Here is a 66,103-nt window from a genome sequence, read left to right as displayed (position 1 = left end):
CCTGGCACCTGGCAGAGTCTTCCCATGGGTATTTACATTGTAGAAGGGAAAAAGTCTTTTAACCCAAAGGAATAAAGAAAAGCCAATGGGAGATTTTTAGTGGCAGCATTTGTGTCATTCCAAAGCCCTGGCTGTTAGATTTTCGTCACTATGCCAGATGTGAGACAAGGGTGAAGTGTGAGCAGGGATAGGGGAACCGAGGAGCGAGGGAACCCAGGGGAGAGGTCTGGAATCTTCCAGGTCCTTCTAGCTGCTGGGACAGTGGATCTCAGAACACAAAGGAGTATCGGGCTGCAGAGGCTACCATGTGCTTCCTGCCCCTTTCCTCCCTCCCTCCTTTTCTCAATGTCATGACCAGCGTTGACTCAACAGGGGAACAGCCCCTCCGCAGATGTTCCCAGGCAGGGCCCTGGCTCTGTACCTGGTTTCCTACCTACCTGTGGTTTGGCCACAGCAGTCTCTGAAAGCTGCTTTCTCTCTGGGCTCTGGATTTCACGTGAAGGCAGGAATAATGGTTCTGCAAGGGCCCACCAGGAATACGGAAACATAACCATCCGGCACTGATCTGATTGGAGTACAGGGAGCCACAGCCTGCCTGGGTAAATTCTGAAATTCCTCCTGCACGATCTTGCCTGTAGTAAGATTAATAACAGTTTTCATGGATATTGAACAGGGGATTCTAATACCCACTGAGGGAGGCTAGAGTGGATGACCTCTAATAGCTCTGTGAGTCCTGGGATTCGGTGAACTTGAGATACCTATTATCACTGATATGATGTAATTTATAATAATGTTTTCAATGATGCATACCATTAATAATAATGACTTTTCACTCTGCCTTTTCCAACCCGATGTGTGATCTATATAACTAAATGGTAACTCCTCAGGCGTACTTACTGCAGTTGATGCTTACCATCGATACTTTACAGGAAAGGAAACTCAGGCCAAGAAATAGGCTCTGAACCCAGCTCCTCCCCCTGGATGGCCCCTCCCCACCAGGAGCAACTGCACCTGCCTTGGGCTACGCAGGACCCTCCAGTTCTTTGCAACTCCCCTCCTGCCCTCCTCCAGGCCTGCTTTGTTGTCTCATCCCCCCTCCCACCCACCTCAGAAGCTCCTGGGCAGCTAGAATTGTCTGCTTCTGTCCCTGCTTGTCCAGTACAGGATTCCAGTCCTGGCTGGGCCCGTCTGACCCAAAGCCAGTCACTTCGCCATGCTGGTCCCTTTGGAGATTAAAATCTAGTGAATTCTTCCAGCCAGAGACGCCACGTGGGCTTCTGGCCAATCCATCCACCCATCTGTCTCCTCCTGGATAGTGGGTTCTTCAGAGCTATAGGTTATCTTAAAACGAGTGAAAACAGGCCATCTTTGTAAAACCAGAGATCTGGAAACCAGCTAGTGTCCCTGCCCCTCGGAAGTGTGTAAGGCCCTCCAGTGCATGCCCAGTGTCCTTCACTTTTATTTTGATTTCTCTCGATACCGGGCACAGTGCAGGGCACACAGTAGGTCAGCAAATGCATGCTGAAAACATACAGCAATGATTTCTCCAACTCTCTCACTTTCTCTGCTGGACTGTTTTCTCAAATTCAAGGTTTATATACCAGGACTCAGGCCTTTGACCTGAAACCCAGCAAGCTCCGCATTTCTAATGGTCTGTGCAGTTCTGTTAGTAACTTCAGTGTAAATCAATTTATTGAGTGTTTACCCAGCTCTGCCACTCACTAGCTGTGTGACCTTGGGCAAGTTATTTAACCCCTCTCTACCTTAGCTTCCCCAGTGGGGATGATAATGATACCCACTTGATTGAATTGTTTTGATGATAAAGTGAAATGATCTATAGCAAGCTCTTAGAATAGTGCATGGCACATAGGAACCTCAATGAACAGCTGTTATCAATTCAATTTTGCAGTTCAACATCCACTGGGAAAATGCCCACCTTGTGTCAACCTAATGAAGGGATAAGAACCTTCTCATAATTAGTCAGGGTAGGTAAGGCAATGAGGCCATCCTTGGTAGACAGACAGAATCATATCCTTGAGAGATTCCCCAAAAGAATGTGTGGGAAAAAGTATGACAGAGAACCCAGGAGGGGAACCTTCAAGATTACTGGATGTAAATGAGGGCTTAATTCTCTTCTTCTTGGTAATATTCCTTCTCAAATGGTGAGCAAGATACTTGCTTGTTACCAGAACATGCCAAGTCAGTGACTGAGGGGACAGGTGTGGGGCTCTGAGGTTTTGTCTCATGAGAAAGTGGGAATGGTCTCAGGAAGGTCAGCTGACAGAGGTAACCACGGTTTGGGGAACAGGGGACATCTGGAGATAGCACTGGCCGTTCAAAGGAAAGAAAACTCACCCTTGCAAAACATATAAATGCTGGAGTCCTTGCTGGGTGTGCCAGGGAGCACCAATGAACACATGTTACAGAGGAGGTGGCAGAAGAAGAGGGGGTATGACAATCATCACCTAAGCAGATGGGCAGCCCGGACGGAGGGGCCCAGGGCTGTGGGAGGCTGGTCAGTAGGCTGACTGGCTGTGGACCAGATGGGCTTGGGGATCCCATGGAGATGGGTGTAATGCCAGATTCACCCCCTCATCAGTAGGGAACCAAGTGGGTAACTGTGGGAGACACTGACATCTCCGAAAGGGGCTGGATAGTGAGATCTTCCTTGCTGCAGCCCCAGAGAGACTCCAGCACAAAATGGTGGAGAGAATGCTGGCTCTGAGTCACTTGGACTACATTTGACTGTTGGCTAAAGGGATCAGATCAGTTATCCCAACAAAAACAAGAAAATAACCAGACAAGAGCCTGCAATCTGGGCCCATTTCCCCGGAGTCAGCGAGCAGAAGAAAGATGCCAAACGTCCCAAATGAGGACATGGCTGTTGCACCTGTGGGAAGATGCTAAATAGCCAGGATGGGGACCACAGGATAGCTGCAGAGGTAAAGCTCAGCTCCCCTCCTTGGTCTGTTGGGAAGCATATCAATTTCCCCCTGCCAGAGGCTGCAGGGAAGGGAAGCCTGCGAGCCTGTAAACATTCACTGGCTGTGAGTTGGGGGACCTGAAATAAGATAATGAAATAAGCTGAGAAAATAAGATCTTTGGTTTAAAGGCTGAAAGCACAAGTAGATATTTTTAAACGGAGAAGGGGGCAGCGTTCCTCTGAGATGTTTGCAGAGCAACCTGGATGGATCTGATTCTATTACGCAAAAGTAGAAGCCTCAGGTGTTTACCTGTGAGAAGCCTTCTTGTCACAACGAACTTTTCCTGCTGCCAACTGCATCACACAGAACGTTGCTGGGTTTGGGATCTGGGTGTGCTGTATAAAATTGTGTGTTCAGGTTTTGACTGCTGCCTGCCAACAGTCTTTTTTTTGAATAAGTGTGTCTAATTTACCAGCAGCCGTTTGCAAACCCCCATGGCTGCAAGAACAGAGGAAACCCCACCCAGTTTGCTGAAGCCCTGAGACCTTTACTGCAGACACACTGAGAACAGAGAACAGAAGACACGGAAGTACTCAGGCTGTACTTATGAAAAGTCTATACCCACAGACTCTGGGAGAAAAGTTACTACCCATTTGGGAAGGGGGACATCTGAGACAGTGACCTTCCTCTTACCTGGTTAGAAATGATATCCCTTATATACAAAAAAAAAAGCGAGTCTAAGTTATTTTGTAATTTCAATGCTGTAATCATGGCAAAATGAAAAAAATCTACTTTGAGGGGAATCTGAGGGATGTGTCATTATCAAGAACTTGGGGAGAGGGGGTCGAACACTTGCCAGAAACTCAGTAATTCAGCCAGGCTCAGAGTGTATCAGCTACCTCTCTTCTGTGAGAGATCAGAGAGCTAAAGGCTTCTCTCTGTCAGGAAAGAGGATCTGGGTAGGCAAGCATCTCTCCTGATAGGGACAAAAGTTTTGAATTAGGAAGAGGCGAGAAGATGGGTTTGGGCATTAGAGTGAGCTGGTGTGAGGTTTTCTGTCTTAAGGGTACAAAGTTATAGGTTTTCAGGGCAGAGGGGGCCAGATGAGGCTGGAGGTTGGAAAGCTATTAAACAAGGGACCTCTAGCGGTCACCAGGCCAGGAGAAGGGATGATCAGGGGAATTTTCCTGGGATGGGAATGTGTTACAAGCCAAAGAAAGGGCCAGAAAGGCTCGTGCAGGGTCAGAAGAAACCACTTAACCAAGGGGCCCTTGCCTGGAGTCAACACTCTGAGAATTTTAGCAGACCTTTGGGCCAAACCCAGGGTTTCCAGATCAGGCTATAAATTTGAGTACTTCAGTCACTGTAAAATATAGTCTGTAACGAATGAGTTGAAGAGAGGAAGAAAGGATAAGGGAGGCCGTGTGACGTCACGTGAAGAGCTAAGGCTTGCAGCCATGTGTGACCTTGGGCAAGTCACTTAACCCCTCCGAGCCTCAGCCCCTTCGTTTGTAAAACTGGCATAATAATAGTTACCTTGAGAGCCTGCAGTGAGGATTCAGCGAGACATGCGTGTGAAGCAGCAACACAGGACCTGGAACCATTAGCTTCCTTCCCCGTCCAGAAGCTGTGCTTGCAAGTCAGTGGTTGTATGTGTAGAGCTGCACTGTACCAGCCCCATGCGGCTCTCAAGCACTTTAAAGGCAGCTAGTCTGAACTGAGATATGCCATGTGAAACACACATCAGATTCCCAACACTTTGCACAAAAAAAAAGAGTAAAATATCTTATTAATCATTTTATAGTGATTATATGTTGAAATGAAAATATTTTTATATATTGGGTTAAATAAACTATATTGTTAAATTAATTTCACCTGTGTCTTTATACTTGATTTAATGGGCTACTAGAAAATTTAAAATTACAGTGGGGTTCACACTTTATTCCTCTTGGACAGTGCTGACCTAGACACTAGAGGAAGATAGGGTCAGGAAGCTGTGTTCCAGAAGCTCATTTGTTTCTCTACCGTGGGTCTGTGCTTTAGTTTGTTGTCCTGGTTCCCCGGTAAAAGAACCTTTTGAAAAAATGCCACCTTGGGCTCAAAGTGGGTGGAAGGTACTCGGGCTCCCCTAGTGGCTACGTGCGGTAGTGGCCATCCAGGGAAAAGGAGGCAGGGCTGGAAGGCGACAGGATGGAGGGATCAGGTTGTAGCCGGGGATGGACTATTCCTTCTCAGCCTGGAGCTTAATTCCAGACCCTCTACTGACCTTTACTCCAGGAGGCCGGCCCCATTCTCTCTTATTTCAGAAGGCTCCCATCTTATACGTGAACTTGGCAGGAAGCAGGCTCTCACTAGGTGGTACCAAACACAGGTGTAAGGGAAGATGCCACCTCAAAGCCACCTTCAGAAAACCACAGCGTTTCCAGAGAAATAAACAACAGACATTCACAGACACAGGAATGTTCTTTTTTTGCTCTCTCCCAAGAAGTGTGATCCGTTGTTGTTTTTAAAACTGTACATTTTACTGTACATTTTTTTTTAGCAAAAGAGAAGATTGGCATTTGTATTCTGCCCACAGGGATGTCACTTTCCAAAACTCCAAGTCAGAAACCTGACAAACACAAGCGTGAGTACATACCATGTCACGACAGAGCTCGTAGCCGCTGATGAGGACAGAGAGTTGATTCCCCCCCTTCCGATGTCCACCACTTTCCCTCTGGGCATCTGAACCCAAAGGCAAAAAGAGAGGTGGTATTTGGGGTCACTTCCTCAATGGCTACATTTAGAAAGGCTTAGTGAGAAAGTGCAGAGGGAAAAAAGAGTGGAGGAAAACGGGTCCGAGAAAGAGGGAGGATGGGAGAAAGCATGTGCTCTGGCACCGGGGCTGAAAGTCAGCTTGTGGTCTCAGGAAGAGACTGGCCTGGCCTGTTAATGGCCTGGTCTGTTTAATGTCCTGGTCAGGACCAGAAAGGGACTGGGGGAGGCAGAGAGGCACCAGAAGAAAAAGAATGAAGACAGGAGAGTAGAGGGAAGGTGAGGAGAGAAAGGAGGACGGGGAGGAAGGACGAAGGCATGGGATTTGGAGGCTCCTGGGAGGAGCCAGAAGGCAGTCCTGCATAGACAGCTCCCCGCCCTCTCCCCGTGTGTTCTGGGCGAGGTTGGGGGCCACCAGCTCAGCTCCAGGTCTGAGCCCATTAGAACGTTTCAGCCCCAAATGGACTCACCTGTATGCTTCGTAGGCTGTGTAGTGAGCAAGTGGCAGAAGGAGGGAGAACAAGAGACAGAGGCTAGAGATCTATGGCAGATGCTCGGGAGAGGGAAGAATGAGGTGGAGAGAGGTAGTGCGTTGACAATGAGGAGAGACCTGGAACAGACAGGGACCAGGAGAGACAGAGATGCGGGGAAAGACCTTCAGATGCTTCCAAAGCCTTTTCTCCCCCGCCACGTCTCGTCTGCCCCCTCTGGCCACTGTCTGGGAACGTAGGGGTCAATTCCTAGATGGAGAGGAGCCCGTGTGTCCCTCCCATCGCCATCCTGACATTTCCATGATGGATCCTCCTCATGGAAGGCATCCCCCGTGTCCCCATGTCCCACCCTGAGCCACCTTCTTCAGGAACAAACAAGGGACAGACTTTGGACATAGAAACACCCTAGCTACAGTGAAGACAGGGTAATGGATTTCAAGCACCACCCCCAGGAGGTAAGTGGCCTTGGGCCGTGCCCTGACTTGGTCACTAACTCACTATGTGACCTTGGGCAAGTCCTTTAGACCCTTGGGGGACGGGAAGAGAGGGTTAAGGATGAGATGATCGCAAACACCTCTTCAAGCTTCAGACCCTACAATTCATTTAGTCATGAGGAGTCCTTAGTCCTTCGAGCTGGAAGGGAATTGGAGACTTGGTATGATCGCATTCGTTTACGAATTAGGAGCCCGAGGTCCAAAGAGAGAAAGGGTCTTGCCCACTGTGTTTAGCTGGTTATTCGGTGGTGGCTCTGGAACCCAAACTCAGAGCTTTGGACCCCGTGTCCAGTGCTCCTCTGCCACCCCACTCTGCTCTCCTTAATTAAGAGAAGCCCTCTTGCCCCCCCCCCCATGTCCATAGGGACTCCCTGTGCCAGCTTCCCCCAAAAGAAGCAAAAATCCCAAAGCAACTCCAACAGTTAACATCCCTTATGTCCTTGTGTCTCATAAAAACCCTTCTCCCTCTCCCGCACGTAGAGTCCCGGAAGTTACCCTTCTAGTTTAAGCTGATGTGATGGGTGTTTGAGAAGCAAAGGAAGCTGAGCCAGGGTTGGGGGAGGTCACTTATCCCTCCCAAGTGTGGGGACTCTTGGGAATAATGAGGCGTCTGGGCAGGGGACTCCAGTCTTCCCCCAAACAAATGTGCAGCCCAAATCATGCCCTGCTCTTCTCAATTGGCAATGATCGCCCACCGCCAGGGCTGCTTTCGTGTGTAGAGTAAACTCTCCGTTATCCGTGTCACTGAAGAGAAGGAGTCGGGGAAGTGGAAGAAATAAATTAAGAAATAAAAACAACACCGGAACCATCAGCAATGCAAAGCCGCTTGCTTATAGGCTACATTTGTGATTAGAAAGGCAGGAGCCCCGCCTTTCCAAACACTCAGGGCTTAGTCTGACATTTGAGCCATCGAGTCTGCTTTCCCTGAGCACAGCCTGATGGGCGGTGGGGGACGGGCCTGGGAAGGTGGTGTGTGTGGTGTGGTGGGGAGGGGAGGCCGTTGACAGGGAGACAAAACTGTCCCTGGATGTAAACATCACCATGGAAACGCCACAAAGACTTGTGGGTAAAGATGCTTTCCTCTTCTCTCACCCTGACAGGGTGGGAGGGAGGATGCCCACCCGCCCACCCAGGCCTACACCGTGCTCTCCATCACCCACTCGGAGCTGCCAAAAGTTCCCCGGGCCCCCGCCAGGTCACTCTCCTCAAAGGGCAAGAGCATGCCGTTGACAGAAAGACTGCGTTTTGTCCAGATGTTCGAGACCCTCCGAGGGGGGCTGTAGCCACCAGGGGCGACCCCTCCCGCAGCCGCAGCTGCAAAGTCCCCCATGTCGAAGGAGTGGCTGCGTTTGGCCTTGCCCTCCAGGGGCAAAGGGAGCAGGCTCCTGGCCCGGGCCGCAGGCGGCCCCAGCAGTGGCTCTCGGTCCGAGGGGTGGCCCCTGGCCGATGTCCCAGACCCTCTCCCGCCTGGAGTCCTGGAGTCCAGCAGCTCCTCCTTTCTCTGACTTTTGAGGTCCAAGGAGGCGAAGGCCCCCATCAGGCGATCAAGGTTGGGCTTGGGGCGGGGCGCGGGGGGTGGGAGCCTCCAGGGGCCCCGTCCCAGCCCTGCAGCCTCCCCGAAGCCCAGGGAACTGGAGGAAGAGGAGTCGCTGCCTCGGGCCAGGCCAGCGCTGAAGTCCATGAGCTCGTGGCCCACCACCACCTTGGGTGGCCCGGGTGCGGGGGCCCCGCTGGGTGCGCTGCCCAGCGCGGGGGGCTGGGCCCCATTGGTCTGCGAGTGCATGTTGCTGACGGTGGCCGCCGGCTTCCCGGCGCCCTCCTGGTTGCAGACCTTGTAGCGCACCATGAGGATGACGATGAAGACCAGCAGCGTGGCCACAATGATGCCACCGATGACGAGGATCATGGTGCCGCCCAGGATCTGGCTGTGCATGGACTGGCACTGTGGGTAGTCGGCCTTGGTGAAGAACTGGGCACAGCCCACGATGTTGGTGGCCGTGAGCGTGGTGGCCGTGTCATCCCACATGGCCAGCACGCACAGGTCGTAGCCAGTCCCTGACACCAGGTTGTTGACCACGAAGGCCTTGTTGGAGGCTGGGATCATCCTGTGGGGGGTGGGTGGGCAGAGAGGGGGAGGGATGGTGAGGGACAGTAGGGTGATGGGGGGACAGAGGAGAAGTAGAAAAAAGAGAGAGGGTGACAGAGACAGGAGAGATGGAGAGGGAGAGGGAGCCACAGACGCAAGGACACAGAATGAGGCAGAGCAGAAGAGGGTGACAGGTGGAGAGACAGGAAAAGGGAGAGACAGGGAGACAGAGGGGAGGAGGAGGAGGGGGACCCAGGTGAGAGAACAGAGACAGGTTGGGGTGGAAAGGGAAACGAGAGAGAACGATTCCGGGGTGGAGGGTGGAAGTGCCAGAAGCAGGTACACAGAGAAAGACACCGGCGATCAGTTGCAGGGAACAACCCAGAAGATGTGGAAATAAAAGAAGGGAATGAGATGGGGGATAGTTGATGGTAGAGACAGTGGAAATTGGTTAGCGATGGAGGTTCAGGGAAGAAAGGGGAGAGATTCAGCAGAGAGGAGAGAGGAAGCACACGGGGAGGGGCAGAGGGAGGGACAGAAGAGACAGAGATTAAAGGTGTGAAGAAGCAAAAACTGAACAAAAGGGACTCCCCACCTCCCCACTTCTGCCTTGTCTGCTGCAAATGGTCCCTGGGTCTCTGGACAGTGGGGTTGAGAGTAAGGTCGGCCCTGGCCCCTCAGCACCCTCCCAGAGGCCGGGTCCACCCCTTGTCTGTCCTGCGAGATTCCTCAGCACTGACAGCCTTGATCTGAGCCTGGAGTTGTACTGAGTCACAGACAAGGTCCTGCCCTCAGGGACCAACTCCATCCTCATCTCCACATGGCTTTCTCGTGCCTCGGGAGGGAGAACACTCGCTGGTGCAGACTGGGGTCTAAGCAGAAGAAAACTGGAGGTGGAAAGAGGGGGTGTTGCGCGGAGGGGAAGGGCACGGTGCAATGCTGAAGAATGGTGGGCAACTGTTTCTCAGAAGGAGGGGCCGGGTCCTCCATCACTGCCATAGCAGCCCAGGCGCATCCAAAGACACCTGGGAAAGGGTATCACCGGTTGGGGAGGTCTTGACTGGTCTCTCACCTTAAGGGAGGGTCTGAGGGGGCAGCAGTCTCCCCTCACTGGGGCCCATCCACCATAGCCTGGGCCCCTTCTGCCTGGACCTTCAGGAAGCGTGGATGCAAACCGTGACCTCTAAGGCCTTTGTGCAAGTATCATGCCTTCTGGTGGGGGTCCCTAGAAATGACACCTGTCTCACCCCATAAACACTCCTGCAGAAATACCTCGGCCTGAAGGTGCCACATCTCTCTCTGCAGCCTTCCCCACCTCCCTCCACTCTCAAAGAGTCCTCCGTTTTCCTGTCCCCTACTAATCCAGGGCTCCATCTATACTTGCCAACCCCTCACACCTAGAGCCAGGCAGCTTAATTGAGATCTCAAATATGAAATACTGGAGCCTGAACACTTCCACCTGGGAACCGCGCACGGAGGCTGGGACTGACAGGCAGGTATTGACAACCCGTCAGTGGGCAGCCCTGGAGGCTGCTGCCTCCCTGCTCACTCTTGGCCCACACAGCTGCTGGGGAAGCCACATGGAAGAAATTGAGTACTCTGCCCCCATCCCCATCCCCAACCCATAGCTACAGTGCATGGGGCAGAAGAGGCGGGTGGAGGAGGTTGGAGCCCAGATCCAGCATGCGTCCTGCAAGCCAGACCTTTAGGTCTATCTATCTCACCTGGGCATCATGGTAATGCTGTGTCCTCATGTCACAAAGGAGGAATGGCCAAGGCTCAGAGAGGCTGAGTGATTTGCCTCAGGTCACACAGCTGGGACTGCCAAGATGAAGCAGTTGGGGCTTTAACACTAGCTTCTAGATCCACAGTCTGGTCTTATGCTTTTCCACAAACTCGGACGTTTTTCTTCATCTCAGTGAAAACTGCAGGCCCCGCCCCGGGCCTGTGGCAGGTCAGCCACCCCCTTCCCTGGAGAATATTCAGAGCCCACTGAGGCTCAGTTCTGCTGGGCCAACTGCTGTGCAGAGCCCAGGGCTACACGGGCCTACTTCCTCCCCCCTCAGGGAAGTGATGTGAGTTGGAGGGGCAGGAGCTGTGCACACCCAGAACGGTGACAATAGTAGAGCAAACACTTGATGGCAAGTGTGTGCCACGCTCTATTTTTGGTGTCCTACTTCTATCGACTCACTTAGCCCTACGGCAACTCTCTGAAGCAGCCACTGTCGTGACCCTTGTTCTGCAGAGGTATTAAGCAGATGTAACATGGCAGAGCCGGCATTCAATCCCAGGCAGTCTGGCTCCCGTCCACTCTGACCCACCTTGTTCCGCCACCTCTCTGGGTCGTGAGCGATGGAAGAGCATATCCATGGAGGAGGGGATGGGCTGGCTGCTTTATTGAACACTTGGTATGTGACAAGGGTTTCCACATTCAATATTGCATTTAAACTTCACCACAATTCCAGGACACGGGAGATGGACTCCGAGCCCAGAAATCATCTCAGTGTTTAGCCATCTTATCCTGGGAAGCAGACCCCACTACTACTACTTCTAACAGTTTAACACTAGCAAACAAATCTACAGCTGATTGCTACAGCTGATAACAGAGGTTTAAGAAGAAATCACACGGGAGCATACTGGTTATTCTGCTATTGGCTCTCAGGTCTGTCTTCCCTTTCACCTGCCCTCCCATGGACAACAAGGAACTACATTTCCCAGGCTCCCTTGCCTGTTCCCAGGCTCCTTTGCCTCCCAGATAGAGCTGGCCACTGGAGGCCCCAGAGGAAGACTGCAGTGTGGGAGGAGGGGAGAAGCCAGGTATTTCTACCTTTTTCTGCGCTAAGTGGTGTCTCCCTCTCAGCTCCTGAGCCTCCTCTGTGATCCCAGCTCCAGGGGCTCTGCCTCCTGCCAGAGAGACCTGGATCTTAGGCTCTGATGAAACCATCTTCTCCATTACCTCCATCCTTGGGCGGGGCGGGTGGTGGCAGTGGCTTCCTGCTGTAGCTAATCTCTGTGATGCTGACCCCTCAACAATCCCATCACCTGTAACCCAACCCCAGTACTGCATTCCCTCTTCTATCTAGCGTGTTCTTTGTTTTATTTTCTCCTTACAGAATCCTAGGTGACACAAGGACATCTAATTTACACGACAAGAAGGAAAAACTTATTTTTTCCTTGCACTTTGGGAAAAAACTCTCATTACTTGATGTCAGCAGCAGCACATCTTATCTAGTAGAACCCCAGCTGGAGGAAGCACTTTGCCACCTTCTCAGAATCATTCATCACTCCCCAAATCTACCACCTGACGCCTTTGCGTAGAGCAGCCCCTCTTCCTAGAAACCACTTATCTTTCTCCACATGGTGACCTCATCCTTCGAGGCCTGACTCAACGTCTCCTCTGACCCAACCTCTGCTCTCTGCTCCCACAGCCCCCCTGCCTTCCTCTGCTAGAGGCCCTTCTCAGTGGATGCCTGTGTCTCCCCGGAAGAAATGGGCCGTGTCTTCACCTTTGTATCTCTGTTGCCAGTCATCATATCTGGCCCTGCGTCACTGCTGAGTAAATATTTACCCTATAGTTGAGCAGTGAATGAAAGACTGCTTTGTTAAATACTAAGGCCTGTACAAATGTCAGGGATTCTTAGTTAAATATGACAGCTGGTGACCCTTAGACACTGCCTGGCCCTGAGGATGTCTCGGGAGAGGCGTTTCTACATCTTTGAAGTACACCCCTGACGATCTTGATGGACTTGCATGTAGATATGTGTTGGGGTGTGTGAGTGCAGACGAATGTGTGTGCACGTGTGAGAAACGATGTGTGGGGGGCATGTCTATCATTTGAGAGCCGGCTGCATGGGTATTTGTGAACATGTGTGTGTGTGTGTGTGTGTATAGGTGTTCACTTATATATAGTACACAAAGGTTCTAGTTCCAGACAATGTTGGTCACTGCTTTGTCCCTCTTCCACCCAGCCCCCCAGAGGCTCCACATGTCCCCTAACACTTCTGAGTGGACATCCCATGTAACCTCTCCCAGAGACACTTGCAGACCAAGTTTGCTCTTTCCTGACTGCTGCCATTAAAGCTACTATTTGGGGCATGTGGGAACGGAGATGGGGGAGGTTCTTAGAGTCTCCCCCTGAGCCTCAGGGCAAAGCCTATGAGCTGACCACCAAAGTCTACTGTCCCCCTTTCGCGGGCTCAGTCCAGACCACATTCCCCCGCCAACTGTGCACTTAGTGGTGTCCAGGTGGCGAGTTCTGGCCAATGGAATATGGTGGCAGCAGTGTGTGCGCCTCTGCGCCAGGCCTTACAAGAGGGGGAGGACTTGCCCAACTCTCCTTCCCCTCTGCTGGCTGGACCCTGGGTGCAGTGACCGGCCTTGGCCAGGCAGATGACAACAAGGCCCACCCGAGGGATGCTGGAGACCGGGTGCCTGAGTCTCCACATGAGGAGGGCCTCCTGATGAAGCCGGTAAACCGCCCTGGACTCTCAGGAGAGCGAGAAATCAAATTCTGCCGTGTTTGAGCCTTTATGCATTTGCATGCATTTGCTGTAGTAGTTGGCCTCTCCTAGCTAATCCAGGCCCCTGCAGATACGATGAGGTGAACTTGAGGAGTCTGTTATGTGTAGGCGTGACAGAGAAAAAGAGGGCGTGAGCGTGTGTGTGGGTGACTGAAGAGGTGTGTGTGTCTTTGTGTAAGAGGGAGAAGTCGGTGCTGGCGTCTACACAAGAAATGCGATTCTTGCCTTCCTGGACTTGTCAGCAAACGCCACCTCTTTTACCTCCAGCCTCCATCCCCCTCAGCTCCCAGCATCACCACTTTTAGGTGCTCTCCTCCTCCCCTCCCCCATCGATGAGGCACCGGCTGCCTGCTGAGCCCCAGCACTAATTTGGAGACACCATGTCAAGCTGCCCTCACTCCACTTCCCTGGCTCTGCACCCTCATTACTGGCTCTTCACAGAATCACCAGCCTGCCAACCTCTCTGGCCGGCCATGACATCTCAGGGCACATGAAAGGGACTCATTAAACCAAGGCAAGCACCCTGGCTCCCCAGCCTCTCCCTCTAGCTGCCAGCCCCAAAGGGGCCTGTTTGCTTTCCTGCACAACTGCAAGGGAGCAGAGGAGACATGGCTGGTTCTATCTAGTGTATGATTCATTGAGTACGTACTATAAGCCTGGCACTTGACAGGCTGGATCTCTGATTCTGCACACTGATGCTGTGAGGTAGGAATAGTTATCCCCACACTACAGATGAAGAAACTGAGGCTCAGGCAGATCGGTCACCTGCTCAAGGTCACACAGCTGGAAGGCGGCTGAGTCAGCGTGGTTAGCCAGGGCTGCCAGGCCACCAAGCATGGTCTTCCCTATACTGTATTACCGTGAACTGAATTGAGCAGAATCAGATGGTAGCAGGAAGCAAGTCTCAGAGTCAGGGTAACTATCTGACAGCAATTAAAAACCAAAAACAGAAACATGTATTACTACAAAGGCAGCTAACATTTATTGAACACACTATATGTCAAGCAGTGTTCTGAGTACTCTACCTGTATTAACTAATTTCATCCTCACAGCAACTCTATGAGGGAGGTACTATTATTATCCCCATTTTACAGAAGAAGAAATCAAGGCTCAGAGAAGTTAAGTGATTTGCCCAAGGTCTCATGGAGAGAATGTTTGTGCCTAGCCAAGATTTGAAGCCAGCACTGTCACATTATTTCAATAAATGCTCTTGATAACCCTGGGAAGTACCTTTCGGAATTATGCTCCCCATTTGAGAGACAGGTATGAACTGAATTACCCCCTATAGCTATTTAGGGGTAGAGATGAGAGTTTCATGAGGGTTGTTTTGCTACTTCTGAATGCTCATGGGAAGTCTGAAGGAAGTGAGGGAGCTATGTGGATGTCTGTGGGCAGTTTTCCCACAGAGGGAGCTGCCAGTGCAATGGCCCTGAGGCAGGAGCCATGAGGAGGCCGGTGTGACAGAAAAAGAGTGAGGGAAAGGGAGAGTGGTAGCAAATGAGGTCACCAAGGTAGTAGCCAGGAGCCAGGTTCTAGAGGCCTTGCAAACACATTGTGTCTTGTGTGCCAGCGCTGAGGATTTGCTGGGTGCCAGTTTTGAGAAGGATTCTGAGGCTGTGTTCAGACTCAGTGGGACACAGTGCTATGGGTCTGGAAGAATCTGTTTTATATTTGTTGCTTCTCGTCTCAGGATCAGAGAGCCATTAGAGAGGAGTACTGGAAATACCGGTACAAGTGGTAGAAGCCCCTCTTCTGGTTTCGGTGCCGGACGCTGGCCTTCCCTGAATGCACGGCCCTGAGTGATAACAGGGGAAGGCGCAGGGCTGCTCTTTAGAGCAGGATTACCATAGAGCTGGCGTGACTCAGTGAGGGCTCCGAGAATTAGGAGCCTCCCGTTAACTTCTGAGACAGGCCAGGGGCCGGGGGCCAGGCTCTGTCGCTGCCCTACTGCCTGTGCCCCTGCTGAGAACATGGGGCTCCCCTGGCTGCCCTGAGACACTCTGTCTTATTGGCAATAGCTTTGCCCCATCAGCAAGTAAAGGAGGCACATTCAACATGACTGAGATTCTGAGGCAGGGAACCCCAATATCCATTCCCACAGCCCTCAGAACAGCAGGCAGGTGGGGATCAAAACTCTTGGTTGCATTGGCCTCTGGATGAACTCTCTTGCTCCCCTCCCCCCACCTCTCCTCTACAAGCAGCCAGAGGGATCCTGTTAAAACCCTGATCAGACCAAGTCCTTCCTCTGCTCAATGCCCCCAGTGAGGCCTGTCCCACGTAGTCAAAGTCCTGACGTGGCCCCCAGACCCCTTGTGACCTGCCTCTCACCCCTCCAAGTTCCTCTCCTCCTACTTACCCTGTTCACTCTGCACCAGTCACCTGGCCTCCCTGCTGTTCCTCAGGGTGTTGCCAAGGGTGCTCCTGCCACAGGGCCTTTGCACCGCCTGTTGCCCTTGCCTGGATGCTCTTTCTCCAGATGTCCATATGCTCTCTGCCTCACCTCTTTCAATTCTGCTCCAACGTCACCTCCTCTGACTGTCCCGTTTAACATTGAGGGCTTCCCCCATCTTTACCTTGAGCCCCCAGCCCCTTACTCTGCTCCATCTTTTCCCATTACACTTTTATTGCCTGACAGACACTATCATTTGCTTATTTACTAGGCCTCCTGTTAATCCTCTCTCTCTCTCCTTCCACTCCTGAGAGCAGGCTTTTTTGTGTGCTTTGTTCCCTGACGTTTCCCCAGCCTCTAGAACAACACTCGGCACATAGTAGGCCCTCAAAAATATTCTGTAGGGCAGGTGAATGAAATGAATGTTCCGTACCGGCACTGTCCAATACAGTAGCCATACATGGCCTTTTAAACTGAACTTCGAACTAATTAAATTTAAATGAAATTAAAAACTCAGTTCCTCAGTCACGTTAGGCACACTTCAAGGGCTCAGTAGTCACATGTGGCCAGCGGCTGCCACACTGGACAGCGCAGCTGGGCGGCAGCCCACCGTCTCCGAGTTCTACTGGCCGTGGCTCCTGTTATGCCCTCTGGCAGGTGGTAGGAATCCTGCCATTTCCTATGTGAGTCCTGGCGCCCCAAACAGATGGGCCAGGCCGGGGAGGCTTGTCCAGCTCCAGGACAGCTCCCGCACCAGGACAATTGGTCTTGAAGGCTTCAGTCCGGGCCTCTGCACTCTCTGTCTCCCCAGGTGTTCTCTCCACGACGCTGGACAGCTTCATGCCTTCTTTTTGGTTCTTCCAGCTTCCCTCGACTCCTGGGGCCTCCAAGTTCAGTGGGGTCTCTCTGGGGCTCCCCCAGGCCTGACTCAAGCTCGTCTGCCCCCCAGGAGTGCTCTGACTCTCCACCTCCCACTCAGCCTGTGGTCCAGCCCCTTCCCAAGACTCTGTCCCGTGGCAGTACCACCTCCCTTTACCCACGGTCCACAGGCTGGGCCAGCCCTGGGCCAAATGGAGCCTTTGGGCCCCTCTGGTCCTCCACTGCTATACCCTGTTCCTGCTTTTCTACTTCGCATCTACTAGTTACCCTTGTACTTCTGTTGTGTAAGTCTCTATTAAGAAAACTCCCTGATAAATCCAGTCACCATGATGAATGTCACCCCTCTCAGGAACAGTGACCATTAGAAAGAGAGGCGGCAGAGGGCAGTGGTGAGGAGCACAGTCTCGAGCTAGACTGCTAGGGTCAAACGCTGGTTCTGCCTCTTCCTAGCAGTAATCACTTACTGTGGGCCATTCCTTTACCTGTCTGTGCCGTAGTTTCCTAGAAATATCCTATTTCTGGAAAAAATGGGGCATTTATAATCTCTGCTCTGTAGGGTTATTATGAGGTTTGAATGAGTCATGACTCATAAGGAACCCGGGTCAGTGTCTGGCCCACAGTAAACTCCACTGGAGGGTTTGTTATATAAAGGGGGGGGTGAAGCTGAACTAAAAGTAATGTATCTCGGATAGTGGAAATCCAGGCCTCGAGGGTTTGTGGCTGGCAAATCTCATGCAAGCTAGACCCTGGGAGATGTGTGCGCAGCTCCTGGATCCTGGCTGGGCTGATAGGAGACATCGTGGCTTCGACATTCACAGCAGCAGGACATGTTCCCCCCTGCGTGTGGCTCCAAAAGTCTTTTTCAGAAGAAATGTGGTGACAATGTTAGTCCAGCCCTGGCTGAGTGAATGAAGGGATTACTGGAAAGTCAACCAAAGTGAGCCAAGCCCCAGCAGGCTGCCTCTTCACTCATCTCCCCAGAGTAAGTTCCATCCTGTTCCATGGTGCTCCTTCACCAATGGGATAAAGCCGGGAGTGAGAGTGCGAGCCTGGGACTGGACCACCAGGGTTCAAAGCCCAGTGCCATCGCTTACCGGCTGTGTGACCTTGGGCAAGCCACTTAACCTCTCTGTAATGGGGGAAAGATGATAGGGCCTCCCTCACAGAGTTGCTCTGAGGACGAAATGAGTCAGTGCCTGTAATTTAAACCATGCCTGGTCCATCGCGAGCTTAGCATATGTAGTGATTCTGACTGAGGGAGTCGTCTGGCCCCAACAAGGATGGAGATGAATCCCACAGCATGAGGTTAGATTAAATATGGGCTAGTGAGGCAGGTACACAGCCCAGCTCAGGGGCCAGCCAGCTGAGCTCTGGCGGTCTGTCTCTTCTGCTGGCCTCAGCCTGCCCTCCAGCCTAGCACTTCTCTGGCTGACCCACCAAGATGATGCCGGCTCTTTCTAGTTCCCCCTGTGCCATCTCCACTCACAGACCACAGGAAAGCCGGGTTGAGGGGGCCCATCGACCCCCTGGCTGTCAGCGCTCCACTCACACACTTCAGGGACACGCCAGGCAGCCCCCCATCCCCCAGCTTCGCGCATCTCCGAGCTGCTCAGAACCCCTGCTCACGTTGCTATGGTCTGACGGCTGCTGCTTGGTCCCGCCGGCCCCAACTCAACCCCACAGAGACACCTGGGACAAGGTGTTTCTTTCTTGAACACATTTCAGCGCTTCCCAAATTGTGCACCAGCTCCCTCACGCCCCCCCCCTTGGGTTTCCACTTCTCCAGAGTGAACATTTCCATTCCTTCCCACCATCTTTTCGGGACACGCTCTCCAGCTTGCCTCGCAGCTGCTCCTCACTGATCACACGCCAATCTGTCTTTGGCCCTCCTCTGAGTGTATGGGGGCGGTGGGCAGGGTCTCAACCGGAGAACAGAGTCACGTTCCCTCAACCAGACGTCCTGCTTCTCCTGAGGCCCCCCACCCAAGACAACACGGAACTTTCTGGAAGCTGCATCGCCTCCGTGGCTCACACTGAGCAGGTGGCTAATGGAAACACCCTGTGATTTCCCCAGAGCTGCAATTAAGCCACGTTGCTCCCATTCTGTCCCCTAAAGTAACGTTTCTACCATCATAGGCTGAGCCGACCCAGGCGAGGTCCCCTCCCCTCATCAGGCCTTTTTCTCTCTCTGTATATCTTTATCTCTCTCTCTGTTTCTCCTCATCCAAGTTTCTATGGATGTGGAACTTTTTCCTGCATCTAATTGTCCTTAGCTCCCAACCCCCAAGGATTGAGTGGGCACATCACAAGAAAAAAAAAAAAATGTGGGCTCTGGGATCTGACAGAAATCTCTCTTCGAAGGCTGGTTCTGCCCCTGACCAACGGTGTGACTCGGGGTCAGTTTTTCCTCTCTCTGAACCCAATTTGCTCATGTATGAAATGGGACTAGCGGTCCCAACCTCCTGTGCTGAATGTGAGACATTAAGTGTGCTGGGGAAAACATGACTGCCCTCTCCTCTCCCTTCCCAGGGCCATTCAGTACTCCTGTGACGACGATGATGGCCACGATCTTGCCATTTATCTCCTCAAGGATCTGAGAAAAGCTTGCTCAATAACAATTCATCACTTACAGAAGAAACGCAGAAGGTGTCAGACCAATTATACCTCGTTGTAAACACAGGAGTGAACAAAATGAAGATTCCCCACCAGCCGCCTCCAAACGCACTAGAACCACCGGCAGACGCCCAATCAGTACCATCCAGTGATGTACCTGATCAGACAACTCTGCCCGGTTAGCAGATCCATAATTTCCCAGGGGCACCACGCAGGGGCAAAGTCACCTGTGGCACCGACTCCTTAAAACGGCTATGATGGTGCTCACGTCAGCTGCACATATACTCAAACTGGAATGATGTGGAAGAGATTAGTATGGTCCTTGCACAAGGATGGCATGCAAATTCGTGAAGCATTCCATATTTTTATGAAATTCTGACCCATGTTACAGCTTGGATGAATGTTGAGGACATTATGCTAAGTGAAATAAGCCGGAAGCAAAAGGACAAATATTGTGTGTTTCCCCTTATATGAGGTACCAGCGTGGTCAAATTCATAGACTGAAAGTAGAAGAGTGTTTGCCACGGGGAGGAGGAAATGAGGAGTTGGTATCGGATAGGTGCAGAGTTTCAGTCTGCGATGATGAAAAAGTTGTGAAGATGGATGGTGGTGACGGTTGCACACGAATGTGAATATACTTATGGCCCCTGCACTGTACACTTAAAAATGGTTAAAATGGTAAATGTTATGTTATGTCTATTTTAGCACGACAACAAAGTGGCCAAAAAGATGCTATCACAGAGCAAATGCTGCCAGGTGGGCAGGAAGAGGAGAGTTTGTTGGTGTCATTTGTCACTTCAGTGTGGCTGATGCACACTCAGGTGCAGTCACCCCCGGCAGGGACCTTGTGGTTCTGTGGTTGCCAGGCTTGGTTGGCCCAGTCAGGTCTGGGGAGGGCACAGGGTGGGGCAGAGTGGCCCCCTGGCCATCCGCTTGCTCTTTTATATCTGTCCTGTTGTTGGAGAACAAGGCAGCTTCAGAGCAGAGCTTGGCACACACCAAATGCACGCAAAGAGGTTGCAGGAGATAAAGCATGGTGGTTCCCAGCATCCGCTGTGCTGTCAGCTGGATCTGGGTTCCAGTCTCACTCTGCCACCGACTGACTAATTGTGTGACCTGAGGCAGATTATCTAACCCTCTCTGTTTTAGTTACATAGAATGCTAGTACCTACTTTGCAGGAATAGTGTCAGGATTAAATGAGGTAAAGTGTGTCAAACATTTGGCATGACTCCTGGCAATAAATCAGGGAACAGCAAACACAAGGTTTTGTTTGAATGACAATGGTGACGTCATTGATGACCCTTGATAGAAAAACTCAAGATGAAATGAAGTCCTCAGTCATCTCATGGATGGGTTTTGGGGCCCTGCCTTTTCCCCCAGTTCTAATCCCCTCCCTCTGTCAGATCAGAAGCTCCTTGAAGAAGGCAACTTTATCACCCCCAGGTAAGTTTGTACTATGGTGTAAAAAGCTTACTGACTGCGCAATGTAGGTAAGTCATTTCGTATCTCTGAGCCTTACTCAGTTTTCTTGCCTGCAAAATGGGTTAATAGTATTGATCCTACGGCATCTTGTGAAACTTAAATACAGTGATATTTGTTCAGTACTGAGTATAGTGCACAGGCTATATTTGTGCAATAAAAAGCGGCCATCAGTAGAAACGAAAACAATATTTTAAGTCGACTATACGCCAATAAAAAAATTTTAAAAATAGCAGTAATCAGTACTACCTTTAGTAACTTGGCAATAAGTGATTCTCTGTGCTGTTTCTTAAATAAACCTCAGAATTTATTGAAAAACAAAAGCAGCCATGATGACACTTGGATTAGGTGTCTGAAGACCAAGTTCAAATCCTAGCCCTGAGAGCTGCTAGCTGAGGGATCTTGAACCAGGAGATTGTTGGGAAAACCTACCAAGCTCCCTGGTTGCACTTAGTAAAGTGCTCACAAAGCTGAGGTGTCATTTTTTGTAATGGGGACCCTCAGAACCCCTGCATGAATGAGTGACTGAGAAACTGACAGGCACCTCCCTGAGGGCTTCTCCAAGCTGCAAGCCTGGAGGCTGGACTCCACGACTAAGAGGCCTGCCCGACTTCCAGCTCGCTGAGCTGCAGCGCCGGAGTGCCTGCTGCCTCACCCCGAGGAGAGACGCCCTTTCCAGCTGGTGGTCTGGAGGAGCCCGCTTAGCACTTCTCCAGCCTGTGTTTCCGCTGATCCGGCCCTAGACACCTCCGCCTCTAACAAGCAGGCTGGCCGGGATGGGACGAATCAGGTCAGGAGAGAAACAACCTCTGAAGTGAGACCTCATTGGGCAGTGGGGAGGTCACTGTCCAGTCAAGTGGATGGAGGAGCAGAGCTGTCCCCACCCACCAAATAGTCTCAAGTTCAGCTGGATGGACAAGGCTGTAACCCTGACTCTCTCATGGAATTGCTGTGTGACCTTGGGCAAGTCACTTTCCTCCTCTGTGCTTCAAAGTCCAATTCTGACATTCTAGAATTCCACAACAATATCACCAGGAGAGGGGTGACAGGAGCAAGGGAGAGGCAGGAGGAAGGAAGGCAAGGCACAGTCATCAAAGAGCTGTGGGAGTTCGGGCACCAGGTCCCCAATTCTGAGCACACGTGGGATTTGGCACAGAGTGACCGGGGTTCTGGGCTTAAATCCTGACTCATAACTTATGGGCTGCATAATCTTTACCCCAGTACTTAACTGCCCAGAACTTCAGTCTTGTTTGTAAAAGCAGTCTGCCAACCTAATTTGCAGAGTCATATGAGGATTAGAAGTAAAGTATGGAAAGCACTGGCATACGATATATACTCAATAGACCATATATGTATCTAGTGAATGCTTACCTACGTTATCATCTATCATCTGTCTATCATCTGTCCATATCTATCTATCTATCTATCCATCTATCTATCGTCATAGTTTTTATAGAGAATGCTAACACCGTCCAACCCACCCATCTCCCAGAAGGACCCCTGGCAGTGGCGAAGGTGAACTATCTGGGGGGAATGGTGGGTTGCCTGGGGGTTGGCCCTTTGTGCTGAGTGGGAAGGTAAGCTTCACTGTGGAATTCCTTCATTTGTCACGAGTTTCCAGGTGAGGCTGGCCTGGCCTAGAGGTGCAGCATCCTGGTTTTAACTGGGAATAACTCAAAGCAGTATTGTTGCCCTCCCCCTCCCCCTCCCCTCCGCAAGCCTGGGGCAGCAGCTCCTGTGGGGACAATGAGCCCCTAAATGTGCTTCAAGGCCCCTGGAGGATGGCTCTGTGGGTGTGTGATCTTAGTATGGAAGTAATCACGTGAGCAAATCTAATGTGAGTAAATCACAGACTTCCATCTGTAACTTTCTGGTGGTCTCCCCAGCACTGTATATTGGGGTGCATGGGTCTGAGGCTCCAGAAATTGGTTTGCTTTCCTCCCTCTTCTGGTCCAGGCTGGGAGGGGTGTCGCTGGGCTGCAGAGGGGGCAAAAGGCGGGTGAGCGGCCTGCCCCTCTCCCACCCACACAGGCGGGATGGAGGCTGGAGCCCGGCGGGGGAGCTGTGTGTGTGTCCGCTGACTGGTGTGTATGTGTGTAGGTGTGTTGTGTGTGTGTGTGTGTGTGTGTGTGTGTGTGTGTGTCTACTGACCAGACTAGAAGCATCATTGGTGTGTGAGTAGATGAGAGGAGGGTGTTGGCTTGAGGCTGTGAGCCTCTGTGAGCATTTAAAGGAGGTGAGCATTTGAATGAGTCAGAGCCTGGAGAAAACACCCTCCTGGGGCCCGCAAGGCTCCTCGTGGTCTGGCCCCACTACCTCCCTGCCCCGTCTCCTGGACTCTGCCCCTAGCTCTCTCCCGCTGCTGCGGCCACCCTGGCCCCCGTTGCTCCTCAGACGTGCTCCAGCCTTGAGGCCTCGCCCTGGCCGGTCCCTCTGCCTGAAATGCCCTTCCCGCAGACCTGTTTGGCTCACCTCCTTCAAGTCTCGGCCCTGACTCACCTTCTCAGTGAGGCCCGCCGGGCCACCCTATTTAATATTGCAATTTGCCCACCCCCTGGGTAAGACAGAGCTCCTTACCCTGCTCTGCAGGTTCCTTTTTGCGTAACACTGATTTTCTCCCCTCACCTCTATGATTTGCCCATATATCATGCTTGTTGCCCGTTTCCCCCGCGAAGACGAGGATCTCCAGGTGTTCTGTTCGCTGATGCGTCCCGAGCACCCAGAACAGTAGCATTTATTTGACGGCATATTTGCCTCTAGTTTCTCATCTGTAACACGGGGACAATAAGAGAAGCTATCCACTTCAGAGAGTTGTTGGGCAGACTAAACGAATGAATACCTAAGAGCACCGAGAACGGTGCTCGGCACACAGCTTAATACACGTTAGCTGTTGTTGTCACACTCCATCACTGCTTGGGAGGTGGGATTGAGTGAGTGAGCCATGTGAGGGATCCAGCACACCGGCCGTCACCCAGGGGTGAAGGTGCTTCCTAAACGCTTCTCGCTTCACTCTCACCCCACCCCTTAAAAATTCCCAGGAAGGGAAATTCCCTGACCTCTTCCAGTCATGGAGCCCGTACTTTTGGGCCCTCTTTGGGTTAGGAAGTTAGTTATCAGTAAATTTACTATCTGTTAGGGTTTTGTTGTTGTTGTTTGTTTTTTATCAAAGGAAGAAGCAAGCAAGAACCCAGCCTGCCCCACCCTGGGCTGCATAGCTCCCAGGTCCTATAGGTAGTTAATAGCATGTGACTAACAAGCACATCCTTTGTTGGGTGTGATAGCAGCTTGGACTACGCGGCACCTGAGCCCAGGAGTCGGGTGCCCAGATTCTTCTCCCAGCTCTGCAACCCCCGATAGGCTGGATGACTGGGGCACGTCCCAACCCCAATCTGAGTCTCTGCTCTTCCCTGGTAAGGGGTTGGGATTAGACCATTGCTAAAGTCTTTCCAGACTCATCTGTTCATCCGATTTTTATGGAGCACCTGTTACGTGCCAGTGCTGCTAGAGGGGATACAGCAGTGAGCAGAGGACACAAGTCCTTGTCCCGTGAAGTTGACGTTCTGGGCGGGGGGAGGGTGAACAGTAAATAATTAACACAATTGGTAAATCATGTACTATGTTAGAAAGTGGAGTGTGCTATGGGCAAGAGAAAAAGCATAGCAGATTAAGAGAAGGTGAAAGGGTTTGGGCGTGGGGAGGGCAGACTCAGCTCCATGTGGGCTGCTCAGGGATAATCTCCTTTAGCGGTGACGTTTGAGGTGAAGGACATCTTACATTCCAGGAACCTACGAATCTCTGTGATTCTCTATTCCGTTCGGGGTCCCCTGGAGTCCCCATCTCTTATTTTCTCTCCTTCTCTGAGCACACTGAGCCCCAGCTTGCCCAGTGGGTGACGGGGCCAGAAGACAGGTCAGCCAAGTCCCCAGCGGTGGTGAGTGATCTATCACCGTCTTTATTCACATTCCAATATTTCACGGCTCCTGTGGCTCTGATGGAATCAATATGACCTTTTATTCTTCACCTCGCTTAAGGCTCAAGGTCAACAGCCCAGCTGCGATCTATCGGCTGCTCCCTCCACTGGCTGTCTGTGAGCCAGGGAGCCCCATGGCTGCCAGAGATTCATGGCGCCACCTCCCAGCCCCACGCTCCGCCTGCCCCCAGGCACTGGGCCTGGGCCTTGCCTGGCTGAGGAAGCAGCAGCCACGGTGGCTCAGGGGACCATGGCTTATTGAGGGCAGAGACCAAGCCATAAACCTCCCCCCTCTCCCCTGAGCACTGCCCATCACTAAGGTTGAACCCATGACCCGGGTTTCATTTCAGTCCTGGGAGGGGGCAGCCACGGGAAGGCCAAGCAGCCACGGTTCAAAGGGCAAGTCATATATTAGAACGCCAAGGGCACGGCCATCAGTTTTCTCAGCATGGAGAAGGGACGAAAAGGCATCGGCCTGCCTGCCTCAGATGGAACCCTCCAGGCCCTTCCGGCAGCCGAGGCCCCTGCTTTCAGAGAAGCCTGGTTTTGCCTGTCAGACACCACCAGCACTCCTGGAGGTTCTTCCACTTGTCTGACGGAGACCCATCCCTGCAGCACCCGCCTCTTTCCTCTCGTTTCCTCCTTATGTGTGGGTGGTGGGTGGGAAGGGATGGTCTGGTTCATACTTCCCCTGCTTCCTCATGGTAGTCTGAGTGACACGGGCTGCTGGTCTGGGTTCGCTAATAGATTAGGTGGCTGGGAAGGGGTGGCTAGACAGTCTAGAAAGGAAACGCAGTCACTGGCCTGTATTTTGAACACACCACCTGTGACCCTAAGATACCATCTTGCTCCTCTCCATCCTAACTCATGTCCTGGGAGGAAAAGGAGGGGTCAGGAGCTCTCTGGAGCACAGCCAACCTGGGTTTGAATTCTGGCTCTGCCACTTCCAAGCTGGGAGAACTTGGGCAGCTTACTTACCCTCTCTGATCCCAGAGATTCCTACCCTGCAAAGCACCCATAATAGTCCCAGCTGTCTCCCAGGGGTGGTGCACATGCTCGATGCGGGGTGGGGGGGTGGGGGGAAGCACAGAGCAAGCACTCAAATGCTAAATGTGTATTAGCAAGGCCTCGACGTGCAGACTCTAGAGCCAGTCCACCTGGGTTCAAATCCCAGGTGGGACACCTTGGGTAAGCTTCTTAACCTCTTCGGGCCTCAGTTTTCTCATCAGGATAATAACATCTCATGGGGATGTTGCAGGAATTAAATGGGCCAATAAATGGAAAGCACTTAGAAGAGCACCTGGCACGTAATCATTTCTCAGAAAGGTCGGCTCCTATTATCATCACCATGACTGGAGGAGAAACCATCTGCGATCACTTGGCACTTTTGACCTAAGCCCCATCAACTGGTTTTGGGATTTATAATCCACCAACCTCCAACCAAGCTTATAAAGGGCCTTGCAACATAAAAACATATATAAAACGAGACGAGTAAATTTTTAAAATGCTTTATGGCAGATCATGAGCCGGCAAGAAGGCTTGAACTAGAGGACCCCAGGATGCTTGCTGTGATGGCCAAACAGTAACCTCACTTACAACCCCCGCATACCCACCAGGTTGCCACACAGTGCTGGGCCACTTCATCCTGGGAAGAGCCTCGGGAGGAGGGGGCGTGATGGCCTCAGAACATGTGAGGGCCACCCTTTCAGTGTGGGACTTGGACCAGAGGAGGCCAGTGGGGCTGAGGCAGCCTTCAGATGAGGGGCACCCCCGGCCCAGTCCACTTTGCTCTGGTCAGGCCACATCCAGCATACTGCCCACTGCTGGATCCCACACACGCAGAGGGATGGCACAACCTGGTACACATCTGAGGCAAGAGACCAGGAGATGTGCCAAGGACCCACCCCAGGTCCCTTCCTGCTCCAGGGACAGACATGACAGCCCTTTACCTGTAATCCCTCCCACGTCTCTTCACTGATCGCCCTCCTACTTGACCTTCTGGGTCACCTCCAGGAAGCCTTCCCTGACCGCCCCAGGCTCTCATAGGCTCACACAGCTTATCATACCTGTAGTATCTGAATCAGTGACTACACAAGTACCTAGTCCTTTAATGCCTGTCTCCCCGGGAAATGTGAGCTGCAGGAGGGCAGGGGTGTCCCATTCTCAGCTGTCTTCCCCGTGAGTGGTCCAGACCCAGCGTCATAAATACCTCTTGAATGACGAAAAGTAAAAGGTGAAAATGGACGGTGGCAGGGAGGGAAGATGTTGCATCTGAAAAAAATAGCACTAGGTGAACCATGAGAATTATCTGCAAAACTTAAATAGACATATTATGGAAGAAGAATGAGTTTTATTCCTGATAAGAATGAAGACAGAATCTACGGCTAGGAGGTAGAGGGAGATGGAGTTTGGGGCCTGTAAAAAAAACTTCTTAGCTTAAAGGCACCCAGCAGTGATCTGGGCTCTTGAATAAAAAAGAGGGCAGGTTCCTGGGTCTGGAAGTTATCCCCACGTGGGGCCAGTCAGCATCCCAAGGAGGTGGTAGGCGTGGGGGTGGTCAGTAGGAAGGGTGGTGGGCATCATAAGGATTCATGAATAAAGGAGAGAGCTGGCCTGGATGACTTTGAACTGCCCCCTTTTCACTCTGGACTTTTTTCAGTCTATGAGAGTAGCAAGAACTAGGCCCATTTTAAAGATAGAACAACAGAGTCACAAGAGAGTTTTAACAAATGAACAGCTGAATTGGTCCCCAGACCTTGGCTTTTCCTCCCTCTCCCTGAGCTCTCTCAAGCCCTCGGCAATGTGTCCACACAAGGGAACTAGGCTTTGAGGATGCTTGATGACCCCTTCCTGACCCCCTCTCCCTCCTCCTGTTAGAGCCTCCACTGTGCCCTCCATCATGTCTGCATCCTCTGTTGGCCAGTCCCAGAGGAAACCACTTGAGTATCTCCCATGGCAAATGCAAAGAAACACATCTCTAATGGTGGGATTTCAGATCTTCTGATCTTTTGTGAAGGCAGTATTTTTGGATGGGATTCTATTCCTAGGCCCACTCTAGGCAGGACGAGGGAGACTGGAGTTTGGGTCTGGACCTGGGCAATCCTTTCCCGACCTCAGGAAGGTAGCCTCCACCCACTCACTTCTTCTGCAGGACAGAAGCTTCTTTCCAGCGCCCCTACCTGAGGGAAAGGACTGCTGAACACCAGCCTAGCCAACCTGAGAATTTTCAAAGCCTCCCTGTTCCACGCAGACCTTCTTTAGATCGATAGTCAAAGCTTGGCGGAAAAGCAGCCTTGGGAACCAGCCCTTGGCACTGGCTCATAAACGGTGGCATTCTGACGGGTGGTAAAAATATCTCTCTGGTGTTCAGTGCCAGCTGCCGCCACCATCTCAGCTTCTAAGATCCTGTCTCCATGCCCAGGACCTCAGCAGCCTCCGCACCTGTCCACACACACACCCCAGGAGACAGAACACAGGTCACCCAGCCCCTGACCACTGGCCACCCTCACACCCACAAATCCCACCCCAGTTGTTGCAGCCAGGCACCAGCAGAAAAGGCCCTTAAGAGCCACCAGAGAGGGAGATGCATTCTCAGAAATACTGCAGCACATTCCTAATGAGCTAATTAAGCAAGAACATAAATAATTACTCCCTATCAGAGTGAGAGGACTTGGGGGGAGAGGGGGTGATGACTGAGGAGCTGGGACAGTGATGGGTGAGCTGTGATGCTCTGGAGGGGGAGATGGGAAACTCCTGTCCACTGTGGCTGTGGGTTGGGCCTCAGGGAGGTCCCCGGGCCAGGGAGATGGAGCCCCAAGGAGTCTGCCAGAAACATCGTCACAAAATGCTGCTTTGTTCCCTACCTGAGCGTTTCCTGCTCACTCACGTGCCCACGCCCTGACCTCCCTCCACCGTCATAACAAGCCCAAACGGGAAATTTTGGTGGAAAGGGTCGTTCCGCCCATTTTATGGATGTTGACATTAAGGATCAGGAGGGTCTCAAGACATTGCTAAGACCCCTGAAACCGTCCTCTACCTGGTCTCCCTGCTTCCACCCCTGCCCCGATAGTCTCTTTTCCACTCAGCTGCCAGAACCTTCTTTCTTAGTCACATCATGCCCCTCTCCAGTGTTCAACCACCCAATGGCTCCCATCCCATTCCAGATAAAGTCCAAGGCCTCGCCATGGCCTACGAGGCCCTACACGATGCAGCCCCATCCAGTTCTCTAACCTCATTCACTGTCACCCTTCCTCCAGACTCCCTGGAGTCTTGCTGCGTCTCCAGCGTCCTACCCTAAGGGCCTTCGCACTTGCTGCTTCCCCTGCATGGCTCTTCCTCTCACTCCATTCAGGTCTCTGTTCCAAGTTCACTCTTTAGAGAGGCCACCTCTGACCACCCATGTAAAACAGCGGCTCCCCAGTCTCTGTCTCCTTACACTACTTATTTTTCTTCCTAGTGCACATTTAAATTTTTTCTTCCCTCTCCTCCATAAGAATGTAAGCTCCTTGTAGAAAGCACTTTGCCTATCTTGTTCTAACCCTATGGTCTTGACTAGATTCTACCCCAAAGCAGACACAAAATAAGTATTTACTGATTGAATAAATAAAAGTCTAGATACCAAAAGTCCAAGTGTGGTTTGTGCCTAGACTATCCAGTTCCAAATCCAGAGTTTCTCCACCACAGGTCATTTCTCCCCTCAGAACTTGACCATGGTTCCCCACTGCCAACAGGAGAAATCTTGAAGTCAGGAACAGAGCACTGGCTACAAACTCCAGCTCTGCCACCTCCAAGCTGGGGAACCTTGTAAGTCCTGTCACCTCCCTATGGCTCAGGGTCTTCAACTGTCAAATGGCAATGTCATACCTCACAGGGTTAATGTACCAAATAAGAGAATAACTTACACAGCACATCTTTAAAACCATACCTAGAATGTAGTAAGGACTCAGTAAATATAGCTATTGTGTGTGACACTCAAGGCCGCCCTCTGTCTGCCCTCTTCCATCCTCTCTGAACAAACGTCTTATTATTTCCCTAGACCAGAGGGTCTCAAAGAGTGGCCCCCAGATGGACAGCTCAGCATCACTGCGAGAATGCATTAGAACTGCAGATTCTCCGACCCCACTCCAGACCAAATGAGTCAGAAGCTCAGGGGGGCTGGGCCCTGTATCAGTGTGCTAACAAGTCTGCCAGGTGATTCTGATGCGTGCTCAAGTCTGAGAACCACTGCACTAGAGACAGCCTTTTCACCAGGTAAGCCAGATGTGGTAGACTGAGCTGTTGGACCTGGTTCTTCACTTCTCTTTAATAAGATAAAACCTCCACAGCCTTGCCGTGGCCTGACAGTGGGTGATATGCAGGCCCTGCTTGGCCTTGTAACTTGCTTTGGCCCATGGGATTTAGCAGATGTAATGCCAGCAGAGGCTTGACATTTGCTTCTTCACCTGCCCACTTGCATTTCTGCTATCACCATGAGAAGAACATACTCTGGGTGGCCACTACACCCTACCTGGGCTCCAGAACGAGATACACAGAGAAGATCTAAACCAGACCCAGAGCCTGGAGCCCAACCCAGCTGAGACCAGGTGAACTCCAACCAACCTGCAGACCCACAAGTAAGAAGATTCAATAGGTTGTATGTCACGTAGATTTTGAACTTGGTTGTCACGCAGCACTATCCTGGTGACACTGACTAATATACTGGGGCTCTCAGGGGTCCTTGACCAGGCCTGATCATTCCTGCCTCGGCCTCTTTATTGCTTCCACCTAAAAGAGCTAACCCCTCCCCTCTTCCTTCCAAATCCCACCTACTCCCCCGGACACAGCTTATACCTCACTCCACCTGCTCCCAGAAGCTCTGCCCCATCCAGCCACAGAATACACCCCTCCCAACCCAGGCATGTGAATGCACTTCCATTAGCTCATGAAAAAGCTCAAGTGTATCAAGTTCACCAAGCAAATTCATTTACATTTTCACCTTTTGGGTGGCTAATTACTAAGCTGAAATGCCCCTTAACTTAGTATCATCACTAACTAATTACCTGGTTAGAAGGTTAAGGGTCTTATAGTTCCGTGTGGTGTTTCATTTCTGAACAAGTACCTTCCTGACGCTGCAACAGTAGTTAGTTCCCACCCACAGCATCAGCCCTGCAGCCACAGCACAAGTGGGAGCCCGTCTTTGGAGCCCACCCCAGCTAGAAATAGCTCTCCTTTGTAAATAGCTAATGAGCTTGTTCATGCGTGTTGCATGTCTCCATTGCCCTGCTTTCACCTTGGGCTGGCATATCACAGTCTGGTTTTGTCTGATTCTGTGGGCTCACCACCCCCCACCACCTCTGAGGCTCTGAAGATGATGGGCATTAATCTGACTTCATGTTTGGAACCCTTCTGTCACCTACGGGGTGCCCACTCTCGTCACACACACACATGCCGGACCACAGGCCTAATTGGCAAGGACTCAGACATCCCTCTTGGCTTCTCTCTCTGTCTCAGTGTCTCTAGAGATGAGCAAAGAGCACTCACAGAGTGGCAGAAAATCAGCCCAGATCACCTTCCTTCCCAGGCTGGCCTCAGCTAAACTACACACTGGCTACTGGCTCCCGGGATTTTGTGGGCAGGTGCCAAGAGACGTGGATGACACAGACGCTTTCGCCCATATGGCTCTGTGGCGGTTGCACTCCTGCCCAACACCCATCCTCTTCTAACTCCCCTGCAGAGCCCTGATTTTATTTGGGAAAGCAACATACCTGAGCAAATGACCAACTTTCTCGGGCTCTGACGTGGTCTGAGGAAATACAATGAGATGGAAGCAGGAGTCATCGGGTGGGACTTCTGGGGGACTCTTTAAAGGGGCTGACTCATCCAGAAGGTTGGTACCTGTCTTAGTTGGGCTTTCCCGGGAGCAGACTCTATGATGAAGATTTGAGTGCCAGTAGTTTATTTGGGAGGTGGGCCCAGGATTCTCTAGAATGGGGAAGAAAGGCCAAACAGGCTGTTTCGCTAAGCAACTTACCCTTGTGAGCAGTCTGGGCTCAGTCCTACTGGGACCCTCTGGGAGACAGCACAGAACATGCCTCAGCTGTCCTTCTTCTTTCCCCCCGGGGGAGGAAGCTGGGGTATTAATCCTCCAACTCCCTCTGGCATAGGGTGGGGCTGCTCCTGGGGACGTCAACTCTGCTGCACTTCAGCTGCCCTCCCTGTGGGCTGGGCACACCTGAGGAAGTCCCAGAGGGAAGGGTCAGTGAGCCACATGTTGAAGACGGCAACTGACCTAAGAAGGAGCTTCAGTCCCTGAGGCCCATGGAACTCCCATACCAGCCCTGAGCTATATCCCTCTGGAATTCCATGACATGACAGAAACAAACCCCCAATTTTGTCAAACCACTACAGTCAGATCTTCGCTACGAGAAGCACTTCACACTATCTGAAGATGCTCTTCACGTCTTACATCTTTTATCATTTCACAACATCCTTGTGAGTTATTATCATCCCCATTCCGCAGATGAGAAGCTTGAGGCTCAGAGAAGGAAAGGGAGGGGATAAGAGACCACGTCTGGAGCCCTGGATTCGATCCTCCTGGTATTAATCACTAAGCCTCAGCTGAGGGGTAAGAAAAATGACTCCAGCAACTAAAATGCACAGGATGCTTTTGTTTCCTAAATGTTTCACATGCTTTATCTCTTTGGAGATAACCCCATTTGAAGGGGTTTGTATTTCAATGTTATAGACGAAGCAAAGTCTCAGAGTGGTGAGATGACCAGGGCAAGGTAGAGCTGGATGGGAAGCCAGGTCTCCTGACTTCTTCCCTCACCAGAAGTTCAGAGACCAAACCCCAGCTGTGGGATTTACAGCAGCTCTGCCCACCAGTACTGCCCATTCCCTAGGTGCAACGGCCCAATGCTGAACACACACCAGAGTCACCGGGGGAGCTTTAACAACACGGATGCCTGGGCCCCACCCCAAGCTGACTCAGGATCCCTTGGAGAGAGGATACAGCTCCCCATGGATTCCGGTGCACAGCTAGGTTTGGGGAACACTGGGGTGGTGGGAAACCTCAGGCTCCAGGTCAGAATGCCTGGGTTTCACACTTCCCCCACCCACAGTTCTCCTGGAGCTGTTACGAGGCTGAAAGGAGCTGGCTGCTGTGAACATGTTTGGGGGAAATTCTAGTTGTCAGGTGAGTGTTTGTGTTTGGTGTCATTCTGACGGCTGCCACCACCAGCATGATCCCCAAGTCCCAGACACTCCTCAAGCCTAACCCCTCCCTCTGTAAACCTTCTTTGGTAATTTCCTGGTGAGAAATAAGTAATATCCCCACCCGCACCCCCAAACCAACCAAATGTATATAAAATTAACAAGGAACTGGTTCTCTGGTTCTCACTTGCTAGAGGGGCAAAAGCCACATTCCAAAAGAAAAGTAGACTGGATGCGCAATTCTACTCCCTTTACTCCTGCTAATTATTTCTCCCTTCGAAGATGTCTTCAGACAGAACTTTTTGAGAATAAAGAGTGAATGACAAGTAGAGAATTTAGTCACTTCTGAACAGATGCCCTGAAGGTTTTTGAATCTGAGTGGAGTCATCTTCTTGTGCAGAGCAGGAGGGGCAGGATGATAAAATGGTGATATGATTTGAGATGCTCTTGGAAGGCACCCCTGAAAAATGTCTCTCCTATGCACAAACTTGCTGTGGGTTTTGAAATTCCACCATTAGAGATTCACTCCTTTGGGTCTTTCAGAGTTTCCAATTGAACTGCGAAGATTTCTGAAAGGGGTGACACCTTATACTTTGACCTCTTAAAACTCTATCAGATTGTTTTCCTAATTTACAGTTCTCTTAGAGTAAGGTTTTGAAGAATGGAGCCACAAGAAGAAGCCTGGAGAACAGGGACGAAAAGAGGGGGCTAAGAAAGGAAAGTGGACAGGCTCCTAATAACAATAAGTAATGACATGTATCCTGTACTTCACAGTTGACTATGAAAGATGCACTTTCAAATAGGTGATCTCATTCAGTTCATGCCACTGTCTATATAACATATGCAGAAAGGAATCTCTGTTCCCATTTTACAGACAAGAAAACAGAGACTGACAGTGACGCAGTGTTTTGCCCATGATCCCAAGACTAGTAAATGGTAGAGTTAGGGTGCAAACTCAGGTTCTAGAAGTGCTAGCTGCCTCTTTGTCTTCTGTATATTACTGGCAGTGCATTGTGCCTAGTTTTAAAAGAACTACATTTCCCAGCCCCCCTTGCAGACATGTGTGGCCATAAGAGATATAAGCAGAAGTTATTGGGTAGAGTTTCAGAGAACCTCTTCCCCTTTGCCCTCTGGCTCGTCTGCTTTTTATCTTTCCTGCTGTATAGAAAGGAGATGTGAAAGCTAGAGTGCCAGCAGCCATTTTGCACCATGAGGGAACCTTAAGGACAGAAACTGTGTGCTGAGGATGGCAGATGAGAGAGGTAGGAGCTGGGCCCTTGGTGGCCATGCTTCCCAGAAACCCAGGCTAAACTCTCTTCCACTGGACTTCTCTTACACAAGAGACATAAACCCTTATGAACTTAAATCTCATTAGGTTAAGTTTTCTATCCATCCTAATTGCCACGGCTAGGCCTTAGAAATGTGGGGAAAGCAACTAAAGCTGGAAGAGAAAACCTCAGCAGACTCCCAGTGGGTTACCCCATCCTTCCGAGAAAAAGAAGTTATAGTTGGTGCCCCCCAGCCCAAGTCTCCAGCCTTAAGGAAAACTCCTTGAGGTATCAGTGAGATGTGCCCCACAGCATGATACCTGGCATTGGATGCAGGACACCACATTTCTAGTCTTTGCTTGTGGAACCTTGGGAAATCCACTCAATTCATTAAAGACATAGTTTCACCATCTATAAAATGGGTATAATATTGGTCCTGTCCATCTCCACTTGTGGACATCAGATTTCTATTGTCAAGCAATGTAAAAGAAATTTAGAAAAATATAAAACCCAAGGCAGGCTGATCTGGCTCTGACCAGGGAGTTGCCAGGGATCTTTCTACCCCACACACCCCAATTTCCTTCTTCACACCTTTTTTTCCTCTGCCTGTCAGGGTTCAATCCACTGTTTCAGGAGAAGCTGAGATGTCAAAGAAGCAGCTGAGTCAAAGAAACTTCCCCCTGTATAGGTGTCAGGTTTTGCATATGGCATGACCCTTCCTTTAGGGAGCACCTGTCCCTAGCAGTTTCTTCCCATATCCACAAGATCCCAGGTTCATCAGTAAATTTGCCTCCACCCCAAGGTGGGGAGGGCTACATTTTCATGGGGTAGGGGGGACCAACTGAGGTGTTGATTCGTAACATCCTGATGGGGTAGAAACTGGCTGAATCTGCCATTTTATTTTTTCCCCAGAGGGGAAACAGAGCAACAGTTAAAAAAAAAAACAAAAAAACAATGCCCTAACCCCAGCCTTGCAAAACTCTGTGGGGTGGTTCAGTCTCCCCCAAGGTGGGGAGTATGTCTGACAATCATGGAAGAATATGGCATGGAAAGGGGGGTCTGAAGATAATTGGGGGTTGGGGCATGGAATGGTTACTATCTTCTACCACCTTCAGGTCTCTTGCCTCATAACCCCTCACTTTTTCTACACGGAATTGATGACAACAGACTAAGCTGCACAAAGACAAGGCTGCATCCTGGCTAATTCCACACTGTGCTATAGAAGTATGCTGGCTGTTCCCCTGGCCCTCCTGGGGACTGTTCCAACATCATGCCTGGAGGCAAGTGTTTGTGAATGTCATTTGGGCTGCTAATGACATGCAGGGCACTTAACTTACCATGTCACACGGGGGATGAAGCAGAGCTGGGATGGGCTTCTGCTTTCTCATGCACGAGGGGAGGCCCCCTTCTTTCTGACTCCCCTCTCGCCATCCTTCCTCTTCCCCTCAATGACTCCTCCCCACCCCCCTGACACTGCCCCCATTAATGCCAGCCACTTCCTGAAAGGGCAGGCCCTGGGGCAGACAGATGCGGGAGCTGGCCCTCCCCAGTCACACGGGAAACAGGCCAGGCCCCACTTGTGGACTGTACGTGTCCAGCATGACCCAGGGCTGCCGGCAGGGCTCAGCCGTGTGTACTCAGGGAAGGCAAATGGCTTGGGAAGTCAGCAAAAACCATTAGATAATTAGGGAGCTAATTATCTGATTTAAAAAAATAAAAGTGAGACACTATTTCATAGCCAAATTCAAATCCTGAGTTATCCATGGCTTGGAATTAGCCATGTCTCTGCTCCCCCTTCCTGGTATATAGAATGGAACCTGATGTTTCAGACACAGCTCACAGCCCCCAGGGCTTCTGTAGGCCCATGGTGTTGGTCAATGGTGACCTGTCAATGACGTGTCCAATCTGGCTGGACAACTGAGCCTCCACCAAGGTCCCTGTCTGTGGCCTCAGGCCTCAGGGCTTAAACCCCTATGAGACAGGGCACCCTAACCCTGGGAGGCAAGATGCCATGTGGCCCCAGCTGGCTAAAGCAGGTGGATTTAGCAAGTGTGGTAACCATACTGTCTTGATCATGGGATAATAAGAAAACAGAGCCATAGACCATCAGGGTAGGCTCACTTAAGTCAAATGTTACAGTTAGGCTGACCACTCAGCATCCCTGGCATGGAGTTAGTCGGGTTCTACTTGAACCCTTCTGGTACGGGCAGCTCACTACTTTATGGCAGCCCTTGCTTATTCTGCTGTTGGGCAGCTCTGATGTTCATTTCCATTCTGTTCAGTTCACCAGGTGTTGACTCAATAGCTGTTGTGGGCCAGGACTTACTAGGAGCTAGGGATCCACAGATGAGTAGGTATGAATAGCACATGCTAGAGAGGAAGAAAGACACAAGCAAAATCATTTTGCAGCCAGATGGAGAGCAATGAGAGAGGTAGGTACAGACGCTGCTATTGGAAATTTTTTATTGTAATGGGTCAGTGCCTGCTTTCGTATGTGTGTGTGTGTGTGTGTGTGCGCGTGTGTGTTCCTCTCTCCTACTCATACATTCTTTGAATAAATTAAGGGATATATGACTCCTTTCCCAAATCCTGTCATCTCCAAGGTAACCTCTGCCCATCTCACAAGATTCTAGAATCCCATTCTCATCAACGGATCTCTGGATATATTGCCATTGGTAAAGATAATCTCTTGAGACTCTGTCATCCTGTATTAAACGTGTTACAGCTCCACTCCGACCAGCTTGAATGATTCAGTGATTAAAATCGTAACCTCCCATGATCTGAGCACTTCACCTCTGTTAACACAACCCAAAATTACAGGAGTCTTTTGGCAGCTCCATCACCTTGCGGCCATGATGTCCTTGAGATCAGCTAAAACTCTGAGCCGATGCCACACAAAATTCCAGTCAACCCAGATGTGCCTCACCTTGAACTCATGCAGTTGAGTTTTTGAACCGAAAGAGAATACATATTTTCTGTGTCATTATCCATGTCAATAAGAAAACATACTGAGCAGTACAGAATGGGGGCAGGTATGGGCACAAGGCAGGGGGCTTTCTCCCATGCTCACATCAATTTGTTAAGCAACCTGATTACTTGACCAGTTACAAGTCCACTTCACCAGTTCACACGTCTCCATTTTGGCCCAAACACAGGGTAAGATTTTTGTCAAGTGTCCTTTACAATTGTGATGTGCTCTGTTTATGGCAGTGAATCACAGCCATAGAAACTCCTAGGATGTTTTCCAACAGCATCTATCACCGCAGAGGTTCTGGCCCACTTCCCCCTTGGAGATGCATAGGGGTGAGGGTCTTGTGGAGAATCCTGTGTCAGGAGGGATGTCACTGAGGAGGGCTGCCCTCGTGAATGACAAGGAGGCAGATTGAAAGAACTACTGGGTCACAAACTAGTGAATATAACAAAAAAGAAACAGACTCACAGATAGAGAACAAACTAGTGGTTACCAGTGGGTGGGAGGGGCAAGATTGGGGTAGGAGATTAAGAAATACAAACCATTATGTTTAAAACAAGCTGCAATGATATATTGTACAACACAGGGAATATAGCCAGTATTTTGTAGAAACTATAAATGGAATATAACCTTTAAAAATTGTGAATCAGGGCTTCCCCGGTGGCGCAGTGGTTAAGAATCCACCTGCCAATGCAGGGGACACGGGTTCGAGCCCTGGTCCTGGAAGATCCCACATGCCGCAGAGCAACTGGGCCCATGTGCCACAGCTACTGAGCCTGCGCTCTAGAGCCCGCGAGCCACAACTACTGAGCCCATGTGCCACAACTACTGAAGCCCGTGTGCCTAGAGCCCGTGCTCCGCAACAAGAGAAGCCACCGCAATGAGAAGCCCGTGCACCGCAACGAAGAGTAGCCCCTGCTCGCCACAACTAGAGAAAGCCCGCGCACAAGAGTGAAGACCCAACACAGCCAAAAATAAATAAATAAAATAAATTTATTAAAAAGAAAAATTGTGGATCACTATGTTGTACACCTGTAAATTATGTAATATTGTACATCAACTATACTTCAATTTAAAAAAAAAAGAAAGAAATACTGGGTCATAGTGTCCCCTGAAGACAGCTGAATACTTGGGCAGGATTTGTCCCCTGGAAACCCATGCTGGGTCCTGGCAATCAGCATTCTTTGCCAAGGGCTTATAGCCATCTGTTGAGCAATTCTGCCCAGCCTAGCATCCTATGCTCTATGGGGTCTAGTCTTCAAAAGGAGACTATCCACCCTTTTCCCATCTTGGGCACTTCTCTTTCCCTCCATGCTGTCTCAGGCCCACCCCCATGGGCTTGGGAAACTCAGCTAGTGTCCTCTAGTCCTGGAATGTGACCCTTTGGGTACGTGTGATGTGTCTCTGTTGGCCTTGGTTTCCTCCTTGAGTATTGGTCTTGCCCTTCCCATGTTGCCTGGATTCCAGTTCTGTCTCTGCTACTTTCCATGTAACACCTTGGGCGAGTTTCTTATATGGGAAGTGGAATAACAATAGTTCTCACCTCCTGGGGTTTTGAGAAAACTCAATGAGTTAGTACACATAGAGCCCTCAGAATAGCGCCCGGTTCAAGTAAGCTCTCAGCGCAGATGTGTACCATTATTGCTGGCCCTGTTCTTGCCGGGGAAGGTGGAGGCCAATTGGAAACTGTGCAGCTTTCCCTGTGGCTCTTGTCTAGTCCTCCTGCAGCCTCCTTCCTAACCAGCACATTTGTCCTTCCTGCTGTGAACATGGATTAAAAGCCCTGCCCTCTGTACAGTGTGTGCTCCTCTTTAATATTCATCTTTGGATAGAAGCCTTTCTGCCCCGCTTTTGTACACATCCCTCTTGAAGGGATGTTGAAGGCCAAGCGTGTCACAGAGCCACTGTGCAGCCCACTGGTGTCTCTTCTTTCTTATGGGAACAGTTTGCTTTCTAAAAATCCACTGTATCCTTCTTGGAGTCTCCCATTTGTCCTAACAGCCAGCTTCACTGTTTGGGTGAGGGCAGCACAGCCATGGTGGCTAAGTCTAGGCACCAGATCAGTCCTGCCTTGTTCTGGCTGCACAACCTTGGGAGAGTTTTAATTCTCTTGGTCTTTTATATTTCTTGGTATGTCCAGGAGATTTAAATGAGATATTTACTTCTTGGAAAGCTACATTGAAACCCACAGTAAGCTGGCAATAATGTTGTCTGGTGATTGCTGTTACTATTATCGGGCTACAGACTCACGCTGTCCTTTTTCTCTAAATTTTGGAAATCCAACTTCTTAAAGACTGAATTGCATATCTAACCATACTCTTCCCGTTTCTCGCCCAGGATGGCAGACAAGATAATGGTCTCAACTCTCACCATTACTGTTACTATAACCATCACTATTGCTAATAACAATAATAATAATAATTTGTATTCCTTGAACACTTACTATTACGTGCCTGCACTGTTTGGAGAGCTTTCCATGCGGCTTCTCTTCTAATCTTCAAGACCACAATAAGGGGAAATCTGCATTGTTACCTGCATTTTTTCCCTAAGATTTCTGACGTTTCCATTTACTTCATTTTATTGCACGTTGCTTTATTGCACTTTGCAAATATTGTTTTTTACAAATTAAAGATTTGGGGCAACGCTGCATTTAGGAATTCTATAGGGGATATTTTTCTAACAGCATTTGCTCACTTCGTATCTGTGTCACATTTTGGTAATTCTCGCAACATTTCAAACATTTTCCTTATTGTTCTGTTTGTTATGGTGTCTGTGATCAGTGATCTTTGACATTACTACTATGACCCACTGAAGGCTCAGATGATGGTTGGCATTTTTGAGCAATAAAGTATTTTTTAGTTAAAGTTGGTACTTTTTTTAGACATAATGCTGTAATACACAATAGACTACACTATAGTGTAAGCATAACGTTTATGTGCACTGGGAAACCAAAAAAAGTCACGTGGCTCGCTTTATTGCAACATTCACTTTATGGGCGTGGTCTGGAACCCAACCCAAAATATCTCTGAGGTGTGCCTATATTTCTATCTATAAAGCTAGCGTCTCCAGGATCTCAATCACCAAATAAAAGCACTTTGAATTCAGCTTTGAGTGACTTCAGAAGTACACCTCCGATCCCTCCCGCGGCCCTCGGAGGGTTTCTGAGACCCCCAGGGAGGGGTACCATCTTGGCCACCTTGGCTTGCTGCCACCTTGATGCCAGTATCTCCCCCTCACAAACTGCATGTCCCTTCATCCTGCGTCTTTGCAAACCTCAGAGCTGGTAGCTTTTTGCCTTTACACTTTGTATCAAAGTCGAAACCATATAATAAATTCACAAGTGAAGAAATATACTTATTTTCAAAAGGTCAACCTCACAAGGTATCAAAGAAATGCAAATTAAAGCAAGGTCCATTTTTCACCTATGAGATTGGCAAAAATGAAAGTAATTATATATTCTATAATTGGCAAAGGTGCAGTCAAAATGGGCACTGTCACCTTCCACCGGTGAGAGGATAAATAAATGTTTATATGCAATGTATAAAGGTTATAATTTACCCGTGAAACCAGTGGTTCAACCCTTAAGAAAATATGCTAAGGAGAGCACTGAAGTTGCACAAATGTATTTATGTACAAAGATACATCCATTGCTGCATTACTTTTTTTTCTTTGCTGCATTACTTTTAATATTGAAAACTGGAAACAACCTAAATGTCCAACAATAGAAGACTGATTAAATAAATTACGGTGTAGCCAAATGAAAAGTACTTTTCATACCATGGGATCTAAGCAAGCTACAATGTTGAGTGGAAAGAATTAAGAAACAAAAGGACACACTAGATTGATCATAAGTATTATTTTGAACTGAAATAAAACTTAGAGGCCAAATGCTCCTGGTTAATTTTGAGTGGTGGGATTACAGGTCATTTTTTTCTCTCTCTTTATCATTTTGTCTATGTTCCAAATTTTCTACAAAGACTATTACTTTTATAAGTAGGAAAAATATATATGCAGATTGTTTAATTTCATATATATATGAATACATAACATATATTGTTTAATTTCATATATATATATATATATATATATATATATATATATGACATGCATATACTTCAGTTAAGTTCTAATGCTGTTTTCTCTACATCCTGAGAATGAAGCTGTTCTCCAGACAAGCTACACATATGACGCCAGGTAAGGGAAGTTCCTTGGCTCCTGCAGCTTCCATGGTGTACCCACCCTCCATCTCATGGACTCCGTTTGGTGAATAAATGCCTTCCTTTCCCCACAGCTTCCCATCCAGAGACCGATTCATCAACTGAGAAAGTCAGAGTAGGAAGAAACCTCATTGACAGATCAAGGTTCTTGACCTCTCTTGTACCATGGACGCTTCAGCTGTCTGGTGAAGTATATGGGATCCCCTCTCAGAATAATCATTTTAAATGCATACAATAAAACACACAGGATTTCAAAAGAAACCATGCATTCCTTGAGCTGTAAGATTCTAGGCCATGTCTGTCATGTTCAACACAAGCTGAGGCTGGCCAAGGAGGAAACACACCTGTGGTCAGCCCCCGACCCTTTGGCCTGGACCCATCATCTGTGGGCACCTCCCTCCCTCCGAAAAACGTAGGCAATTCTGTTGCAGCTTTTCAGTCTTAATCTCCCTTTCTATCAGCCTAGGAAATGGCCCTTTGATTATCACAGAAGGAGATGAACATCAGTGTCTCCATTTCCAGATGAGGAGACTGACACCCAGAGTGGTCAGGACAGGTGGGCAGGATGGCCCCACCTCTAATATTCAGTAGGCTCACATGACCTGCTCTGGTTAATCAGAGCTCATCCAGGGCTTCTGAGAGACCAAATGGGACATGAACGCTCTTCTCCTTCTAGGGCTGCCTAGAGGAAAGAGGTTGTCTGAGGGTGAAGCCAAACCAGAAGAGAAATGAAACTTAGGGAAGCTAAGAAACTGAGAATGCAGGATGTTTGTGGGGCCTTTGATCTACCCCGAGGCAGGTCCCCAAGTTTTCAATTACATGAGCCAACACATTACCTCTCCCTTTTTCTTTTTTTCAGCCAGTTTGAATTGAGTTCAATTACCTGCTGACCAAGTCAGGTGCAGATTATCCCCATTTTACAGATGAGGACAACCGAGGCAAGGCAAGAGAGTTAAATGACTACCAAGTGGCAGAGAGACGATCTGAATTTTACACCTCCTGACCTTAACCGTGACTGCCTACAAGTCCAGGTGAAGGTCAGGTTCATCCCTCCTTGAAGGAGTCAGATTCTTTGGCCAAGAGTTCTGCTCATTGTTATTGTGTGCCCTCCATCTGAGGCTCAAAACAGAAAGTTCTGAGGCTCACAGCCACGAGCCCACCTACCACAGTCATGGCCCTGGGAGGTACGGTCCTCCGACATACACATCTCTTTGGGCTGCCCATGTGGGGTCCCGTCTTCTTAAACTTGTAGGTAATGTTCATTCTACTTCCTCTCACCTGCACAAATGGCGCAGTTTGTCCCCAGAATCCCACAGCCACCTCTGGGGAGGTGGGGCATAGGTGGGAACAGCTCAAAACCCTCCCCATCATTTCCTCCTGGACCAGCCAGACACCTCCCTGTGTTGCCGCAGTCCCGGGCTCACCTGTAAATCAGTACCTCATCGTCGGAGCAGTTGTACTGCAGCTGGTACATCTTCACCCGGGGGGCGGACTTGCTGACCGACCACTTGACCAGGGCCGAGGTGGTGGTCACATCGGACACTAGCACAGCCCGTTCCGGGGGGCTTTTGGGAGGTTCCCCGCCCCCACTACCTCCACCTCCCCGGCTGGTCTTGCTGGAGCCAGTGATGTCCGAGAGGCGGGACTTGGGGGACGCCGTGCGGCCGGTGCTATTGCTGAGGTGTGGCAGCTGGACAATGGAGACCTCCACTGTGGCCGTGGCCTCCCCAGCGGCGTTGGCAGCGATGCAGGTGAAGGCACCGCTGTCCTGAGACGTGGTGATGAGGATGTCCAGGGTGCCATTGTCATACACGGCAGTCCTGGAGGAGTTCCCCACCAGGCGGTCATCGGGGGCCACCCAGTGGATGAGGGGGCTGGGGTCCCCGATGGCCTTGCACTTGAGTGTGGCCGCCTGGCCCTCCAGGACCAGCAGCTTGTGCGTGTGCTGGGTGATGAGAGGCGGTTCGCACACAAACTCCTCCTCACGCACGTGCCAGAAGTAGCGGCCCTTGAGGCCCCCCGGGGAGCCACAAGTCTCCAGGTCATCGTCCCGCTCGAGCCTCCGCAGCCAGAGAAGCTCGCAGTTACAGTGCAGTGGGTTTCCCCCAAAACTAAAGGACAGGGGCGGAGCGAAGGGCGTGGCCGTCAGGGCGGAGGCCTGGGAGTGGGCGAAGATGGGGTCCGGGGGCAGCTTCTGCAGCCGGTTGGAGGTGAGGTCCAGGCGGGCCAGTTTCTGCAGGTCGGTGAAGGTGCCCTCGGTGATGTGGTCCAGCAGGTTGTGGTCCAGGCTCAGCTGGTGCAGGTTGACCATGCGCCTCACAGAGCCCCAGGGCAGGCCGTGGAGGTTGTTGTAGGAGAGGTCCAGATCCTCCAGCGTCAGCAGGAAGTCCTCGAAGGCCTCGTCTGCGATGCCTCCCAGCTGGTTGTTGTTCACAATGAGGTGCTGCAGGTTGACCAGGCCCCGCAGCGTGTCCTCCCCGAGGCTGGGCAGCCGGTTGCTGTCGAGGTGCAGGGAGCGCAGACTCTCGAGGTCCAGGAAGGAGAAGGGCTGGATGTGGCTGATGGTGTTCCTGGACAATGTCAGGTCCACCAGCCCCGTCATGTTGGCGAAGTCCTGGCGGCCGATGTGGATGATAAAGTTGCCGCCCAGACGCAGCTCCACCGTCCGCCGGTCGATGTCAGGGGGTACGAAGAGCAGCCCCTTGGAGGGGCACAGGGTCCCCAGTGACTCAGACAGGTTCTGGCAGACACAGTACTTGGGGCAGGCGTCGACCACGGTAAACGCCATGACAAACGCCAGCAGGCCACCAAGCAGGGTCTCCATGGTCTGGTCACTCAGGCCACGGCGCCTGGAAGGGAGGGACACAAGGTCAGGGTCAGGAGGCGACTTCCTAAAGCCCAGGCCCAGAGCTTCCTCCCTCACACCCACCCCCCGCCTTGGAGAGCAGTAGAGTAGCATCTGCTCACGCAGGTGTAATCTCTTCAACCAGTCCCTCCAATACAATTCCACTTTTTCCTTTCTCCTTAGCTCTTATCACCTTGGAACAGACTATTTAATTACTTATTAATTATGTTTATGGAATATTTTCTATCTCCCTCACTAGAATGTCAGTTCCATGAGGGCAGGTACTTTTGTCTATTTTGTTAATTGCTATAACCTGCACATCTAGCACAGTGCCTGGAACATAGTAGATGCTCAATAAATATTTGTTGGATGGATGCATGGATGGATAATTCCATACCAGTGGTTCGTCGAATAATCATTGGATTTGAAAAGTGTTTTATGGCTGGATTTTGAAGTGGGTTTGCCTTCTTAATTGGATTAGGCTCAGCATGAAATCAAATTGGACCAGCATTCCCTAAGAACAAGAACATGGACAAGGAGAGAGCTGTCAGAGAGCTGTCAGAGAGCTGGGAGATGCCAGTGTTAGTGGGGAACTGGCTTTGGGTAAGTTCTTCACCATGGAGAATCCACATAGTGGGTGAATCTCTGGGAGTTCAGGGAGGTGAAGAAGGGGGTGGGGTGGGAAGCCAAGGCATGGACCTCTTCTGAGCACTTAGTATGTGCTGGGTCCCCTGCCCAGACCTTCATATACATCACCTCATCTGGGCTTCAGGAACACACTTCATGGGGAAGGGCTTATCTGTGTATATAGATGAGGACTTGTCCATGGCCTAAGAGCCTTCTTCAGGTCCTTATGCAAAAGTCACCTTCTCACCAAGGCCCTACCCTCTGTGCACATCCCTCTTCCTTGCCCTGCATTTTCTCCTTGGAATTGATCACTATCTAAGTTACTATATGTTTCACCTAAGTGTCTTGTTATTGTTTGTGTTCTGCACTGGCAAAAAGGCCCCAAACGGTTGGGACTTGTTTTTATTCACCACTGAATAAAAGGCCTATAGCACTGCCTGTTGCATAGTAGCTGCCTTTGTGAGAATGACTATCCAGGGAAGGAAGGAACAGGGCTTTGGATCAGGTCTTTGAATCTCCAAATCCTACAGTTTCATCATTATTCCATGTGGCTCTATTTATGTAGTACTAAGAACATCAACTGAGCTGGACTTTTGGAAAATCATTGCACGCTGGCCGTGTAGCATCACGCAGACCAACAGCTCTCGATTTGCCTTCTAGGAGTGCTAATTAGGGTTCTGCAAGGAAGGCTCCTAAGGCCACTGCATTGGGAAGCACAGCCCACTCTCGCTCACCCTTTCAAAAGCTCTCGCTGCACTAGCAAGTTCGTAGAAGTGTTGAGAAATTCTGTGGCAGTAAAGAAATATGAATTAACGTTTAATCCTGCACTGCTCCTTTTTTTAAGCTAAATATACTCCTATTTTTTTTGCATAACAACTATTAATGCCTTGAGGAAGTAGAGCTCTATTGCTCCCAGTTTAAGGAGCACAGATGCAGACAAAACAACCAGCTGATAAAAAAAAGATACATAGTAAATTTAAAAACCTATTCCAATCAGATATGACTTTATTGTGAAGATTTGAGTTCCATCACTGTGTCTCTTTAAGGGTAAATCTCCGACCTGAAACCCCTCAGGGTGAGATTTACTCTGCATTTTATCTGTAGTGAGTGTTATTCCTGAACAGCACTGTCCGATAGAAACATAATACGAGCCACGAATATAATTTTAAATTACATATTAAATTACATTTAAATTACACGGCCATATTAAAAAAGTGAAAAGAAACAAGTGAAATCAATTTTGATCATGTATTTTACTTAACCCACTATATCCAAAATATTATTTCAACATGTAATCAATACAGTTATGAATGAGATGTTCAACATTCTTTTATTTGTACTAAGTCTTCAAAATCCAAGTGTATTTAACACTTAGAGCACATTTCAAATGCTCAATAGCCTTATGTGACTATAGGCTTCCACAATGGACGGCACCGTTAGAGCAGGTGTTAGCCAACTGTAGCCCAAGGGCCAAATCCAGCCTGCCACCTGTATTTGTAAATAAAGCTTTATTAGAACATGGCCATGCTCATGTTTGCATACGGTCTATGTCTTTTTTCATGCTACAATGGTGGAAGTAAGTAGTTGCAGCAGACAGAATATGGCCAGCAAAAGCCTAAAATATTTGCTGTCTTGCCCTTTACAGAAAAAGTTTGCTACCTCTGTTCCAGAGGATTTTCTTTTCTTTACATCTTCTTCATTATGGTCACCCTCATTAAAAGCCTTTGTCAACGTGCCTATTTCCATGCAGCTCTGCTCTGAGCTCCCATGAGCAAAAGCCCACCCTTCCAGTCCCTGCTTTTGCCCATCTCCTCCTTGAGGGGTACCAGCCTGCCCTGACCCAGGTCCCACCAGGCACGTCCATCCCAGAGGTGTCTACATGTGGAAGCTTTTGTGCCACCTTCTCCATGCCCAAATGCATGGCCTTCTAGGTCCATACTTAGCTGGGTCCTGATAAAGCAAACAGGAATCTTTTCCATCTGCCTTGACCCTCTTATGTTTAGCACAAGGACAAGTCTTTGCAAGAGCTGGTTCTGCCCATTTTTCCACTTTCTTTCTCACGACTCTTTCTTCCTTTGTTCTTCTTGCTTCAACTACACTCAACCGCTCTCACTTATAATTGCCAGGCTTGATCTTCCTCCGGGACTTCTTCCAAGCCCTGCTCTCTTCCCGGCTTCTCCCCCACCTCCACTCCTGCCTGCCCAAGCTCCTAGCCCACCTCCAGGCTCAGCTTAAATGTCACCTGCTCCAGGAAGCCTGTCCAAAACCTAGACCAAAACAGACGTTCCTGCTGTGGACCCCTTAGCAGCCTATACTCGTCCTACGTATTGCTCACCACACTTATACAATTCCTTAATCACTTACATATCTGTCTCCCTAGGCTGGAAACTCCACAAGGCAGGGAGTTTATCTACCCTGTCCACCCAGCACCCAGTACCACACCCGACGTGTAGTAAGTGCCCAATCAGTATCGAATGAGTGAATGAATAAAATGTGGTGCTGGGCCAAGGGAGCTTCTGGCATTGTCACTGAGGTTCTGAGTTCTGTATCAGCTCTGCCCAGGGCTCACTTGGCTAATCAGCTGAGAAAACCATCTTCGTGGAGTGGCCTGGTCACGCAGAAGCTTCAGAAGTATCTTCTGCCAGCCATCCGTGTGCTTTCAAGCGTATGGTTCATTGTGGTCAGGGAGGTCAGAGGTCTCTGGCCCCTTCATCTGCTCAAGGAGAGGTGAGTGGTATCTCCTACACCCACTGGGGACACAGGGATAGCCACACCCAAGGAGGTCCCTTGCTAGTTAAGCTGCAGGTGGCTGTGTGCACACGTGCCTGTGTCCATGTGCATGTGTATGTTTATGGGGTGGGGGTAGGGTTCTGAAAGCCTCTGGCCCCTTGAGAAGGGCATCCTCCTCATGAGCTCTTGTCAGTAGACACTGCAGTTTCTAAGGCTCAGCAGCACTTTCCAACATCTTCCCATTGCTGCACACACAGGAAATGGTAATAATCATTGTCAAGTGCATCTGAGTCCAGAGCCGAGGCTGTTGGTGGCCTGTGGGGGTATCTTCCACTGTCCCTCCAGATCCTCTTTCTCCTCCCTCTCTGACCCTGCCCTGTGTCCTGGAAGGCTGACCAGCATGGGCGGCATCAGTGAGATACGGACTGACTGACCTGTCCTAGGGCATCCTTGGGCCTTTCCATCCCTGCCTGTGTCGCCTGCCCTCCGGCAGAGAGCGACGGCAGTGGCAGCAAGCAGGAATGATCTGGACACTTTGGGATGCACTCCCTGCATGCGGCTCATGGTTTCAAACAGTTTTGCCCCTGTAAATTATGCTATGCTAAACAAACCACATTTTAAAAAAGAGTTTGTTGAGGATTAACAAACATCTAATGAATTCAAATCTGTGACATAATAGAGCTGGGTAAATATATTTTAAGTAATCAGCATGGAAGCTTACTGACAGAGAAGTGACTATTGAATCTTAATTAAAATTGTATTCTGAGAACCGTCACTTATTACTCTTACAGCCAACAAAAGGCAGCTTAAACCCCAAGTTGGGAGGGAGGTGAGGGGAACGGGGTAGGTAACAGGCAACTAGCGCACACCTGGGGGGGTGGTGGGGAGGATCCCTCTTTTGAGCGGAGATTTGAACAAATGCTAGAAGGAGCAACCCAGGTCCCTCTAAGCATCTTGGAATGGTGTAGGTGGTGGAGGGGACCACGGAGAGGTGGCGGATTAGGAGTAGAAGGCTGGTATCAGGAACAAAGAAGCAGATGAAAGCAGGCAGGAGGGGCCAAAGCTGAGAGAGGTGCGTGGGGATCAGAAGCGAGGCTATGAAATGGATGCTGGTATCAAATGTCAGAATCAGCCTTCATGGGAGGAATCCATCCGCAAAGGAGCAGAAGCTTGTCTGCTCAGAATGTCTATGAGCCAGGACTGGGGGGAGGGGAGGGGCGAGGCAGGGAAGTTGCCAGAGGGACCAGGCGATGAGCGGGAGAGGAAGAGAAACAGTCTCCCCTGGCCCTGCAGTGCCTGAGAGAATCAGCATGTCTCTGGGAGTTTGCCCAGGGTAGGAACAGTTCTCCTCCCTTCCTCCCTAGGTTTCTGGATGCGGTTTTCACAACAACTCTGCAAGGTGAGTGCTGCCACTAGTCCATTAAGATGCTCCGGTGTGATTGCAAAGAGGTGTCTCCACCGGGCGTCTGGAGTCCTCCTTAGCTGAACAGCCTTGTGCAGTGAGCAACCTGATCTACCGTACCTCATGGCCTGAGTATTGCTACCCCTGTTTTAACCATCAGGAAGTGAGGTTCAAAGAGACTTGGACCTGCCCAAACTCTCCCATCTCCCCTGAGAAGAATCATGATTTGAACTCCAGATAGTCTGGCTCCAGGCCGCCCTGAGAGTAGAAGAGGCCCCTCTAGAGGCTTCCATGGGCCTGGTGTACGTAGAAACCGGCTGCCTCTACCATGAGACTGCTTAGTAACCTGCGACAACCCAGCTGTTCAACTAAATTTGGGCACTTGTGTTTCCTGCTTGGGGATGGGCCTGGAAGGAACGCTGCTGGTGTTCTCAGAAGCTGAGGCCTAATTGGCTCAGAAAGACCCACCCGCCAGGCCCGATGGTAGTGAGTCACACACATACACACGCACGCACGCACGCACACAATTAAATATACTGGCAATGAATATAGAGTTGTGGAACTAGGCTGGTGGTTTGTAATCAGAATCTCCAGATGGCATTTTATATTTAAAACCAAAGGAAAAACAGAACGATGAGGACAGAAAGGGGAAAACTAAGGAACACGGCAGACATGGCAGCACAAAAGCAAAGTTCCTGTTCCTTCACTTGATGTGGAGACCACAGACTTTCCTCGCCCTTCCCCCAGCCCCTGGCCCTGCCTTCCTGCCAGAACCACCTCGAGCTGCTCCAGACAGAAGAGGCAGCATTTAGCAGATGGCTGGCACGATATATGTGATATCTCTCCACCCTGATTTCCATTTAAAAGATACCTTAGCAACCAGCCGAGGAGCCACCCGCCCCTGGAGCCTGCAAATCAAGTAAGAGGCCTGTCTCTGCTTCAGGCGAAAAGAGCCCCTCCAGGGTGCTCCAGGCCGACAGGAAAGTGTGAATTAATAAGAGGGGGAGGGGCTCGTATCTGCCGGGAGAGGCAGCCGCCTGCGTCTTCTTTCCAGACTTGCCCTCTCAGAGTACATCGCACCACTCGAGGCAAGACCTGAAGGGACCTGCACGGGAGTCAGGGGACCAGAAAAGGACACTTGATTTCCAGACATGGGTTTCCTGAAGGGGCTGCTTCTCTGATCTAGGAGTTGTCAGGTGGCGACCCTGCCTCTAGCGCGGTGCGTGGTTCCAGTTTGAGGCTTCCAGCCCCTGTCCTTGCCGCATCGCCAGCACGTCCACCTCTCAGGCCCTTAGGAAGTAACAGTCTGGGGCTTCTTCTAAGGGTAAGAGAAATGAGTTAGCATCAGAGAACTGTTATTCTCCATCCCCCTCCCTGATGCTGCTTTGCACAGGAATCCTTCTAGAATCTCGAGAAAGAGGGGATGGGGGCAAGTTCAACGAACGTGTTGGAGAGGGAGAGAGCTCCTGACCTCCGAGAGCTCCCAGTCTGATGGGGGAGGCATAGCTTTTGGCCACAGGCAGCTTCTATGTCGATGCTGGAGTCACAGATTCTAGTTTGAAGGGAGAGGGAGAGAAGGAGAGAGAGACTGAGAGGCAGAGACAGAGAAAGCCAGAAAGCTGGCCTTGGAAGCTCTTAGCTCCGTGGCTGCAGAAAGACACCCACACGGGATGGGCAAAAACATTCCCTGTGCTGTCCCCAGGCAAAGCCGGGGAGACAGAGGCCACAACCCAAATCCTGGGACTTCTTCATAAACTAGCTACAAAGCCTGGTCTTAGATAGCAGAGGTGACAGGAAAGAAAAGGGAAACGAAGTCTAAAACCTGCAAGGGCAGAATGAGCCCACTTAGGCTCTGTTTAAACTTCTATTGTGCAAGGTAAGCAGCTCTTCTCATAAGTAAGTTGCTAAGCTCAGAACTGCTTCCTGTCTGCTCTCAGTGACAGCACGATGCCTCCGTGTTAGCGCATCCACGATAGCTTTGATTCTGTTGCAGTGCAGTTACGTGTTTCCCTGTTTTCTACCCTATTCACCCGGGAAGCCCTTCTTGGTATTTTGTTCAGCTCTGAATCCCCGGTAGCAAGCCCAGTACTCAGCACAGAGCAGGCACCAGGGACATGTTTGATGACAGAATGAATGACCGAATGAATGAACGAGAGCCCCAGCATGAAGAGCCGTACACCTTGGCGCCTGCGACCCCGCACACGCCTTCCTACGGCAGGAGCGTGCGCGCCCCGTCGGGGCAGGCCAGGCGGGCTGGCGCGTTCACGCCCCGGAGAACAGCCCCCCAGCCGAGGCCAGTGAGGGGGGTGAAGATGAGGACCTCAGCTTCCTCCCGCTTGGGAGGACCGACTCCGAAGCACGTTCTGCACCGTCTCCCACGGGTCCCCAGTGAGACCGGCCGCAGTGGCCCTTCGCAGTCACCTGCTCCTAACGCGCCCTGTTACTGGCTGCGTCCCCTCCCCTCGTCCCCTCCCATCCCTCTTCCTCTACCCGGGTGGCCTGCGATCACGGGCCAAACAAGCCACTTGCGCTCAAATCCGTGTTTCAAGCCCGCTTCTGCGGAATGCAGCCCAGGGCACACTTCTTACAACTCTCCCGCTATAAGGTACCCGGCGAGCCTGGGCCGTTGTGCAAACGTCAGCTACGTGGGCATCAGAAATGATGGGAAAGCCATGCACGTTCTCGTCGATGACCAACGCCAACAGGCCACTATGGAAGGAAAGAGACCTTCGCCCCCGCACACATGGTAGGTACCGAGAGCTGAATGGCAAATGGCTTCTACCCAACACGTGCGAGCCGGTGTGGACGCGTGTTCGCGTGTGGATGGGCGTGTGTGCGCGGGGGCGGGCGCCCGGCCGAACGTGCCGGAGGCGCCTCCGTGGGTGCGCGAGCGGCGCCCCCCGGACGGAGGCGACGACTGAGGGAAGCCGCGGGGCCGGCGAATGGCGGGCTGTGTGGGGGAAGCAGGGCCTGGCTGTGCGTGAGGCGGCCCGTGAGGGGCGGGTGTGTGCGGGAGGGGCGGCGAGCGGATCTGTTCAGCTTTGACGGGAACAAGTGCCGTTTCGTGGCTGCGTTGTCAACCGCAAGCGCGCGCATCTCCATGGCCGCCTGGGATCGGTCCCCGCTTGGGGGACACAGACAGCCTGCGGGCCGGCGGCTCTCAGCGTCGCTTCAGGCCTCTCCATCCGGCCCTCAGCTGAGGGCGTGTGAGGCCTCGGCTTTCACACAGAGAGGCCTCGGCTTTGATTCAGTCATGACTCTCGAGACTTTTCTCTGCAGTAACCCCGGGCCCGTTTCGAGCATCTTTTAGATTCTATCACCTGCGGCCTCAAGCGAGCGAGGCTCCGGCTCTGGGCACCTGGGCGGGGCACCGCCTTCTTACCTCAGAGGCGGAATGCGGGGAACGCGGATACCCAGGGATGCGCCTGCGGCCCACTCGGCCTTTCCGGTCCTTTCTCCCTCTCCCAGGGTCTTCCCAGCAGATTCACAGCCGAGGACCCGTCTTCGCCATTTCAGCCCCTGCATCTTCGCCTGCTCTAAACCAAGGGCACCCGCCGCCAAGCACCCCGGCCTCTCTCTGGTCCCCACGCCCAAGGGAGCAGAGTGCGTGGTCCCCGCTAGGACCCTGGTGACGAAGGGAGAAGCGGGGTGGATAACTCAAAGCGGCAGAGAATCCAAAGCCCATTTCCATTCGGCCGGGGATGTTCACTCTGTGATGTACTCTCCTCATTACGTTTGGCGCAGGCTAAAATTAAAATTGGCTTTTCTTCTTCAAGCCAGCCAGGCTACAGGCTAGGCAATGGCTGGAGAGCACTGAAGTTTAGTCCGGCTAGACAAATTAATTCTGGGTTAACATCTGACGAGGGTATCACACGTGAAGGTCAATAGAGGTAGGGGTTGGAGCTCCCTCAGCAGACTGGGGCTCCCTGAGGGCGGGGCCGCGTCTCCCCTCAGACCGGGGCTCCCTGAGGGCGGGGCCGTGTCTCCCGCAGACTGGGGCTCCCTGAGGCAGGGCGGTGACTCCCCTCAGACCTGGGCTCCCTGAGGCAGGGCGGTGACTCCCCTCAGACTGGGGCTCCCTGAGGCAGGGCGGTGACTCCCCTCAGACCTGGGCTCCCTGAGGGCGGGGCCTTGTCTCCCCCTCAGACAGGGGCTCCCTGAGGCAGGGCCGTGACTCCCCTCAGACTGGGGCTCGCTGAGGCCGGGTCTGTGTCTCCCGCAGACTGGGGCTCCCTGAGGGCGGGGCCGCGTCTCCCCTCAGACCGGGGCTCCCTGAGGGCGGGGCCGTGTCTCCCGCAGACTGGGGCTCCCTGAGGCAGGGCGGTGACTCCCCTCAGACCTGGGCTCCCTGAGGCAGGGCGGTGACTCCCCTCAGACTGGGGCTCGCTGAGGCCGGGTCTGTGTCTCCCGCAGACTGGGGCTCCCTGAGGGCGGGGCCTTGTCTCCCCCTCAGACAGGGGCTCCCTGAGGCAGGGCCGTGACTCCCCTCAGACTGGGGCTCGCTGAGGCCGGGTCTGTGTCTCCCGCAGACCGGGGCTCCCTGAGGGCGGGGCCGCGTCTCCTCCTCAGACCGGGGCTCCCTGAGGGCGGGGCCGCGTCTCTCCTCGCTGCCTGAGGGCGGGGCCGCGTCTCCCCTCGCTGCCTGAGGGCGGGGCCGCGTCTCCCCTCGCTGCCTGAGGGCGGGGCCACGTCTCCCCTCACACCGGGGCTCCCTGAGGGCGGGGCCGTGGCTAGCATCTGCCCACAGTTCTTCCTCTGGGATCTGAGGCTAGTATCAGCAGTGTCCTGCTCCTCACAGACCCCTCTCCTTACCCCACCCTGGGAATCCCAGGTGAGGGCCAGGCCTCCCTGAAGCAGCCCTTCCCCGCAAGTCCACAGCTGGGCCTCAGCAGGGGCGGCCCCCAGCGCCATATCACTGAAGCTCACAGGCTGCTCTGAGCAGGGTGACGTCTCGTTGCACAGGCCTGTGGTTATTACCCTTCCCTGTTGTTATGCACTTGGCGCCACGTCAAGCGTGGCATATTTAATCTTGGACTCCTAGTAACACCTCTGATTATTAAAAGAAAAAGAATTTAGACAATCAGATTGGCCTGATGGGAGTTTATCTGCCTGTTTGTGGGTGGCGGGGAGGGCGCTCCTGCAGCGGGGGACACAGTCACAGACAAAGATTCCCATGTTGCACCTGCAAGGTCAGGTCTTTCTTTGGCCTTGAAACAGAATCCTCATCACCTGTTGGCCAACCTAGACTTACAAGGTGACACCAAAGCAAGAAGACTTTTCAGTCGGGGCTACCTTTGATGTTCTATAGAGTTCCCACAAATTCCCTCAGTAGACGTACGTCATGCGAAAACGTCACACTAGGGAAAAGGCCTATCTGTGGGGTCCTGTGACGCGCTGTCCCGTGTCCCATGCCCCGGCTGAGCAGCACCGAAGGGCCAGGAGGGGTGGTGAGGCAGGGCTGCCCAGCCCCTCGGGGGTGGGGTGCAGGGTGCCAGGCCTGATGCCCGCTCTACGCCCGGGCAAACTCCTCCTCATAGACCAGCTCTAGCTCCAGCGCCCCAGGCTTCCTCCCACTTTGTAAAAAGTCTCTTCCTGTGTCCTCCCAATTCTGGACGGAAGGGACAGAGAAACATCACGAGTCGGGGAGGAACAGATGAAAGAACTGAAGCGATACCTGAAGGGAGTTTAGTGAAGGAAGTTTAGACTATTTACAGAAGTGTGGGCAGGGTTAGGGGAACCCGAGAGGGGTGATGTGGCCGCCAGGGGCTGGCAACAGAGGGAGGCTTTTCAAACGCTTTCATCCCTAGGCCTGAAGGGTTGAAGGCAGAGGGCAGTTCCCAGGACGCACGCAGTGTTACAGACGCGGGAGCGGGATGGGGTGGATACAACCCGCTGATCAACTACAGCCCGGGAGGGAGCTGGCCGAGGAAACGGTCCCCTCTCTCTCCTCCCGCCTCTCACCTCCTCCCGGGCCTCCCAGTCGCCAAACCCAGGAAGCTAGAGGACAAAGGAGCCTGCAGGAAGTGGTCCACACAGGCCAGCCTCCCAGGGCACAGGCAGGGCAGATAAAGGTGGAGAGTGCACCTGCAGGAGCAGCTGGACAGTAATCTGCACACAGAGCGAGCAGCCTTCTCTCTTGTCAACTTTCCCGGTGGGTTGTTGGGTAATAAAACCACTTGTAGGGCTTCCCTGGTGGCGCAGTGGTTGAGAGTCCGCCTGCCGATGCAGGGGACACGGGTTCGTGCCCCGGTCCGGGAAGATCCCACATGCTGCGGAGCGGCTGGGCCCGTGAGCCATGGCCGCTGAGCCTGCGCGTCCGGAGCCTGTGCTCCGCAACGGGAGAGGCCGCAACAGTGAGAGGCCCGCGTACCGCAAAAAAAAAAAAAAACCCAAAACAAAAAAACAAAAAAACAACCACTTGTAAGTGTAAGAACAGGGAGGAAAAAGGAGGAAGAGGAGAGAGAGGAGAGAGAGATGAATCCACTGGAAACAATAAACCCCACAGAATCAAGGGCAGTAAATATGAATTCAATTTGCTTTTGCCATTTACACAGCCCGGTCTTCAGTAAGCGCTGACAGGCTGATCAGATAAAAGTCTCCATTGCCACCAGGACGGCACATTTAAATTTTTATTACAAACATCAGGCTCCATTACCCTGGGATTTGCTCTCTGCATTCCTAATGTGGTCTTTCTTCACGTTGGAATGGGAGCACCCTGGCTCCCAGGGACTGACTCACACAGCAGGAAGAGCCTGGTGTAGGAGTTCTGTGACCTGGGTCCCATCCTGGCCCTGCCATGGCCTCAGCAAGCCGCCTCTCCTCTGTGAAGCCTCACCTTCAGTCTCTCTTTTTTTCCCAGACTTGGCTAAAGCACTGCCCTAGGCACAGCTGTCACTGTCTGGTAATGCCTTCTTCCACCTGAACTAACTGGGGACCTGGGATGAGAGGGTCTTGAGAAAGTGTGTCCTTAAACCTATATTTTTCTATGAACGTCTCAGAAGGCCAAAGACTTGAATTTGGCTTCAAGAATTCTTACTCTTTAGCCCTTGAAATGTAGATGACGTCATTATCGTCATCATGGTCTATCACCATCTAACGGTGAACATGTGCTGAGTGTTAATTTCATGCCCATCGTTTCATGGTTTAACCCTCTCATCCTCCCACCCACCCTAGGGGTGTGGTAATTATCCCTATTTTACAGATGAGGCAAGTGAGGCTCAGAAGGTGTTTAGGTGACTTGCCCAGAGTCCCCCTCCTAGTCAATGACCGCTGGTCCCTCTGGGCTGTCCGAGTGTTTTGTCAATATTGTCAGTCTCAGGACCCTAGGGCTCACCTAGCTCTCCTGGAGAGCCAATCGACAACATGTACAGGGGCTGTAGCCAAACAGTAGGCAGAGTCACTTTATTATCAAACGTTCAACGGAGAGAGAATGGGGAGCTCCCCCTAGAATTTCGGGGTGGGGTTCTCTGCCCTGATGTGTCAAAGGTCAGAGTGCTCCCAGAGTTAAAGCACAAGCAGGTGAGAGATCAGGGGGCTGGTTGCTCCTGAGTGGTGCCCTTCACACTGGTCCCAGTGGGGGACTGTGAATCGCTTTTCCACTTGCACCATCACTTGGCCTCAGGATTCAGGGGGGTTGCCGACTTGGAGAAAGGGACTCACACCTTCCTGCTATGAATGGGAAAAGCAAATCAGTGCTTAGTCGAGGCAGTGAGTTTTATGTTTCTCCTGCAACCCCCAGGGTTTAGTCCCAGCAAGCAAGTGCTCCCCTTGAGACCCTAACTCCACCAGCCTCAGGTAGGGTGAAAAAAATCATTCTGATAATCAGGAGATCAGAGTGAAGTTAAAGCGGAGAGGAAGCTGTCCCTGCCACAGTGTGACCACAGCTGTCTACATCTCTCCTACCACCCCCGGTTGCCTCCAATGTACATGGGAAGGGAGTTTGGGAGCAAGGCGATCTCTGGATCCTCTTCCAGACATAACCTTTCCTAATCCTATTCTTGCTGCCCCACTTTCAAAGATCAAATAACTGGTTAAAATATTAATCAGTGGTTAAAATATGAATAGCTGATTAAGTTAATTGAGAATTCTGCACTGCTTAACCAAGGAACAGGGTCCCTAATGAAATCTTAGGCATTATCCCCTGATTTGTGGGAACGGTGTTAGGAGAGACTGCAAGGCTGGGAGAGTCTAATTGTTTCTCCTAATTCACATCACGTAACTGACTCCTGCCTTTTGACATAAAGCAGAGCCAGAAAGGACGAATGCCTCTGGCTTAAGTTCCCACACAGAGACAAGGCGATTGGACGGAGGCTCACTAGACGAGTGAAGGAGGACTCAGCCTACTTTGCTAAAGGAAGTCAACGGGGCAACTTCCTGCTGTAGTTGAGTGGAGGAGTAGTGGAGAAGTCAGGTTGGAGAGTTAGGTGGGCAGTCAAATCAGCCAGCCCTTCCTTGCCGCCCAGCGTTGTGCACTTCCTCCATGGTGTGACAGTATAGAGTCCCCTGGTTGTCCGCTGATATCCATTCTCCCCTTTTCCCCAGTAAGAAGTCCCAAGTGTTATTTGGCCACAAAGCCATGCAGAATAAAGACTACATTTCCCAGCCTCCCTTGTACCTAGGTGTGGTCATATGACTAAGTTTTAGCCAATGGGCTATAAATAAAACACTAGTATGTGATACCTTAGAGGTGTCCTTTAAGAAAGGATGCACCCTTCTTTGCCCCTCCCTCTTTCCTAATAACTGGGATGTTGATGCGTGGACAGAACTTACACAGCTATCTTGGTCCACGAACTGGTAGCGATGTGTTTGAGGATACAAAGTGACAAAACAGAAGGAACCTGGGCACCTGGTGATCATAGCACCACCATATAGTCCTGGAATCCCTGAAGTTTTTGTTTTTGTTTTAATTATAACTTAAAAAAAATAGTTTAAGACTCATAAGAAGTTTCAAAAATAGTAAGAATTCCCATAGACTCTTCACCCCACTTTCCCCCGTGATAACATCTCATATACCTAAAGTACATTATCAAAGCAGGAACTTGACATTGTTACAATGCTGTTCACTTGAATATAGACCTTATTGCCCGTACTTTCTACATGAGAGAGAAAAAAAGTCTTTCTCATTTAGGTTACTTTGTTTTGTTTTTTAACACTCACAATGAAATCAATTTCTGATATAATTTCCAAAAAGTATAAGGTGGCATCCAAGCTCCATCCCTGAGAAAGGTACATGGCAGGCAGGAGCTGGCCCAGATGCAGGGAACAACCAGACAACCTTCAGGGCAATGTGGAGATGTCCTTTTGAACAGTGAAAGGCATAGGACTATCGAGCCATCTTTCCCTTTGATGGTGCTCGTGAAAGGACTCTCATCCTCGACCTCCTTGCTCTACCACTGGCCCTGGCAGGCATCCCTGCCCTCATGCCTAACTCTGTGCTCACTCTTCTCTTGCTGGACCCACCTCCACACCCACCTCTTACCTACGCAGAGCTCTGCATCCCCTTGCTAATTCAGGAAGACCTGAGATGCTCATTAGTGTTGCTGGATCCTGGCCCTTCAAAGTCACATGTTAGTAGGACAGGGGAACGAAGGCGGGTGACATTTGTTGGTATTTTCAACTCGGGTGAAAACAAACAAATTGCACTGGAGTTAAATGTCAAAGAAGCCTGAGACTGCTGCATGGGAAGAAGGGAGGAACGTCTCCTCTCGGGCACAGCCTTCTCCGTATCCCTGAGCGGGTGCATGTGGGAGATGCAACTGTGTTTGAAGCCTGCAAGGAAGGCCAAGTGGGCCGTGTTTGTCCATGTCCAGCTTCATCCTACTGCAGGCAGGCTGGTTAGACATGTAGGCAGTCCCCAAGGGAGGACACACATTCATCACCCATCCATGTATCCAGAAAACATATACTGAGAACTGGCTACATAGAAAAGGCTCTACAATAGGTGCTGAGGGGCAACCAAAGATGAAACAAATACGGCTGGTCCCCACCTCCCGGGAACAGGTCTCCCGTAGAGAGGACAGAAGGCGTATAAACATATAGCGTAAGAAGAAAATGGTCATCATCGTTAAGGGTACAATGTTCTCAGACGAAGAAGAAGGAAGGAGAACCAGGGATGAATTTGAGGCTTTGCCATGAGGCCTGCAAGATGGACAACATTTAGACGTGCACAGATGTGGGATGAAGATGGCATTCAACTCAAAGAGATCACCGAGGCATCTCCACCCACATTACTATTAGCTTTACTATCATTGTTCCCCCCCAAACTGGAAGGAAGTACACCTGTGGAGCTGGACACATGTGATGTAACCCAGCAGCACAGGAAGGGTTTCTGGGGTCTATGAACTTATTGGAATCGTGTGCTGAATTTTGTGTGGTCAAGCATTTTTCTGGCAGGAGTGTCCACAGCCTCCATCAGACTCTACAAGGTAGAGGTTATTTGCCCCCAAATTGGACCCCTATTCTAGAAGCTGGCAAGAAGCCTTGCTGGATGTCAAACCATTACTTGTCTGAATGAATACACTCCATGGAGACAGGCTGGAGATTTCCAGATGCGGCTCTTCCTGCACAAGCTCTCATTCCTGAGACCTGATTTGGAGAGACTAAACCATCCCCAGCCCCAGCTTGAGTGGGTGGGGCAGGAGGTAGAGAAAGGGCGTTGGTGGCGGTCAGTTGGGCAAGCTCTTTCCCAGGGAAGCAGCAACCTCTGCTTATGCCCAGCCCTGCACTGATTGAATTATCAGCCCTTTCACTTAATGAGCATCTCTCTAGGCTGGCCATGAGACCTGTGTTCGGGAGAGCAGACATTTCATGAGCAGAATTCAGTGGCACTGTGTTGATCCCGGTTTCCTGACAATTGTAAGAAGGAACCAGAGGGCCAAGTGGCATCCTTCTGTGAGCCTTGCCTTGTTCAAAACATGCAAGCTCTCTTCCACTCCCTAGTCTCACGTGTAGCTCTGTGTGACCAGAGGAGGCAAGAAGCCCCTTCTAAGAGACCCCAAAGTACAAGAGGAAGGGCTTGTGGGGATGAGCCCTTGGGCCTGGACCACTTTGGCTGCAGAGAGATGATTACAGATTAGGAATGAGGAAGAACGCCACAGGCTGCTGGTGGACAATCTTCCAGGAACCATCACTCCTTCATCTTGCTTCCAAGGATATCTCTTTCAATGCAAATGACATTATGGATACTCCAGGTCACCACTGGGATTACCATTATCTTCCTTTCCACACGAGGAGAAACAGAGGCACAGGAAAGAGGACAGGGGCACTGGTGGAAGACTCTGGGAGGACTTCTGAAGTGTTCAATCTTACCTCCGCAGTGAAAGTCTTCCAGGAACAATGGGTGAGGCACATACCAGATTTGCTGTGTAATGTGACAATGCAGGTGGGAGTTTCTCTAGGTCAGCCCGCTTCACATCCATGGTATCAGCTGGCCTCAAGGCCAGAGTCATGGCTGGTCAACATCACAAGTCCAAGGCCACGCAATCCTGGGTCCACCATGCCATCAGTCTGCTCCTGTGATACCCTTAGCGTCCCAAGCGGACAATGATCCAGAATTAACCACATGAGCTGTCAAAGCCACAACAGCCAGTGGTGTCACCAGTAAGGATTATAACGTCACTGTCCACATTGGTGAGCTCTGAGCCCAGGTGGACTCTTACCCCAGGGCATGCTGAGTGTGGGAGAGAGGAGTGCCCTTCGGTCTATGGGTCTGTGGTGTGTGAGCACAGCCCTTCCTAAATTCTCTACATCAAAACCTAGAAGAACTGAGGGACTAGACCCATCTGACTGTTCCATCAGATCCAGAAGACCTTACAGATGGTGACAGGGCTCTGAGAGGAGCCACACAGACCCACTAACAGGAGAAAGATGACTGATGGCATCAGCAAGTTTCCCTGAAGACAACCGTGTGAACAAATGGAATTTTCCTTCTCCCCCACACCTCCGTATCACATGGGAAGGGAAACACACATAGAGAGAGGGAGGGAGGGAGTGCGAGAGAAAGATGGAGAGAGAAAGGGAAGGAAGAAGGGAGGAAGGAAGGGAAGAGGGAGGGAAGGAGAGCAGAAGAGGGGGCAGAGAGGGAGAGAATATAAATGAATACATGGAACTTTGGAAACAGACACACCAGCCCCCTAGGGCAAGATGCTGGGTTGTAGCGTAAGTTACTTATGCAGAATAAGAGTGACCTGTTGCCAAGTGTAGGAGATGAAGCAGTAGGTGGTTTCTTCCCCATGGGGGGTGTTCTATGGCCCTGCTCCACTCTGATCACCACGGCAGGTGGAGGCCCCAGCTCGCTCCAGTAAGCAATCAGCAGTGCTTCCCTATGTGTGTCCTGTAAGGAGCTCTCACCCTGGGAAAGTCACTGATTGTGTCAAGAGGCTGGAGGGAAAAGGAAGAAGGGAAAAGGAGAGTTGGAGAGTGAGGATGTGGCAATGCTTTTGTGGAGAAAGGGGGATGTGACTGGCTGGCACTGATATTCTCATCTATATCCCACTATGGAGGATGGATGAAGGAAGTCTCAGCTCTCTCTAGCTTTAAGGATTTAAGAGGGAAGCATCCTCTAAGGAGCATCACCCCAACACCCCGACAGCCACCACCCTTAGCAAAACCACTCCCACCATAACTCCCCCAATGGTGGAAGCCTCCCCCCACCGCTGCCCCCCCAGACATTCACAGACACACACAACTCCCTTTGAGTTGGCTTTGATGTCCAGATGTTTCTTCCCTCTGGGTTCAAAACTCCTTCCTTTTTCCCCAAGGGCATTTCCCCAAGGGAAGTGTGGTCAGGACTGGAAGGAAGTCCAGGAAGGTTGCAGGAAGTTGCAGGAAGGTTTGGAGTTTTACTCACAGATCCTTCGCAGGGTCTCTGATTTGCTGGGTGCATGCTTTGTGCCCAGGGTCAGAAAGTCACTCATACTGACTATCCTTTACAGCAAACGAATTTCAAGGTTCTCACAGATATGCCAAAGCTCCAAGTCAACAGGCATGTAAAAGTCCAGCCCCATCCATCATGCATTGCGTTCAAACATCTACCAGCCTCTCCCTGATTCAGGTTAACCCTCAGTCCCCATGAGCTTTTGTGCTGGACAATCTCTCTGCTCCATCTCATCCTGTTAGAAGTGACCCCGTTCAGCTGGGATACTCGAGACCAAGAGGATGGACTGCCACATCCAGCGGGCAGGTAAAAAGTCAGACCTTCATTACGTTAAAACTCCCTCAGGACTTCCCTGGAGGTCCAGTGGTTAAGACTTTACCTACCAATGCAGGGGGCGCAGGTTCGATCCCTGGTTAGGGAGCTAAGATCCCACACGCCTCGTGGCCAAAAAACAAAAACGTAAAACAGAAGCAATATTGTAACAAAATTCAATAAAGACTTTAAAAATGGTCCACATCAAAAAAATCTTTAAAACAAAAACTCCCTCAATGTCTAATATACTCAACCTTATTCATAATAAAGGAAATGCAAATGAAAACATCTCAACATTTTTTATTGACAGGGTGGTAAAGACTGTGAATACCCAGTGCTGGTGGGGCTATAGGCAAACAGGTACAACAAAATACTGTTGGGGTAGTGAGGAGAGGGTGTGCAAATTAGGAAGATGCTTTGGCAATACATATAGAAATTCAAATTGCATCCACTAGTCCACATCTAGGAAGTTAATTCTACACAGATACTTGCCCATATGCACAAAGAAGTAGGTACGAGGATTTCATTACAGCATTGTCTACAATAGACAAAGACTGTATATAATTTAAGTATTCACCTGTAGCACATCCGTATTTGAAATGCTGAGTTGCCAAAACCTAATGTATCGTCAGATCCTATATGTACCCCCCAAAAGGACACACACTCTATCTATCTATCTATCTCTCATCTATCTTTGATTTATAAGCCAGACAATATTTGGAAGAACACAGAAAAATTGTGGTTTCTCTGGGAACTGTACCTGGAAATCTGGGCCATGAAAAAGACTTTCATTTCACCATTCACACTTTTTTACTGTTTCCATTCTTTATTGAAAGGCACTACCTCTATAATAAAAAAGTAGTTATAAATACCTTAAATAAATGAAAATGTCTTGATCTCCCCTCCTCGTCCCCGTATTCCTACTGTTCCTGCCTTTGAGCCATTTCCCCCACTTGGACCACAGCAGGAGCTCTCTGTTGCCCTTGTTCTCATTCCTCTATGAGTGGTTGCCTCTGCGTCACCACGGGATTCGTGTGTGTCACCCTATCAAACACACCACGATCTCCTGGCCTCACCTGGCTCCCAGATCATTAGCCACTTGCCCCATCTCAGTGGCCGCCATGGCAGAACACTTCCGTGAAGACAAGCGTGTCCTGGAACAAGACGCCACATTCCAAGGCATGGGATCTGGCTTCTACAGCAGCTCCCCAAAGGGGCCAGTGGAAACAGGAGACAGGAGAAAGCCAGGCAGCTAGCTTCCTCTATTGCCTCTTCCCTCCAAAGTATGGATTCTCCACACAACCTGTCCCGAGAATTTCTGCTCAGCTGAGCAGGTTCATCTGATGCCTCCTTGTGGCTTGTTGTGAAGCAGTGGCCATCGCAATGACAGTGACCCGTCACCATGCTGTGCCTCCCATCCTTCCCTGCCTTCCTCCCCTTCTCCCTCACTCTCACTGCCCTGGGACTGTACCTCCCAAATGAGCATCAGTATTTAATCTCCACCCCAGGATCTCATTTCTAGGAACCCCCAGGCTAAGATAACCATACTGACAATTACTCGTTTCTAGGTCTCTTTGTATCTTTCAAATTTAGGGTACAAAAGGAGACTCAACCTTTATGAGATTAGAATTCAGCTTGATCTGAGACCTCTCGGATACCGTGGTAGGTAGCATTCCAAGATGGCCTCTAAGAGGCCACCTCTTGTAGAATCCCTTCCCTTTGAGAGTGAGGAAGTGGGATGTGGGGACTTGTGAATATGATGGTATATTACTCCTGTGATTACGTTACATTATATGACATAAAAGTTTTGTGGATGTTACTAAAGAAGGTCCCTCATCAACTGACTTGGAGTTAATCAAAAGGGAGATTATCCTGCATGGGCCTGACTTAATCAGGTGAGCCCTTCAAAGGGACTCAGCTCTTCCTAAGATCAGAGAGATTTCTCCTGCTGGCCTGGAAGGTGCAAACTACCATGCTGTGGAAGCGTCATGTGGCAGGGAACAGTGGGCAGCCTCTAGAAGCTAAGGGAGGCCCCCAGTTGACAACCAAAAAGAGAGCAGGGGCCTCAGTTCTATAACCACAGGGAACTGAATTCTGCCGGCAATCTGAACGAGCTTAGGAGTGGATATCTCCCTAGCTGAGCCTCCAGGTAAGAATGCCTTGATTTCAGCTACGTGAGGCCCTGAGCAGAGGACCTACAGACACAGCGAGGCAATACATCTGTGTTGTTTAAGCCACAACATCTGTGGTCATTTGTTATGCAGCGATATAAAACTAATACAGATACCCAGAAGTGTGGTTTCACTTCCGACTAAAAGGAAGAGGCAGCTAGCTGCACAGACAGCCAGAGGAGAAGGACACTGCGCCAGAGGGAAGCGGACTGAGGAAAGAGAGCCTGAGAGAAACCGGATCCAGGCATGCCAATGAGATTTGTTTCCTAAGCCAGAAATAGCCACATTCCGCAGCCACTCTGGGTACTTATAATTGCTGTTATCTTTGTATCTTCTGCTCTCACGTAGGGGAATAAAATAACAATAATGATGTTGATGATTGTGATGATGACGGTGATGAGGGTAATGATGGTGGTGATGATGACAATAGCACAGTGGTAACCCCTTAGTTTGCACAGCCCTTTCTAGTTAACAAAACTGGTATATTTGTTTGCATGTTTGATTCTCCAAGATCCCCGGAGAGAATATTTTCATCTCTATTTTACAAATGAAGAAAATGAAAACAGAGATTGGAAGCCTCTCCATGGTTACACAGTTATTAAACGGCTGTCCAGGACCCAAGGCTCATGGCTCCCTCCCAGAAAGGAGAAGAATGAAGAAAGAGCAGCTGTGTTCCTTGGTCGAGGCCACACGAACAAGCCTCAAAGGCAGCCCTACTCATACTTACTTAGAGGAATTTCGGCACCTGGGAAAAATGGCACCAGAGTCCCTCTCAGCCTATACGTGCTTTTCTCTAACCAGTAACGGGTTGACCATATAGCTCTTTGGCATTTTACTCAGCGAGAGATTAGGCTGGTCATCATCCCTCCCCTCCAGGCATCCCACACTCTCCCCTCTGCACCTCCTCCCCTTTCCTCTTTCTCCTCCCCCTCCTCCCCTACCTGTTCTTACTCCCAGACTCTGCCCACTAAGAATACCATGGCCATATGGAGGTATGAATGAATAATGTTGGCTGTACATGCCTGTCTGCAAGCCAAAAGAAAGTGTGCATTTTAAGAGGGTTTTCCCACGGCCCTAACCCAAAAAAAGGGATTGTAATTATGTGGATTTGAGGCCTGGAAGTATAAGTAAGCTGCCTAATTTGCAAGAAAGCTCAGCATCTACAAGGAGTTTCTGGGTATGGGATTAGCATTTCCTCCCCCAGATGACTATCTTATCAGTCACAAAGGTAATTATTTGCAACTATTTGTTGTTATTCCCAGGGAAGAGTAAGTGGAGCTGCCTTATTGTCAGACTAGGGTTACATCAGAAATGAGAAAACTCTTAAAAAAGCTTAAGGGGCCATTATTTGCCATGGGATCTTGAGCAAAACAATTGTGGTCACTATGTCTAGTGTTCGCCAACACCCACCTCTCCCCGCTTCCAGACAACCCTCCTCGACCCCGCCCCCTTGCAGGTCCGTGAGCTCTGGGACCACGTCTGGCTCATGAAATGTAAGCAGACTGTGTGTCGTCATCAGACATGATTCTAGTCTCTCTCTCGCCCTACCATGAGGACCAAGGGGGTTACATGGTCCAGATGATGAAGCTACAAGAAGACGGAGACGTCATCAGCCTGGATCTCTGAGAACCACGTGGAGGACAGTCGCCCTGAAGAGTCACTCAGGCACCTTTTACTTCACGTGGGTGAGAGGTAAACCTTCATTGTGTTCAGGTACTGAGACTGGGGCTGCTTGTTATTAAAGCATAACTAGATTATCCTGACGAATATATCACATAACTTCACTGAGCCTGTCTTCTCTTTGATGATGTGGAGAAAACCTGCCAGGCTTCATCCTAGGGTAGCCACGAGGAGCAGATGAAACCACGGACAACTGCTTTGCAAACGTGAGTCGAT

At 50.7% G+C, this 66,103-nt stretch overlaps 1 protein-coding gene across 1 annotated transcript; it reads right to left on the bottom strand.

Annotated features, from left to right (window-relative positions):
• Window positions 1-7,798: 7,798 nt before the first annotated feature.
• Window positions 7,799-44,082, bottom strand: LRFN2 (leucine rich repeat and fibronectin type III domain containing 2; the record flags this gene model as incomplete). The annotated part of the gene is made up of 2 exons (XM_082662744.1): window positions 42,671-44,082; window positions 7,799-8,768 (listed from the first exon to the last, which is right to left on the bottom strand). Exons 1-2 carry the CDS (start codon window positions 44,068-44,070, stop codon window positions 7,799-7,801), a joined length of 2,370 nt encoding a protein of 789 aa, XP_082518870.1. The 5' UTR covers window positions 44,071-44,082.
• Window positions 44,083-66,103: the final 22,021 nt, after the last annotated feature.

The sequence above is a fragment of the Grampus griseus genome, assembly GCF_964374135.1.
Source record: "Grampus griseus genome assembly, chromosome: 10".
NCBI lineage: Eukaryota > Metazoa > Chordata > Mammalia > Artiodactyla > Delphinidae > Grampus > Grampus griseus.
Note: the sequence above shows the minus strand (reverse complement) of the source record. Positions and strands in the feature narration are given on the sequence as shown.